The sequence below is a fragment of the Pelodiscus sinensis genome, chromosome 19 (genome assembly GCF_049634645.1).
Source record: "Pelodiscus sinensis isolate JC-2024 chromosome 19, ASM4963464v1, whole genome shotgun sequence".
NCBI classification, from domain to species: domain Eukaryota; kingdom Metazoa; phylum Chordata; order Testudines; family Trionychidae; genus Pelodiscus; species Pelodiscus sinensis.
Window position 1 is genome coordinate 7,755,398 of NC_134729.1, and position 60,948 is coordinate 7,816,345.

The 60,948-nt window shown below is 49.7% G+C and overlaps 1 protein-coding gene and 1 long non-coding RNA gene across 4 annotated transcripts in view; both read left to right on the forward strand.

Annotated features, from left to right (window-relative positions):
* LOC112547684 (uncharacterized) overlaps window positions 1-3,526 on the forward strand; it is a 16,682-nt gene extending 13,156 nt beyond the window's left edge. Inside the window, exon 3 of the long non-coding RNA XR_012896632.1 lies at window positions 1-3,526. This exon is cut by the window's left edge and continues 8,482 nt beyond it. This is a non-coding gene — a long non-coding RNA (uncharacterized LOC112547684).
* A 16,571-nt stretch (window positions 3,527-20,097) lies between these two features.
* LOC102463690 (twist-related protein 2-like) lies at window positions 20,098-60,083 on the forward strand. Of its 3 annotated transcripts, none has more exons than XM_075902091.1 (2): window positions 20,098-20,928; window positions 59,074-60,083. In XM_075902091.1, the coding sequence occupies exon 1, from the start codon at window positions 20,421-20,423 to the stop codon at window positions 20,904-20,906; it is 486 nt and encodes a 161-aa protein (XP_075758206.1). In that variant the 5' UTR covers window positions 20,098-20,420; the 3' UTR covers window positions 20,907-20,928; window positions 59,074-60,083. The 3 variants fall into 3 exon arrangements, with proteins under 3 accessions (XP_075758206.1, XP_006134704.1, XP_006134703.1); XM_006134642.4 differs by lacking the exon at window positions 59,074-60,083 and adding an exon at window positions 35,998-36,208 and having other exon boundaries at window positions 20,112-20,928; XM_006134641.4 differs by lacking the exon at window positions 59,074-60,083 and adding an exon at window positions 51,355-54,154 and having other exon boundaries at window positions 20,124-20,928.
* The last annotated feature ends 865 nt before the right edge of the window (window positions 60,084-60,948 follow it).

A 60,948-nucleotide genomic window follows, 5' to 3' on the forward strand; every position in this document is an offset into this window, starting at 1 on the left:
ACTGGGCCCAACAGAGAGACACAGGAAAGCTATCCAAGGGGAAAATTTCCAGGAACACCAAGCTGCACTGAGAGGCTGCTCTCCATGTGGATGGACATGCAGTGGAGAGGACGGAACAAAAAGAATGAATAATTAAGGATCAGATTATGTCACAAAGTCACAGAGTCTGTGACTTCCAGAGACCCCTGTGATATTTCCCCTCTGTCTGGAACAGCAGGGGAAGTGATGTTCCTTGAAGTTGCACAACAGCAAATACATCTGGATGGGAGACTCACATGGATCCCACTATACAGAAAGGCCCCCTTGCCCCTTAACTCCCAGGAGAATGGACGGGAGAGGTCAATGGGGTTATGTCTCCCAGCTGATGATGACTGGCTGAATCACTGCACACAGTGACGAAAGCCCATTTCTCAATGACCCAGCAACATCTGCCAGGAATAGAATCATAAAACTGGAAGGGACCTCGAGAGGTCGTTGACTCCAGTCCCCTGCCCCCACGGCAGGACTGAGCATCTTCTAGATCAGGGGTCTCCAAACTTTTCTGCCCGAGGGCCGCATTAACTATCAAACAGCAGTTCGGGGGCCGACTACACACTTGAGGTCCAAATAAAAAACAATCAAAACATGGATGTTGTTTTTAATTATTTATTTAATATTATTTTATTCAGTTATTATTTAATAACACATTGATACACTACACATGAACACCTGTATTAGTGTGAATGGTGAAATTGTTTCCTGGATGCCAAAATAGAGCCCAGCCCACTAGTGACCTCATGAGAGAGCTAGCCAATAGGATAAGAACGCACTGGCCAATAGGGAGCAAATGTCCACGCCAAGTCCCAACCCCTCTTGCTGTGAGGGACGCGCAGAGCCCGGGCTCGGCCGTCGGTCCGCAGGGCGTGTGGCCGTCCGTTGGCGGCTCCGATCCCCCGCACCTCCGGCCGGGGAGTCTCGCTGCCCAGGGCAAGGGCTGCGCGGGTCCAGAGTCCCTCCTCCGTCCCGCTGGCTCCTCCGGCTTCCCTCTCCTGGCTGCCTGCCCAAAAGAAAGTGAGTGCCGGCCGCCCCTGTCCTTCCGGCCCCTCCCCCTTTTGAGCCGGCACGCACGGGGCGTGCCGCTCACCCTGGCGTCCCTGCCCCTTCTCCTCTGGGTCCTGCCGCCTTCCTCGCCTGCCGCGCCTGCGGCTGTGCGCCCTCGCTCCCCTCCCCGTGGGCTTTCCCCTGGGCTCCGCTGCGCTGCGCCGCTCGGCGCTTCTCTGGGGGAGGGGCTGTCAGTGTGGGGAGTTTCTTCCCTGCCCCAGCTCCGCGGCGCTGCGCCGCTCGGCGCTTCTCCAGGGGAGGGGCTGTTAGTGCGGGGAGTTTCTTCCCCGTCACAGTCTCCACGGGCCGGATGAGAGGGCCTCGCGGGCCGCATCCGGCCCGCGGGCCGTAGTTTGGAGACCCCTGTTCTAGATCATCCCTGATAGATGTCTATCCAACCTGCTCTTAAATATTGCCAGTGATGGAGATTCCACAACTTTCCTAGGCAATTTATTCCAGTGTTTAACCACCCTGACAGTTAGGAAGCTTTTCCTAACGTCCAACCTAAACCTCCCTTGCTGAAATTTAAGCTCATTGCTTCTTCTCCTAGCAGCAGAGGTCAAGGAGAACAATTTTTCCTCCTCCTTGTAACACACTTTTAGGTACTTGGGCTATGTCTCCACTATTGAGTTTTTTCGGAAAAACCACCGTTTTTCTGAAAAAACTTCACTAATGTCCACACTGCAATCACGTCCTTTTGAAAAAAACCTGAAAGAACAGAGGGGTTTTTCCAACATTGGTAAACCTCTGCCTCCGAGAAGAAGCCCTTTTCCAAAACACTTTTGGAAAAAGGCGTGTGTGGACATGGAAGAGAGTGTTTTTTCGAAAGAAGAGGAAAGAGAAAAAAGCACAGGTGGTCAGGTGGCCACTCCGTCCATGGTAATCACAGCTTAAATGCGAGATGGCGTCCATTCAGTGTGTACACTAACGTTCGAAAAAGCAGATTGCTTTTTTGATGTGCTTTGGCAGTGTGGACGCTCTCTTTCAGAAGAATTGGTTTTGGAAGATCTCTTCTGGAAAATCTTATTCCGAAAGAAGCCTGCAGTCTAGACATAGCCTTGGAAACAGCTATCATGTCCCCTCTGTCTTCTCTTTTCTAAACTGAACAAGCCCAATTCTTTCAGCCTTTCCTCGTAGGACATGTTTTCTGGACCTTTAATCAATTTTGTTGCTCTTCTCTGGATCTTCTCCAATTTCTCCACATTTCTTGAAATGTGGTGCCCAGAAATGGACACAATACTCCAACTGAGGCCTAATCAGCACAGAGTAGAGTGGAAGAATGACTTCTTGTGTCTTGCTCACAACACTCCTGTTAATGCATCCCAGAATCATGTTTGCTTTTTTTGCAACAGTGTCTCACTGTTGACTCCTATTTAGCTTGTGGTCTACTATGACCCCTAGATCCCTTTCTGCAGTATTCCTTCCTAGATAGTCACTTCCCATTCTGTATGTGTGAAATGGATTGTTCCTTCCTAAGTGGAGCACTTTGCATTTGTCTTTATTAAACTTCATCCTATTAACTTCAGACCATTTCTCCAGTTTGTCCAGATCATTTGGAATTATGACCCTATCTTCCAAAGCAGTTGCAACCCCTCCCAGCTTGATATCATCTGCAAACTTAATAGTCTATGCCATCATCTAAATCTTTGATGAAGATGTTGAACAGAACCTTTTCCAAAACAGAGCCTGGGGAACCCCACTTATGATGACTGCGAACTGTTAGTAACTACAGAATTCTGCTACTCCTGACTTTAACTGACCTCTGGCCTTGGATGACTGGTTCAAATGCAGTTAACTAGAGGGCTTGGAAAGTGTTCTAATATGACAGAGCTTTCCTGATGTCCTCCCGCTCAGTGTTCTGTGCCATCCCCCTCTCTCACATGCAAAGTCCTCTCAAACCTGTGACACCTTTGGGTCCCCATTAAGCCATACAAGAGTGAGAGGGCCTCTTTTGTCAGCACACAAGTCTCTCTGGCTGGACCTAGAGCAAGCCCAGGTCCCTGTCAGCTGGCACCCGGATTCTGTTGCTACTGAATCACAAGTAGTTGGTTCCAGCTGTGTGGGAAGGAAGTCAGTGGCAGTAGCAGGACAGAGTGTCAGGGATGTGTTTGCACAGAGCCAGGGGTGTGTTTGCTCTGCGCTGGGTCAGTGGGAGTATACAGTCAGCCCTGGAGAATGGTTCAACAGCTGAGTCCACAGGCTGGATAAGCAGTGATGAGCAGGCAGGGGTGTGTGCTCTCTCCTGGTACTGTCCCGGCTGGTGCCTCACTCGGCTTTTAAATCCTAAGCAATAAAATTAGCAGGAGGAATAAGGCAGAGGATGGAAAGAGATTTTCTTCCACAGTCCTTTCAATGGTGATAATCTGCCTTATCTAGCCTCTCAAAGATGGTTCAGTATTAGTATTCCCTCTTAGGGTATGTCTACACTAGCCCCCTAGTTCGAACTAGGGAGGCTAATGTAGGCATTTGAAGTTGCAAATGAAGCCCGGGATTTAAATATCCCGGGCTTCATTTGCATCTTCCCGGGTGCCGCCATTTTTAAATGTCCCTTAGTCCGAACTCCGCGCCCGGGGCTACACGCGGCACGGAGTAGGTAGTTTGAATTAGGATCTCTAATTCGAACTACCGTTACTCCTTGTGAAACGCAGGGAGAGGCTAAGGCCAAGATTTCAAATGCTGGTGCCAGTAAATCCATGCTGGTATAGGTGCTGAAGTATGGTTTGAAAAGGCTAACTTTAAACACCCTAGTAAAATGCAGGACTATGTAGCACTTTAAAGACTAACAAGATGGTTTATTAGATGATGAGCTTTCGTGGGCCAGACCCACTTCCTCAGATCAAATAGTGGAAGAAAATAGTCACAACCATATATACCAAAGGATACAATTTAAAAAATGAACACATATGAAAAGGACAAATCACATTTCAGAACAGAAGAGGGATGCGGGGGGGGGGGGGGGGGGGAGGAAGGAAGGTAAGTGTCTGTGAATTAATGATATTAGAGGTGGAAAAAGTTACATGTCTGTGAGCTAATGGTATTAGAGGTGTCTAATTTTAACATGAATGACAGTTCAGAGGATTCCCTTTCAAGTGCAGATGTAAAAGGTCTTTGTAGAAGAACGCAGGTGGTGAAGTCATTGAGACAGTGTCCTTTCTGGTTGAAATGGCAAGAAATAGTTTTTTCTTTGTGATCTTGTCTGATATCTGTTTTGTTGGCATTAATCCTTTGGCGAAGTGTCTGAGATGTTTGTCCAATGTACATAGCAGACGGACACTTTCGGCACATGATAGCATAAATTATATTTCTGGATGCGCAGGAATATGTGTTCTTGATCTTATAACTCACTTGGTTAGGTCCAATAATGGTATCAGCAGAATGAATATGTGGACAAAGCTGGCAACGGGGTTTGTTGCAAGGGAAGGTACCAGGGTTGGTATTAGTATGGTATGTCCTGTGGTTGTTGGTAAGAATCATCTTGAGGTTAGGTGGTTGTCTATAGGAGACTATGGGTCTGTCTCCCAGAGCCTCTTGGAGTATGGTATCCTGTTCCAGTATAGGCTGTAGTTTATTGATAATGTGTTGGACAGGTTTAAGTTGGGGGTTGTAGGTGATGACAAGTGGTGTTCTATTGTTGGTTTTCTTGGGTCTGTCTTGAAGTAGATGGTTTCTAGGTATTCGTCTGGCTCTTTCAATTTGCTTTTTTATTTCTCCGGGTGGGTAGTTGAGATTTATAAATGCTTGGTAGAGATCCTGAAGCTTCTGGTCTCTGTCAGTGGGATTAGAGCAGATGCGGTTGTATCGAAGGGCTTGGCTATAGACGATAGATTGTATGGTGTGTTCTGGATGGGAGCTGGAAGCATGTAGGTAACTGTATGAGTCAGTGGGTTTTCTGTAGAGAGTGGTGTCTAATTTTCCATTGTTGATTTGTACTGTGGTGTCCAGGAAGTGGACCTCTCGTGTAGAATGGTCCAGGCTGAGGTTGATGGTGGGGTGTAGGTTGTTAAAATCTCTGTGGAATATCTCCAGTGTTTCTTGGCCATGCGTCCAGATCATAAAAATGTCATCGATGTAGCGTAAGCAGAGAAGGGGTGAGAGGGGACGGGAGTTGAGGAAATGTTGTTCTAGGTCAGCCATAAAGATGTTAGCATATTGTGGGGCCATGTGTGTACCCATGGCTGTGCCGCTGATCTGGAGGTATAAGTTGTTCTCAAACTGGAAATAATTGTGGGTGAGAACAAAGTTACATAGGTCTGCTATCAGGTTGGCAGTGGTGTCCTCTGGAATAGTGTTTCTAATTGCTTGTAATCCGTCTTCATGTGGGATGTTGGTGTATAGAGCTTCTACATCCATGGTGGCAAGGATGGTGTTATTGGGGAGGTTATCGATGTTTTGTAGTTTCCTTAGGAAGTCAGTAGTGTCTCGGAGATAGCTGGGGGTGTTGGTTGCGAAGGGTTTGAGAAGAGAGTCTACATAGCTGGATAGACCAGCAGTGAGCGTGCTAATACCAGAGATGATGGGACATCCGGGGTGTCCAGGTTTGTGGATCTTGGGAAGCAGATAGAACAATCCTGGTCGGGGGTCAGAAGGTGTTTCTGTGTGGATTTGTTCCCGAGTAGCTGTGGGGAGGCTTTTAAGGCTTTTAAACACCCTAGTGTGAAACTTTGGTTGGTCTGTGCTGACTGTCTGTGCTGCTGCTATTACCTACCCACTTCATTTGTTGTTTAGACATACCCTTAGAAAGAGACCAGGGGTATGTCTACACTACAGCGCTAATTCGAACTAACTTAGTTCAAATTAGTTAATTTGAATTAAGCTAATTGGAACTAATGCATCCAGACTAAAAAACTAGTTTGAATTAGCGTTTTGATAATTCGAACTAGCATGTCCACATTAAGTGGACCCTGAACCGGGCTTAAGGATGGCCAGAAGCAGTGCCAGCAGGGCATCAGAGGAGGACATAGAGTGTGGAGATGCTGTCCCAGGCTAGCCGAGGGCTGTGCTTAAGCAAAGCAAAGCAGCCCTGGCTTGGATTGCCCGGACTACCCACACTGGGCACATCACACCACTCGGCCATCAGCCCGGCTGCACTTGCCGCAGGCTGCCATCTGGGGAGAGGGGGCAATTGGGGGGCTGCAGGAGAGCTTCCAACCCCAGAAGCCTGCAGAGCCAGCCCAGTCCTCCCCATCAGGGGCTCGTGCCCCATTCCTCCCTCACCTCCTTCCACTTACCCTTCCCTAGCCCCTCTTCTTGATGTACAAAATAAAGATAACATGTCTTCCAAAATGGAATCTATCTTTATTGAACAAAACTGGGGGAGACTGGGAAAAGGAGGTGGGAGAGGGGAAAAGAGAGGCTAGGAGAGGGGAGGGCAACTAAAATGATCAGGGGTTGGGAACAGGTCCCATATGAAGAGAGGCTAAAGAGACTGGGACTTTTCAGCTTAGAAAAGAGGAGACAGAGGGGGGACAGGACAGAGGTCTCTAAAAGCAGGAGTTGGGTGGAGAGGGTGCATACAGAAAAGTTCTTCATTAGTTCCCATAAAGAAGGACTAGAGGACACCAAAGGAAAGGAATGGGTAGCAGGCTTCAAAGTAGTAACAGAAAGTTGTTCTTCCCAAAGCAAAGAGTCAACCTGTGGAACTCCTTGCTGCAGGAGGCTGTGAAGGCTAGAACTAGAACAGAGTTTAAAGGGAGGGTGCCCGCCTCTTGCGGTCTTGGGCAAGCTCCCGGGAGCCGCCAGCCTGGTCCCGGGAAGAGGGGGAGGGCTGGGGGGCATCGGGTGGGTGGCTCGATCCATGCCAGGTGCAGGGTCTGCTGGCTGGGTGCTGGCAGGCTTGCACCTGGCACGGGCACCGTAGCCAGCCCGTGCCCCTTTAAGGGGCCTGGGGCCGGGAGGGGGGCAGATGAGTTTCCCTGGTGCTGGCCAGAGTGGCCACCAGGGAAACCTGGGGAGGGCTAGCCTCCCACAAGTTCGAATTAAGGGTCTACACAGCCCTTAATTCAAACTAGTAAGTTCGAACTAGGCTTAATCCTCGTGGAATGAGGATTACCTAGTTCGAACTAAGCGCTCCGTTAGTTCGAATTAAATTCGAACTAACGGAGCGCTAGTGTAGCGCCTATGAAAGTTAGTTCGAACTAACGTCTGTTAGTTCGAACTAACTTTGTAGTGTAGACATACCCAAAGGCTTTGACATCTCTGCTTACAGAACATTCGCACCTCTGCAAATTGTTTCCTCGGGGATGCCTTTGTGAGTGACATATGAGATTGTGTCTAGACACTGAAATATAGACAGCCACACTGATTTTTACAACAGAAGTTACACCAGGTGAAATAATGGTGTGATGTTGCCTGTTAAATACTTTGACTTAGGTAAACCTGTTAAATACCAGGGACAAGCTAAACCAGTATAAACCAGGTTTAAATCCATTAGTGTCCATACACAAAGTGACACTAGATTAAGCTAAATATGTGCCTCATTGGCCTTTTACCAGTGTGACTATCAAATTCTAACTTTAAGTCAGTTCTCTCATTATTTTGTGTATGGATACATTTTGGTTTAAAAGCCCTTTATTTATTAAACTAGCTGCTAAATTAACTTAATCTGAACTGAAATAACCTTAGTTTGCACCAAAATCAGAGAATTCATACAGCCTATGGCAATACAGGATCAGTGCAGAAATATCTTTTATTGGATCAGTGAGACCACCTTTCGAACTATACAGAGCTCTTCTTTAGGTCACACACTGCAGACTCACAGCCTTTGGCAGTGGTTCAAATAAGATGATTTCAAATCACACGTTTAGTGAATTCAACTTGTTCACCAACAAGGCCATTAGTTAAATCAAAATCTAGCAGCAAAGAATTGCTTGCGAACAGGACAGCAGCGATGGTTGATGATGGGTCTGCTGTTGTTACCTGCACGGCGTGTGCCATGTTTGTCTTCCTCCCGGAAGAAAGAACGGATTTCATCTGCACGAAGTGCAAGCTGGTCGAGATTTTGGAAGAAAAAATTAGAGGACTGGAGGCCCAAGTGTCGACCTTACGCTTGATCAGAGAGGATGAAGACTTCCTCGATAGAAGGCAGCAATTAATCCTTCAAGCACGGCAGGCAGAGGAGCCAGAGAGGGCAGTAAGTGACCAAGAAGAGAAATGGCAGCATGTAACTTCTAGAAGGGGAAAAAGGCCAGCACGGGAATCCCCCGATGCTATAGAGATAAGCAATCGCTTTCAAGCTCTCTCCACAGGCTCTGCAGTGCTGAAAGCTCCGGAAGGGACCTCACAAGGAAGAAATCAGAAGGGAACACCATCTACTGCAAGGCATGGGATGCGTAGTCCTAGGGATGGGTGTTCCATAGCCACCACTCCCAAAAGGAAACGACGGGTGGTGGTGGTCGGGGACTCCCTCCTAAGAGGGACTGAGCCATCCCTCTGCCGTCCGGACCTGGAATCTCGATAGGTGTGCTGCTTACCGGGAGCTCGCATTCGGGATGTCCCTGAGAGGCTTAGCAAGCTGATCAAACCTTCGGATCGCTACCCCTTCCTGCTTCTCCATGTAGGAACTAATGATCCGGCCGAGAATGATCTTGAGCGTGTTACTGCGGATTATATAGCGCTGGTAAGAAGGATCCAAGAATTCGGAGCGCAAGTGGTGTTCTCGTCCATCCTCCCTGTTGAAGGGAAAGGACTGGGCAGGGATCGTCGAATTGAGGACGTAAATGCATGGTTGTGCAGGTGGTGTCGCAGAGAGGGCTTTGGTTTCTTCGACCATGGGACTCTGTTCCGGGCACAAGGTTTGTTAGGAAGAGATGGGATCCACCTAACGAAGAGAGGAAGGAGCATCTTCGCGGGAAGGCTTGCAAACCTAGTGAGGAGGGCTTTAAACTGGGTTCGTCGGGGGACGGCGACCAAAACCCTGAGGGGAGAGGGAAAGTCGGATACTGGGAAGAAATGCAGAGAGGAGGGAGCAAGAAAGGAGGATCCCTGTTTCAAATGGAGAAGATAGGGCGATCAACTGGTTACCTGAAGTGTTTGTACACTAATGCACGAAGCCTGGGCAACAAACAGGAAGAACTGGAGACCCTGGCCCAGTCCAAGAAATATGACTTAATTGGGATAACAGAGACTTGGTGGGATGACTCGCATGACTGGAGCGCTGTCATGGAAGGGTATAGACTGTTCAGGAACAACAGGCAGGGGAGAAAAGGAGGAGGAGTTGCACTATATGTAAGAGAGCACTACGATTGCTCTGAACTCCAGTATAAAGAGGGAGAAAAACCTGTTAAGAGTCTATGGGTTAAGTTTAAAGGAGCAAACAACAGCAGTGATGTTGTGGTTGGTGTCTGCTACAGGCCACCGGATCAGGTGGATGAGGCAGATGAGGCTTTCTTTGGACAACTGAGCAAAGATGCCAGATCACAGGCCCTGGTTCTTGTTGGGGACTTTAATCACCCTGACATCTGTTGGGAAACTAATACGGCAGTACACAGGCAATCCAGGAAGTTTTTGGAGAATGTTGGGGATAACTTCTTGGTACAAGTGCTGAAGGATCCGACCAGGGGCCGTGCACAGCTTGACCTTCTGCTCACAAACAGGGAGGAACTAATAGGGGAAGTGGAGGTGGGTGACAACCTGGGAAGCAGTGATCATGAGATGGTAGATTTCAGGATCCTGACCAAAGGAAGGAAAGAGAATAGTATGATACACACCTTGAACTTCCAAAAAGCAGATTTTGACTCCCTCAGAGATCTGATGGGAAGAATCCCCTGGGATGCTAACATGAAGGGGAAAGGAGTCCAGGACAGCTGGCAGTATTTTAAAGAAGCCTTATTGAAGGCACAGAAAGAAACCATCCCGACGCGTAGCAAGAGAGGCAAACATGGTAGGAGACCGGATTGGCTTACAGGGGAAATCCTTGGTGAACTTAAGCACAAAAAGGAAGCTTACAAAAAGTGGAAACTTGGACAGATGACCAGGGAGGAGTTTAAATGTACAGCTCAGGAATGCCGGGGGATTATCAGGAAGGCGAAAGCGCAAATGGAATTGCGACTGGCTAAGGATGTGAAGGATAACAAGAAAGGTTTCTACAGGCATGTTAACAAGAAGAAGGTGGTCAGAGAGGGTGTGCGGCCCCTAATAGATAAAGGAGGTAACCTAGTGACAGATGATGTAGGGAAAGCTGAAGTACTCAATGCTCAGCAGGGACTTCAAGGACCATCTAGTCTGACGCCCAGGCCATAAACAGGGGTGTCAAACTTATGGCCCACAGGCCATCTGCAGCCCAAGTAATTCCATAATCCAGCCTGCACGTGGCTGCCAGTACATGAGCCCCTGTGGTAAAGGTGTCTAAACCCTTCCCCCCGTCCAGCCTCTTCCCACCTTCCTCTGAGGGACATGGCCTCGGGGATTCCTGGGGAGCCTGGCATGGGGTGGCAGCAGGGGCCGAGCCCTTTCACACTCATGAGAGCAGCAGGAGCTGCAGGGAAGCGGAGCAAGGCAGCAGCCTTTGCTCTGCCACCAGCCCCCAGGCCAGCCCGGTTGCTCTGCTTCACCATGGCGATGGAAGTGGAGTGACCCAGCCCCAGTGCAGGGTGGCTTGGGAGACAGTGTCAGAGCAGAGTAGACGGCTGTGCAGCTCCGCTTGCCCACAGCTCCTGCTGCCATGGCGAGTGTGAGGTGGCCCAACCCCGGCTGCCAGCCCCAGGCCCCCCCCCCAGAGCCTGTGAGCTAAGCTGAGTATGGGGGACTGACCTGACCAGAGGACAGGTGGGGTGGCCGCCATGGGGCCTGGGGTTCTGCACACGTCTCCCCTGGGCCACAGGGATGTGCTGCCTGTGACACAGAGCGCGCGCTCTAGCCCCGCTGTGCTGCTGCTGGTGGCACTGAGGTCCCACTGGGAGGGTTTGAGGACTGGCTCTAGCCCCAAGGTAACTGGAGATGGAGACCCTTGCCCTACAAATTGAGTGAGCTGGAGCTGAGATCAGTGGCTGGTGGGTGCCACGGAAGCCACATAGCCAGATGGGATGGCTGGAACAGGTTCCCTCTGCAGCACTCCCAGCTGGGTCAGTCAGCCCCTCCTGCTGAACAGGGACTGCCAGGCATGGAGCCATCCAAGGTTCTGTATGGACATTAAGGATGATCCTCAGGCACCTTTCGTAAGATCAGGGCTTTGTCTCAGTGCTTTCTCCTGCTCTTGAGCTCACAGGCTGTCCCATCCATAGGACAAATCAGGGCAGCTACCCCAGGCCCTGGCCTCTTGGGGACCCCGTGACCCCCTAACCATCCTATGGACGGGAAGGACCAGGGGGATTACAGGTCCTGGTGAGAGGTGGCAGCAGGGGTCTACTCCCATACTCACCACATGGGTGCAGGAGCAACAGCGATCCAGCAGCCTGCTCTGCTCCACCCCAATGAGCCACCCTCTCCCAGCCCATTGCGTGCGGCTTGTTGGCAGCGGCAGGAAGAAGAGCTCTCTGATCGGGGGGGGGCACCCCAGACCCCCGTAATCCAGGCTGCATTGCTTGGAGGAGAGGGAAAGGGGGCGGGGAAGAATGGAAAGTAGTAGAGCTGGGTGGGGCCTGTGGCAGGAAGGGGCTGCCCCAAACCTGGAGCACTGGGAGGGTCTGCCCCAGACCCCACGCCTCCCTCCGGACGGCCCTAGTCACATGCACATTAAAAGAGGAAGAGAGGGTCCTCAATTCAGGGCAGCCTTCAGCCATCCAGCGAGGGTTACGCTGTTACCCTTATCGATATTGATTGGGCTCATCCCCTTGCCACCTGCAGCAGCCTACACTGAGCACTGCTGAGGCTGGCGAGGGGGCAGATCCCACAGCCTGCAGAAGGAATGATAAGGCCTGTGTGGAGGGCTGAGGAGCTCTGGCCAATAGGGACCAGAACATTGTGCTTTGCTCTTTTGATGACCAGATGGAAAAACATTCACATGGGGTGCATCCACACTGCACCATAGGTCGTAAGAAGCTATACAATTTGAGCTACGCAAATTGCGCATCTTATTTCCATCTTATTTTGAAATTTGGCACTGACTACACAGCACCGATTTCGAAATAACCCGCTGCTCCGAAACTTCCCTCGCTCCTCACGCAATGAGGTTTACAGCGGCGGCGGAATAGCGAGTCTGTTATATTTCGAAATAACGGGCATGCTCAAAAGACACGAATAGCTATTTCAGGATCCAATAGCGCTGCAGTGTAGATGTAGCCACATAGACTCCAGCAGTGGGTGTGTCCATGCCAATGGGGAGTGGCCAGCATCTATGCACCAGGGGCTGGACAGCACCAGTGTCTGGGCTGCATCTTCTCCAGCGTGCCATGCTGTCCCCTTCCCATCAGCCCTCTGTTCCCAGCATGCTCTGGCTCAGGGGGGAAGCTGGCCTCCTCATGGTGGTGTTTGCACAAGCATTTCTCTGGCTACTTCAGGCCTGGGTGTGGGGGAATGATGCTTCTCCCACTCTGCTCGAACACCATGTCACTGATTGCATTTGGGCCTCCCCTGCCCTGGGCAGGGTAATGTGCCTGATCTCCACGCTTCTGCTTCTCCTTTGGGGGCTGGGGGGAGGGGTGGTCCATGGAACATCTTTTAGTTCTTAAAAAGTTCAGAAAGTTCCAAGAACATTATGTCATTTTGACAAGGAAATGAATTGCAAGGCCATCAATCAGAAGTGCAGGCGCACAGATCAAAGGCCTCCGGAGTGCTTTACAGCCAGCGCTCTCCATGATCCAGCTCTTCCATATTCCCTGCGGTTGCCAGAGCAACAGCACGCTACAGTGGATGCTTTGCATTTTTATTCGCACCACACATGTTTCCACTCTAGCACTGAAATAACTAGAAAAACCTGTGAAACCAAAGTTGCTTCCCCCAGCCTGCAAGGGCAGCTGCTATTCCCAGCTTCCTTTCATGTTCCCCATTGATTAGTATTGGCCTCCTTTTCTCACACAGGACAAACCAGAGATTATTTGTGTCCCCTTCCCCAAAGGAAAGGAGCTGACAAAGAGCCCAGAACAAATGCTCACCTCTCATTTGGTGCCCAGGGTTATTTGCAGGTGCAGTCAGTCTTCAGAGCTAGCAAGTGGCACAATCTGCAGCACTTAGCTCGCACACCCAGCCTAGCCTTTGTACCTACAGATCCCAAAGCACCTAGCGAAGGTGGGTCAGCATCATTGTCCCCATTTCTCTGTGAGGGATGCTGGGCAGGAAATGGGAGGCCAGTGGCACAGCTGGGGCGCAGACCAGACTACAGATCTCCTGCCTCATCCTTGATCCCTGGATCAGGCCAGGCATTGCCCCCTAGAGTTTGTATAAAAAAACTGCCTCCATGTTGATGCTGCAGATGTGATGAGGCTCAAATAAGAAAATCCCCAAAATCCTGGGTATGATCCCTCAGTTCCCCCTTCTTCTCATCCCATCCATTAGTACTGCCCGCAAACACACCCAGCACGCAAAGGCTTGGCATTGGCTCCCCACACAGCTCTCCTTTGGTATGTAGTAAGCTCCTGATCCCACCTCTTGCCCGGCTGGCTCCTCTTCTGCTTTCCCCCACTGACCCATCTATGTGACAGCAGCCTCCAGAAGGCAGCCACCTCCCATGGCATGTCAGCTCCAACCCATCGGCAGACAACTTCATATTCAGAAGAGCTGAAGCACATGGCACAACAGCAAAATGCTTATTCTGCAGGAGGCTGGGGTAGTTCTGCGTGGCTCACAAACGTACTTTCAGTGTCCGGGTGTTTGTTATTCTCAACCATCCACAGTTTGGATTATTTTGTTGCTGCAAAAGCTTTTTGGGCAACTGCCCTTCTTTCCCCCAAGAAGTCATGGGACACTATCTGGTATCTCCAAGGCCGGGGCTGAAGACTTAGTTCTATCACTGGCAAAGGCAGACCCTTCAAGACAGGAAGATCCTCTGATTAATCTTCTACAAGTGATTCTATCCAAGTGCAAATGTTGCAACTGGAAGAACCTGGAGTCTTAGCTCAGTCTCTGTAATGCCACACATCCCTTCCACAGCCAGCCCTGCTCAGGCTCTGAGGGTATGTCTACATTACAGCGTTAATTCGAGTTATCTTAATTTGAAATAGTTAATTCGAATTAAGCTAATTCGAATTAACGTGTCTACAGACAAAATGCAGTTAGAATTAGCATTTTGCTAATTCGAAATACTGCATCCACACTGACTGGACACAGAATTGGATTTAAGGCCAGCCAGAACTAGGTCAGGCAGGGCATCAGGTCAGGAGTGTCTGTGTGTGGCTGCTGCCTGAGGCTATCTGATGCCTGTGCTTAAAAGGACACCTCCCCATGTTCCCCGGGCAGCCGGTTCTCAGGTGTCCCTGTTTGCTTGCCTGCCTCGATTTGTGTCTCTGAGTGCACTGGTTGCCCTCACTCAGGACACCACAGCACTCTGCAACATGGAGCCAGAGCTGCCTCTGGGCACTCTGGTGCTTCTTGTGGACGTGTTGCTGCGAGCCTGGCTGCACTTTCTGCAGGCTGCCATCCCGGAGGTCCATCGGGGGGCTGTCAGTATCCAGGAGGCCCTGAAGGAGAGCTTCCACCCTGAGGAGCATTAAGAGCCTCCCTGGTCTGCCCCACTGGGGACTTGTGTCTCATTCCTCCCTCACGTCCTTCCATTTACCCCTCCCTAACTCCCCTTCCTGATGTCAAATAAAAACACATTTCTTGCCAAAAACAAACTCTCTGAAACTGGGGTGGGAATGAGGGTGGGAGAGGGAAGGGGAAACCTGGGAGGAGGGAGCTGGAAGGGGGAGGCAAGGGGAGGAAGGGGGAGGAGAAGCTCAGGGTTGAGGGTCTTGCCGGACCAACTTGATTTTCATGCAAACCTGCTCCTGGGTTCGCATGTGACCTTTGGTGGCCAGGCTGGCAACTTTCCTGCCATAGACGGCTGCATTACTCTGTCTAGTGCGGAGATCATAGACATTGGGGGCATCACCACCCTGATCTCTGCCCTGAACCGGGAAGGTGCCTGCCTTCTCCGGGCCCTGGCAGGCTCCTGGGAGCTGGCAGACTGCTTCTGGGGCACAGTGGAGGGCTGGCTGCCAGTGGTTGCTGGCTCATGTTTTGGAGCCACTGGGTCGGGGCAGTGACTGCTGGCTCTGAGCCGGCGGGCTTGGAGCTGGCACAGGCACTGTGGCCAGAGTCTGCCCCTTTAAGGGCTCCAGGGCTGGGGGAAGGGAGAAGAGTTTTCCTGGTTTGGCCCAGAGTGGCCACCAGGGGAAACTGGGAAGGCTGGAGGCCAGCTAATTCGGACTAAGCATCTACACAGCGCTTATTCTGAATTAGCCAAATCGAGTTTGGCATTACTCCTCATAGAATGAGGTTTACCAAACTCGAATTAAGCGCCCCGCTATTTCAAATTTAATTTGAAATAGCGGTTTGCTTGTGTAGATGCTATGGAAGTCAGTTCAGAATAATGGCTTTTATTCTGAATTAACTTTGCAGTGTAGACATACCCTGAGAAAAGACAGAGATCCGTGCAGGTTACCTTGCAGTGCTACCCCAGCATTCAGGCTGCACAGAAAGTAGAGGCATCAGCCCCTGCTGGGATGGATCTGGCTCCAGCTCCCTTCAGACTCTGAGCAGGACAAATAAGGAGGAACCTTGCCCCCAGGGACAGGAGAGAGGTCCCATCATATTCACCTTGCTGTCAAAGGGGGAGCTTCCTAGGTGACTAGGTATTTAAGAAGTCTGTGGTGAAGACATGACCTTCAGAAAGAGATCACCCCCCCCCTCACCCCCCAGGTCACAGGAGAGGTCTGTCTTGGTGACAGCTCTTGTTCAGCATGGAGTTTCAGTTTCTAGTGCAGATCTTTCCTCAGCCTAAAGTTCATTGGCTGCTTTGCAGGGGGCCAGACCAAGTCCTATGGTTGCCAACCCCCCTAGTTTCACTGGGAGGCTCTGACCCTCCTGATTTCAGTGGAAGCTAAATCTCTTGAAGCCAAAGCAGACAACTGGCCACTAGAGGTCTAGCAGTGTAGCTGGGCTAAGGCAGGTACCCTACGTACCCTGACCCCTTGCTGGCATAGCCTCCCTGCAGCCCCTACGCGGGTGGAACAGGGGGTGTCCACATGCTGCCTCCACCTGAGCAATGACTCTGCAGCTCTCACTGGCTGGGAACTGCAGCCAATGGGAGCAGTGGGGATGGTGCTTGCAGGCAGCATGCAGACCCACCCTCCCTGACTCTCATTCCCATGAAGATCTTTTCTTGCATTTGTAGAAATGGTGCCTCAGGCACCTGGCTCCTGAGTCTGTTCCACTTACTGTTAGGAGCTCTTCTTTAATGCCCTGGCAAAACTTTTCCGTCTTTTGGTTCTGGCTGGTGCTCCTGAGCCCGCCCATCTCCAGAGACAGTGAAGAATTCACTTGCTTCATTCCTATTCTCTCACTGAAGTTATCTATAGGCTCCTTTTCTGCCCCAATCCTGACATAAGTGCTGGAAGTAAGGGTGCTCGAAGTGGTTTCCATCCTGTACAGGGTTTACACTTTGGTTCAATAACTCTCAAGTCCCCTCCACTATAAAAAACTTTCCAGCATCCCTGATTCCCGAGTTTGCTCTTTCCTAGATACTGTACATTCAGCTCCCTCAGTCTCCCAACATGTGTTTGCCCTTGTGTCTGTGCTTCATTCCTTTCTATTTCTCCCCTTTCCAAAGCTGTCAGGACCAGAAATGTATGCAAGTGGGCTCAATTTGCACCCCCTTGTCTGGCTATTATGATGCCATGTACCTTGTGGCTCCTGAAAAGTTACTTCTGGTTCATACTTTGTAATTTAGGTCAGTATTAGGCCTGAAGTCATTGCAGGGCTATGGAGAGTGATCCTGAGCCATCCTTAGCTTAACAGCAGAGCTGGTCAAAGCATAGGAAAAACAAAAAGACGCCACAGCAATTTCAGTAAATTCAAATGCCTCTTCCATTCCATTCTGTGGTGCTGCAGCCAGTGAAACAGTCTGATGTTTATTTTTTCCCCATGTTTTCTGTAACATTTCTTCACAGTGAAATGAATATAATGTTCAAAAGCTTGGGGTAGCCGAGTTAGTCTCTAACAGGAAAAACTAAAAAAAACACCAAATAGTCTAATAGCACCTTAAAGACTAACAAAACATGTAGATGGTATCATGAGCTTTCGTGGGTACAATCTTCAGATGACAGGAATGTTAGAAGTCTTAACATAATGGCTATGTCTACACTCGCGGCTTCTTGCGTGAGTAATATGCAAATGAGGCTAAGCGTGGAATATCGCCGAGCCTCATTTGCATACCTAATGAGCCACCACTTTTTTCAAAAGAGGCTCTTGCCCAAGAAGGAGCATCTATACTGCCCCTTCTTGTGCAAGAAAAACCCTCTTTGCGCAATGCCGTTACACCTATTACTTTTCAGGAGTGTAGACATAGCCAAAATGTTTTCATAAAAAATCCTGTTGTCACAAAATGGCCAAATTTTCATGAAAATTGTATGCAACAACTCATGCTTCCTTGTGGTGGACAAATAAACTGGAGCTGTGACTTCCCGCAGATCCTAGTTCACTTTAGTCACCTTTCTGCTCCCAGCTCAGCTGGGATCTTATACTCTGCTTTCTTCACACATGAGCATTTAAAAATAAATGAAATCAAATGAAAATTATTTATAAAAAAGAAAACCCAGAAAAATGCTAATCAAAACCATCACCTACACAGGAGCCACTTCCCTGCTATTGACCTAAACAGAACGACACCAAACTATCTAGTTCCTGCTATGCTGGCTTATCCATGTCCTGCCCTTTAGTTTTCTCTTGTTTCCCCGGAACCTTGTGCTCCCTGTCTTGTCTCATTTTAGCTGTCTGATTTTGGCCCCAGTCCTACAAACATTTATGCGCCTTAGAGCTATAGGACAGTCCCACTGCAGGCAAAATAAGCTTAGATAAATCACAGGCATGATCAAAAGTCATGAGCTTTAATCCATAGAAGGTTGAAGGTGATTAGGAAGTGAACTGGGCTTAGGAAGAGCTTAGGTGGTTATTAATTCCTGAGTCCTTCCTGATTTTTCTTAAGAATTTGCCATTTTTTAAACTTGGTCCTTCCCACTCAGTTTCTGCGCCCTTTCAGGATGCAAGCAGCCGTGCTGGCTGTTTGGGCATAAGAGAAGTTGCCCATTGAATTCAGGGGCAGTCGTTCCCACTGACAACAGTGATCCAGACACAAGTGAACAGGAATTGAGAAGCAAGACCCCTTCAGCAGCTGTTCTTTGCAATGTGAATGTTGCCTTGTCAAAGTGAAATAGATAGAATAATATGAAAACTCAAATATACAGCCATCAATCTGGACAAAAGTTGGATTTGTGGTTGTGTGTGTACATTGGATACAGAAAAAACTTAAAAAACAACAAATAGTCTAGTTGCACCTTAAAGATGAACAAAACATGTAGATTACCATGAGCTTTTGTGGGCACAGTTCACTTCTTCAGATGACAGGAGTGTTAGAAGTCCAAATCCAAGAATAAATTATTCAATTATTTCAATTACTCTTGGATCTGGACTACTAACACTCCTGTCATCTAAAGAAGTGGGCTATGGCCACCGAAGCTCATGATACCATCTACATGTTTTGTTAATCTTTAAGGTGCTACTAGTCTATTTGTTGTTTTTTAAGTTTTTCCTGTTACAGACTAACTCAGCTACCCCTCTGAAGCTATTGGATACAGAGAATGTGTTCACTAACACTAGTGAATGTCTCGGTTTGATAGAGATAGTGCAAGTGCCTTGTAGCAATGCATAGGTAGGTTGGCTAGAGTGACCGCACTGTAACGTTAGTGGACATGGGGGGATATGTTCAGTAGAGACTACATGGAAGCACTAGACATCATTGCTTCAAAGGGCTGCAAAGAAATTTCAGGAGAATTAGCTTGTGGCTGACTCCATGTGATGTGTCTCAGGAGAGCTGGTGTCAGTCCCTGCTCTGTTCTCCTGAATGACGTGGGACAAATCACGGAATCCTGTTGGCCTATGCCCAACCTGGGGACTTTAATCCTTCTGTTCTCCCACCCATGCCTGTCTGGTCTCCTTAGCCAACTGCAGCCAGCAGGCTGGTGAACCACCGAGGACAGTGCAGCAAGTTAGGCATGCGTGTACATCTTTGCAGGACCAAGGTGGGGCCACAGGATGGAACTGTCTCTGTATTTACTGCTTCCACAACAGGTTAGACAGACACCTGTCAGGGATGGTATAGATGTTGCTTGGTCCTGCCGTGAGTGCCAAGGAATGGATTTGGTAACCTCTTGATGTCCCTTCCAGATCTATGTTTCTATGATTTTGCACACATTATACAGATGAAGGATGGGGCACAAGAAGCATCCATAAGCTGGTGAGCCAGTGGTAGGGTCAGACACACCCCTGGTGAGTGTCATATGATTTTTGTGGGTTCTGGGATTCTTGTAGTTTGTTGGATTGTGTCAACTATTTTGTTAACAATTATTTCAGGAGGAGGCTTATCTGTGTCTGCTGGCATACTATGGTGACAAGGCCCAGACAGACAGACAGACAGACAGATAGATAGAGATGCGATGCAAGCCCAGCTGCATGCCGGCTGTTCAGAATCATCCTGCTGCCTAAGAAGAGAATGGTCTGAGCTACCGCATCTTCTGTTGGATCCAGTGAATGTCCCGTCTGGCTCTGTCCACAATATGTGATCTCACAGCAAATGTTTTCCCACATCTCCAGCTGAATCTGACCCTGATAAAAGGCTTGGGTTAAAAATCAGCGATCAGACTTAGAAATCAGGGGTAGTGACTGGCTTTAACACGCTGAGGGGGGTGGTTGAAAAAGACTTCACTGCGGTTCCTGTTGCTCAGGTTAGCAGAAGGAACTTCCTCTGACATCCGGGCAGCAGGCAGGAGCATCTGTGCCTAAGGGCCTGGGGTGTGTTGTGGGGGAAGGGAGAAAGGAAATCTGGAACCCATAAGCTCCACTGATGTTTTCATTACCTTGTACTGTTGTATTGGTCTGTGCTTGGCCCCACCCCCAGCCCTTCCTGCCCTATCAGCAAAGGACATCAACAAAGTTATTAAAATGTCCCTCCTCTCCTTAGCCCCCCCCAACAAAAAAAACCAAAAAAACACCCAGCTCCTTGAAGGTTGGGGAGGCTCCGAGCCTTGAGGAAGTTTGGGAAGTCTGGCCAGTGGACACGTCAGGGCTGCATTCCCTAAGCTGGCTTTGTCTGCTTCCCAGGCTGCCTCTCCAGATGCACTGTGGCCTTTGCAGGCCCTCCATCCTGTGAGGTCCAAGGCCCCGGTGCCTGCCAGGTGGGAGAGGCTCCTGGGCTGGAGGGGACCAGTGCTGAGAAGATGAAAGAGGAGAGCATGTGCCCGGACTCCCCTGAAGGCAGCCTGGTCACAAGTGAGGAGGAGGGTGAACGGCTTCATAAGAAATGTCTCCGCAAGCGCGCCCAGCTGGGCAAGCCCATGGAGGAGTGCAGCTCACATTCGCCGCAGGGCAAGCGCAGCAAGCGCAGCCCCGTCCCCCAGTCCTTCGAGGACGTGCACACTCAGCGGGTGATCGCCAACGTACGGGAGAGGCAGCGCACCCAGTCGCTCAACGATGCCTTTGCCGAGCTGCGCAAGATCATCCCCACGCTGCCCTCCGACAAGCTCAGCAAGATCCAGACCCTCAAGCTGGCCGCACGCTACATAGACTTCTTGTACCAGGTGCTGCAGAGCGATGAGCTGGACCACAAGATCACCAGCTGCAACTACCTGGCCCACGAGAGGCTGAGCTACGCCTTCTCCGTCTGGAGGATGGAAGGGGCTTGGTCCATGTCTGCTTCTCACTGAACCCGCAGGATCCAGCCAACAGGTACGTAGAGCAAACGCCCAGCTCCCTGGGGCAGTCTCTGCATCCCTCCCTCCTGCTTCCTGCATTTGCAGCTTCTCCATGGAAAACAAATGGCATTTCTCCCCTCCCCCCGCTGCCTTGGGCGGTGTTTTTGAACAAATCCCAGACGTGCGACAAGCCCGGTGTTCGGGCGGGGTAGCTGACCCCTGAGCTTTCCTGGCCGAGCCGCCACTCACGTTGATGGGGGGGCCTCAGTGGGATCAGAGCAGCAGAGCCCTCGAGCAACTGATTTAATTTGGCAGCAACAAAGGAGGGTTGTTTCTAAGGGCCAGTTAATGAAAGGGTTAAAGCAAGGATCGAACAATCAGATCAATCCAGAGCGTGCGGTTTAAATCAGGAGCCGCTTTATGAAATCAGCAGAGTCACTCCTGTGTCCGAGAGCGGTGGGTCCAGCCCTGCCCGTGCACCGATCACCCCGTGTGCAGCTTGCGTTGCACAGTATAAAACAGGAGTGCCTCCGGATCAGGAGTGAAGTCAGGACAATTGCACAGGGGCCAACACCTCCAGAGCTGCCCCCTTCCTCTGCGGGAGCAGCGTCTGCAAGGGTGGCGAGCAAGAATGGCCTCTCCTCCGATGGCAGCTCTGCCTGATGGGGGTGCAGGAATAGGGCACTGAAGGGAGGATACAGGAGACGCAGCGTTGCAGCCCACACTGCGGCAAGCCTTGCTCTGCGGCTGGCTACAAGCATCCCAGCCTCGGGCAACGCGGGGCTCCCCGCTCCCCTCTGCCTTCCCTCCTCTCAGAGTCCGGTCAGTGATTTGCTTCTTTCTAGCCGCCACCTGGCAGGCAGGAAGAGCCCATGAAATGGGGACGTCAGGGTCAGGAAGGGTGAGAGCCCAGCATCTGTCAGCCCCATCCCACCTTACTCCTAACCCTTCCCCTCCCTGCCATATGAGCCAACGGAGACATGGGACTAGCAAGGGAAGCCAATGCTGGGCCTCCTTCCTCAGGCAACGCTCCCCCTGCAGTGGCCGCGGAAGGGCAGCAGCCGTCCTCACCTAGCACAGGGCTGTGGGAACTGCCAGACAAAGTCCCCCCAGCCCAGTGTCCTGACTCTGGCAAGACCCAGCTCCAGAGGCTGCTGAGGAAGGTGTAAGGGTCCTGCAGGAGCATATGGAGGGTAACCTGCCCCTATCGTAGGCCTCAGCCCAGCCTCCACTAATTAGGTAAAGCCCTTCCCAGATGCTGGGGAACATTAATCGACAGGAACATTTTCATTTACCATAGAAATGGCTGGTCCCTTTTCCTAGGCCCCCAAAGGGACATGCGCCCAGCTCACTGCAGATCCACACCCTGCTTGCTTTGTGTGCCATAAAGCCACCTTCCTGCTCCATCCCCTGGGATCGGCCCAGGGCCTGGGTCCCAGACTCCGGCCCTCACACTGGGATCAAGATCTCTGGCTTTTCTTGCCTCTTGACAGGTAGGAGAGGGGGACCCAGTGTTAAGCAGCCATGGGCTGCTCTGGCTTGTGTCAGTCCCAGTCCTACGGCACACGCCCGGCTGGGCTCAGGCTGAGCTCACGAGGAATGTGTCTGTGTTATTTCTGCTCTCCCTGAGAGTTGCAGCCAAACTGCCCCGGCATGCAAAAGACCCTTCTCCTTTGATTTTTATTTGTAGGTGTTAGTTCTTCTATGAGGGCCTGTTCCTGCATGCCCCCCTTACTCACTCCCATGGGGCCAGTTGATAGCAGGAGGAAATCCACTGAGGTCAGTGGTGTAGTTATCTCAGAGTCAGACCATAAAGGTGAGCGGGGGCAGGATCAGGCCCTTCGCGGATTTCAGTTTACATACAAAGCTACAGGAAGGAATCTGTGCCTGCTCCCTTCTGTATGAGCCCCACACCCCACGGCCAAGCACTTCCCCTTCCCCAGGGCACACACCACAGGGTTTGAACACAGAGTGACCCAAGCTGGGAGTATGACCTCTATTAGTGGCCCGTGCCTTGCTCACCCTCCGCTGTGCCAGGAGATGGGACGCCTGATCTCCAAAGCCCCTTTCTCTCTTGGCACATTGGGGAGTCAAACCCCAGCCCAGCCCCATTGTCAGTTTCATCAGATCAGGACTGGGCTCCCCAGAGGGAGGAGCCGGAGCAAGAGAACTGAAACAGAGCCCGGGGCACCCCCGGAAGGTCCAGTGATGGGAGGCGGCTGCAGTAGTGAGCAGAGCCCGTAACGCATCCCTTGGACTGGTTATCTCAGCCCTGCTGGAGTCTCAGCCACTGGTACTGGGACCATTCATCACTTAATGGCATTGGCTTATAGGGCCGGATTTCCACGGTCTAGGTGCTGTAGGAAGCAGACTGGCACCAAGTGGGCTCTACAAAAGCACCTAGGCAGATTAGCTGCTGAGCTGCCACTGAAATCAGTTTGGGGCCCAACAGGAGATGCCTCCGAGCATTCAGCAGTGCCGAGCACCACGGTTCCTCACTGCAGGGGCCAGCCACTCTGCAAGTCAGCTGGCCACGCCGCTCGGAAGCAGCACCTGCAGTGACCATTGCCACCCCCTTCAAACTGCTCCTTTTGCAAACCTTGGGGGAGTGTCTCATGCTGGGCACCAGTGAAAACATGGCCCCAGGAGTCACAGCTCAGTTCTGAACATTATCGAGCTGGGTATTCTTGGTCTTGATGCCCGAAATCTCACAGCTCCCTTTGCCCTGGAAATCCCCTGTGCGCCATCCCTGCCCTCAAGCACTGCCAGTCTGGGCTGTACCTGCCAGTGTCTGCTGCTGCTGCCTCCATGGCTGTAGGGCCTTCCTCTGTCAGTGCAGTTAAAGTGTTATCATCCCCCTCCTCTGCCCTGGGGTCTTGCACTCCCCACGGTGTTATATTTGCTCTTAGTCCCATGCCAATTTCTTCCACCGCAGCAGGGCCTGACTTTCCCGCGCTGTCAGTCCTTTCGTCAGGCTTCATGGAAAGAAAACTCTCCTTGGGCCACACGCTGTAAGCGCCATTGTTATAAGCTCAGATAGTCCCAATGGCTACGTCTAGACGACAAGCCTCTTTCGAAAAAGAGTGTCTAGACTACAACAGTACTTTCAAAAAAGCAAGCTGCTTTTTCAAAAGAGCACCCAGGCAGTCTGGATGCTCTCTTTCGAAAAAGCACAGTTTGCATTACATAGTTCCTTTTTTTTAAAGAGCACTTTTGAAAAAAGGTGTTCTTCCTCATAAAATGAGGTTTTCCACGGTCAAAAAAACTGCTGCGTTCTTTCGATTTACTTTCGAAAGAATGGGGCAGCAGTCTAGATGCAGGGGAAGTTTTTTCAAAAAAAACCCTGTACTCTAGACACACCCAATGAGAAGTTAAATGTAGTTCCAGGCTTTCAGTTTACCCCTCAGTTCCCACTTGGAGCCACCTTCATTCATAAGGGCACATGCCCATGCACGCACCCCTGGCACCTGCCCTTCCAGAGACCAATTTTTATTTACAATGGTGTTTCCCTGTTGTTCCACAATGTTTGTCTCTGCCATGTCACTGCGATGCCCTCAGACAGCCAGGGAGCATGGAAACATCCTGCCCCTGCACAGACTGCCACCGAATGAACATGGTGCACAAGCTTTAACCAGAGTTGTTTGCCTCTTGCGCCTGTCATTGTGAGGTGTGGGTGCCCACCAACCAAAGCGGGTGAAATACAGTCAGATGGCAGGACGTGGCATTTAAGTTGATAGGGTTCCCTGAAGTGTCCTATGTTAGTTCTCTGAATATTAGGCCTAATTAGCACTGATTTACTGGATGACCCCAGTGAAGTCAGTGCCAAAAGGGACTCTGCTAATGTAACACCAGAGCGAAGTTTGTCCAGGAGAAAATGCGGCTGCTGGAGACAGCAGTTTAAATACACAGGCAGAAAAGTTCCTGTGAAATCAATATGAACAGATCTGTTCTTGCTCCTAGTGAGCAGGGCAGAGAACATCCATCAGTCACATTGGGTACACAGAAAGTTAACTCAGGCTAAGTTGTGTATGGCTTGAGTGAAAGGCCCAGACAAAGATGCTCCATGACTGTACTGTCATTGCATGCAGCCTCTTTCTTGAGCCTTGTGTGCGGTGGCTTGTCTCGGGGATGCCGTGCTTTTCCATGCTGAGAATGAAAGCACCTGGCACGTTCACAAATGCTGAGCCAGTGTCTGGCTGTAGATCAGTGTGAATGGGGTGTCGGGCTTGCTTTGCCAAGGGGTGTCTGAGCATGTGTTCCGTTGTGCAAGTCAGGGTTCATTTCTGTTCCTGTCTATGCATGAGTCAGTCTGTGTGTGGTGGGGGTGTTGTTTCTCTGATAAACCAACGGGTGAAAGCCCCTTCAGTGAAATAACTTTTGCAAATACCACCCCAGTCCAGTAAGTACAGAGGAATTGGTGTCCTCAAGAGTCCTGATTCATGTTTCGTCCAGACGGGTCCGAAAGGCTTGCTAGAAACTCGGGTCCTTTTGTGATGCATCAGTCTCCCAGATGGGTGATTGTTTGTACTGGGCATTCCTGCCACAGGCCAATGATACAAATTGACAGCCCCAGGATAGGCAGGGAAATAACGGGCAGGGGAACATGCAAGGCAGAGGGCAAAAGAAAGACACAAGGCACTCAGGGAAATGCTCAGTAGGTACAAAGGCTGTATCCATCTTGCCAGTAATTAACGAACACGGTGTTTGTGATGGGGCTGTCATTGCATAATGCAAAGCAGCTAATGCCTGCTGAGCGTGCAGCATACTGGTCTCCACTGGAACCTGCCTATTAAATATCAAAGGCCGGTGGAAGAGCTGAGTGTGGCTAGAAGCAGGAGACATCATTGGGGGCGAGGAGGAAAGGAAGGGCAGCAGGAAGGGAGCCCCAGGGCAAGAAAAGCTAATGTTTGAAGTGAATGGAGCTCACAGTTTTGGGGGGGAAACCCCACAGTCGTGGGCACGTTAACTGATGCCTTGTTCCTTTTCCTGACGAATGGGGAGAAAATGAGGCTATCATTTAAAATCTCCAGGGGGAAAAAATTCTAGAGCTGTTCAGGGTGGTTTTCTTTGACTTACTTTAAATTGACTCCCTGGATTCACTGTATTTTTACAATGCCCTTGCATAGTTCTCTAATTGGAAAAGCCTCGGATGGATGGGTGCCCTGGCTGGGAATTGGCTGTCACGTAATTATTTCTTTCCCCCCTGTTTTATAACCAGGTCCTCCAACACAATGGCAAAGCCTCATGCAGCAAAGGGGGAGATAAGTTCAGCCCAAGAGATCTCGGAGGCTTCCTCCTCCAGATCCAAGCCTGTTTGGGTGCCAATTCAGGGTGGTAGCACGGACACAGGAAAGGGCAGTGAGATCCTGCCAATAAAATTCTTTCTATGGATCAAAGAAACAGATGCCTGACTGATTGGTCTGTTTGGATACATTGAAAGTGTGAAAGCAAGCAAGAAAAAAAAGGCTGGCCAATGACAGTGCTCCCATTCAGGGGTAACCCATCAGGATTACACTGATAGAAGAGAAATCTCCCCAAACTATTTGTTCTTAAATATGCACTTTAAATTCTCCACATGCTTTTCCCATGGTAAGGGGCTAATTGGGCAGCCACAGGGGAAAAGAAGGGAAAAGTCCAACCTGGGGCTCTAATGTCAAGTCTGTTTTGGCTTCAGTTCTGCCCTGTCATTGAGCTTGACAAGCACAAAAAGGCTCTTTACACTTGTGCTCCAATGGAGGAATCTGTGAGGCCCCTGCCTCAGGTGATCCATGAACAGACCCACCCAGGAAGCTCCCCTGGGCTTCGATTGCCAAGGGAGGCAAAGAATGCCTGGCCCACTTTAGGCCAGCTGTGATGCTGGGCTGTGGTTTTCCTGTTGGCAGGGCTAGACGGCCAGTCGTAGGTTTGCACCTGTGCAGTGCTCTTCACCGTCTGGCTCTGTTGTCTCCCGGCCCTTGGATTTTGTAAATTTGCGTGTGATTGAATTCACGAGAAAGTTTCCGCCTGTGCATTTTCTGATTGCACCGAGCGTTTGGCAGTTGTATCCCGGACAGCACAATCCCAGACAGCGCTAACCTGGACAGCACAATCCCAGACAGCACAATCCCAGGCAGCGCTAACCCGGACAGCACAATCCCAGACAGCACAATCCCAGGCAGCGCTATCCCGGGCAGCACAATCCCAGACAGCGCTATCCCGGGCAGCACAATCCCAGACAGCACAATCCCAGACAGCGCTATCCCGGGCAGCACAATCCCAGACAGCACAATCCCAGACAGCTCTATCCCGGGCAGCACAATCCCAGACAGCGCTAACCCAGACAGCACAATCCCAGACAGCGCTATCCCAGACAGCACAATCCCAGACAGCACTATCCCGGGCAGCACTAACCTGGACAGCACAATCCCAGAGAGCACAATCCCAGACAGCTCTATCCCAGGCAGCGTAATCCCAGATAGCGCTAACCCAGACAGCACAATCCCAGACAGCACAATCCCAGACAGCGCTATCCCAGACAGCACAATCCCAGGCAGCGCTATCCCAGGCAGCGCTATCCAACCCAAGGCTGAGGGGCAGGCATGGAACAAATTGCCTTTTCTGATGCAGTCTCCTATCATTTTGAAAGTAAGTTTTCCTAACTGCCTGGGGCCCCACTTGGGGTTCTCAGCAGATCCTCCTGCACCCGAGGCCCAGAGCTATCTCCACTGCTTTGTGACCTGTGGGAGGTGGACGGAGGGCTGGGGAAAGGGCCATGGCAGATGCTGTTTCATGCTGTCCCTTCTGAGAGGGGACTGCTCTGCGGCTGGCTGCAAGCAGCGCAGTGGGTGCAGTGGCAGGAAGGCTCTCCAAATAGGCCATGGCTTCCTCCCTTGACAAGCGTGGTGGTGGCGCCTTGCGTTCATGCAGAGCACCAGTGTTTTCGCTCTTTGGTGGGCAGTGAAGTGTGGCTGCAGCTGTCTGCTTGCCCTGAGCCAGGTCTTCGCACGGTATGTCTACCCTGGAAAAGAAGACCTACAAGCTAGAGCCAATTTCTTTCCCCTAGGGAGTGGATCTGACTTCAGCCAAGCATGCGGGTGCCTATGTCACCCCATTCAGCCCTCTGCTCTTCATTCCCACTCCCTTGATGGGAATATAATGTGGGTTATAAATACACAGCCAACAGGGATCAAAGAAATCTGGGCCTGAGAGAATGAGGTCTTCTGGGAGGCACCAGAGAGCTCTGAGCTGGGACAATTCATTCAGCATTGCATAATGTTTTCCAGCTGGGTGAGACATTTCAGAGGGGCAGGGCACATCCCGAGTTGTGTGAGGGAGGAGAATGGGGATCAATTGCTGCACTGCATGCACACGTCTGTGGGGGGAGGGGGGAAGGATTCATAGGTTCTAAGGCCAGAAGTGATCATTGAGATCATCTAGTCTGACCTCCTGCAAATAATCCCTCGGGCAGTGCTTGGAGAAAACCTTCCAATCTGTATTGAGAAATTGCCTGTGTTGGAGAATCCACCGTGACCCTGGTTCCAATGGTTAATTACTCTCGCCAGTGAAAATGTACATTATATTTCCAGTCTGAATTTGTTTGCCTTCAGCTCCCAGTCACTGGATCATGCTTGACTTTTCCCTGCTAGATTGATGAGCCCATTAACAATTATTTGTTCCCTGTGTAGATACATACTTTAGAACTCATCAAATCATCCCTTAACCATCTCTTTGCTAAGCTAAATGGAGGGAGCTCTTTGAGTCTATCATCATCTGGCAGGTTTTCTAACCCTTTAATCAATCTTGTGGCTTTTCTCGGAACCTCCCTATTCCTCAACATCCCTCCTGAATTTGGGGCACCAGAACTGGACACAATATTTCTGCAATGGCCGCACCAGTGCCAACTATAGAAGTAAAATTACTTTGCTTCTTTTCTTCGTATTTTCCTTGTTTATGTATTCAGAATCACATTAGCTCTTTTGGTTGTGTTGGGAGCTCATTTTCAGGTGATTATCCACCCTTCAAATCTTTTTCAGAGTGACTGCTTTCCAGGATAGAGTCCTCCAGCCTATAAACACAGCCTGCAGTCTGTGATCCCAGATTCACAGTTAGCCATAGTGAAACACATACGCTGTGTCTAGACTGCCTCCCTTTTTCATAAAAGGGATGCAAATTAGACATATCGCAATTGCAAATGAAGCAGGGATTTAAATCTCCCCCACTTCATTATGAGGGATAAGGGATCTTTCGGAAAAGGCTGTGTCTAGACTGGCGCTTTTTTCTGGCAAAGCTCCGTGCCGAAAAAAAGTGGCAGCCATTTTTATACTAATGAAGTGGGGGAGAGTTAAATCCCCGCTTCCTTTGCAATTGCGATATGTCTAATTTGCATCCCTTTTACGAAAAAGGGATGCAGTCTAGACACCGCGATATTCACCAAGGATTTGTCTAGACTACATGGCTCCGTTGACGGAGCCATGTAAAATAGTTTACTTGGCATAGTCAATGAAGCAGGGATTTAAATAATCCCCGCTTCATTAAAATAAAAATGGCCACCGCGCTGTGCGGACAATCAGCTGATCCGGCACAGCGGGTCAGTCTAGACGCGGCGTGGTCGACAAGGGAAGCCTTTGTCAACCGCTCCGGTAAACCTAATTTCACGAGGCATACTGGAGCGGTCAACAAAGGCTTCCCTTGTCGACCCCGCCACGTCTAGATTAACCCGCTGTGCTGGATCAGCTGATCGTTGCCACAGCGCGGTGGCCATTTCTATTTTAATGAAGCAGGGATTATTTAAACCCCCGCTTCATTGACTATGACGAGTAAACTATTTTCCATGGCTTCATCAACGGAGCCATGTAGTCTAGACATATCCCAAGTGATCTAGATCTGTCCACTTCATTATTTACCACTCCCCAAATTTTTTGTCATCTGCAAACTTTATCAGTGATGATTTTATGTTTTCTACTAGGTCATTGATAAAAATGTTAAACGGTATAGGGCCATATAACCCGTTCTTGCAGGATTTTGCTGGAACTGTAGCCGCTTAAAGGTGCCCCCTTTCCAATTACATTTTGAGACCTAGCCATTAGTCAGTTTTTAACCCATTTACTGTGAGCCATGTTAATTTTAGAGCTTTCCAGTTTTTTAATGCAAATGTTGGGCTGAACCAAGTCCAATGCCTTATGGACTTCTTAAGAATGTTCCGACCACACCAATACCTTTATCAGCTACGCTGGTAATCTTGTCTAAGACAGGTCTCAATAGCTTGGTGGGCTCAAATTGTTTGAGGATGTGAGGCAGCAATCTGGGGTTTGTCAGTTCTTTTCCCTGCTCCACTTGCGAGGCACATGGTGATTAGTAAACAATTATAGCTAGTAATGAATAACAATTGTCATTTCTACAGCCCTGTCTCCTGAAGCACTTTGCATGCACTCATGAGTAAGGCCTCTAGACATGGCTGCAAGTCGGGCCATGTCTTTGCCTTGTGTCAGCTGGGAGACTGAGGCCTGCAGCGGTGACAAAGGCCCTGGTTGCCCTCTTGGCACACACACCAGTGAAGGCCACCGACGAAGGGGCAAAGGGGGCAGTTGCCCCAGGGACCAGTGATTTATAAAGGCCTGGGGCGCTGGGCTGCTATTACTGTGACAGCCGCAGCATCCAGAGACCAGAACCCTTTAAAACCCCACCAGGGCCCCACGCTGTGCAGTCCAGGCGTGCCGAGGGCTGGCTAGGGAAGATGCAGCAGTGTCTGGCCAGTGCTGAGGACTGGCTGCCCTCACCCCACCTCTTCTGCCTGAGGCCCAGAGCCTCTCCTCCCCGTTGCCCTGGGCCCAGCAAAGTCTGTGCTGTTGAGGCACTTAAATGACAACACTGGGAGCAGTGGCAAATAGAGCGCAAAGCACTCTAGTTAGGGACGATATGAGCCATTTTTGCAGGCCCTCTCCAAGCATCCTCCCCTCTGGCTGCAGCTGCAGCTTTGGCTGCGTAAGCGCTGCAGGGTCTGACCTAACCCTAGAGACCAGAACAGGGATTCATTGGCAAGGAGAGAGGACTCAGAGTGTCAGTGAGGAGCTGGGAGTCCTTGAGACAAAGGCAGAGGGCCGAGGCGCTGCTGTTTGCTCTTCTGCACACACTGAGGTCAAGGTTTTGTAGGCAGTGGGCAGAGCTCAGTGGCTGAACAAAAAAATCCCCAAATTCTTTGTTTCGGGTTAACCCGGAAGGGATTTTTTTGTTTTGTTTTTCTTGCCAAAATGAAAAACAAAACAAAAAAATGGTTTTTTTCTATTTAGATCAAATGAAACATGCTGTGATTTTTATTTGTGAGTGAGTGTGTGTGTGTGTGTTTACCCCATTTTTTCTGATTTAATAAAAATAAATACAGCTCGTTGTTTCAGTGAAACGTTTCAGAAAGAAAAGTCAAAAGGTTTCATTTAGCAAATGTTGAAAAGAAAACTTTTGACAAGAAAAAGAAAGAAAGAAAGAAAGAAAGAAAGAAAGAAAGAAAGAAAGAAAGAAAGAAAGAAAGAAAGAAAGAAAGAAAGAAAGAAAGAAAGAAAGAAAGAAAGAAAGAAAGAAAGAAAGAAGCTATATACCAAATTTCACCAGACTTGCAGAGAGTTCTGGTCGACCCAAAGCTGCATTTCTCAGAGAAAAAACTGTCCAAAAACCACGACCCAGCTCTAGCTGAGAGTTCCACGGTGCCCGTCCAACCCTGGAGGGGTGAGAGAGAGAAGGGTTTTTTTTCTTCTGCACTCATGAGCACAGTGCTTTGAGTTCTCTGGGAGAAGGGGGCTGTAGAAATGCAGTGACCCTAGGGATGGAAAATTCCATTGCTCTGGTGCTGCAGAACTGCGATGGGTGGTCACTGTTGTGGAAGGAGAGGCAGGTCTCAGGAAGCTGGGGGGCTAGTGCCAGGAAGGACTGTGCATGCAACTGTATTCAGTGCACCCCTTCCCTCTCCCCCCAGGCCTTTCTTTGCACTGTATTTTGTCCCAATTGGAGGTTTCAGGACATGTGCCTTCCCTAGTTGTAATGAGTTGCAATCCTGAAGCCTTGAGCCACGATCACACATGGTCTGTGGTCTGTCAGGCTGGGCCACAGCCTACCAGCAGCAGCAGAAGGAAGTGGGTGGGTTTTGCTGCCAGGGTTAGTTGGGCAGTGAGGTGGTCAGAAGGGAGCCGTGGAGAACTTAATCTGAGAGCTGTTGTCATCATCAACAAGGGCTTCTATCATTGCTGCCAGTTTCCAAAGCTCTTTTCTCTTCCTACCAGTGTCGCCTCCTTCTTTGCCCAGCTGGGTGCATCCCCGCACTGATCTCAGCCAGGCACTGAGAAAATTGGGAGGTGCCACTGCTTGCGATTCCCATCACGGAGCTACCCAGTCTCTCTGGCCATTACTGCCAGTACAGAACGTGCCCCTCTGACCTTCATTCCAGGTTCCCAGCTGGGGCAGCATTTGGGGATTCGAGGACACCCAACGGTCTAGAGACGGGTTTTTTTGGGACTTGGCTAATTTCACTGAAAGGAACGGCCTTCCAGCTAATCGTTTTTGTGGCAGCTTCTATCTTTATAAGAAAGTGCACAGCATTTAACGCTGAGCTGCCCTCTGGGGGACGGGGGCAGGGAGGGGTTCAGATACGGAGCCTGAGAGCAAGAACTTAACACTGGTCAGGATTAAAGTTAATACAGAGATAACATTTCACAGCCTTGCCCTAGTGATCAATAAAATACCCACTGGTTTATGATCCCTGCAAAGAATCTGGCTCTGAGGATTTCAGCTGCATTCATTTAACCCCAAAGGAATGTCTTTGAGACGAGTCAGTGTTTCATAGCTGAGTGGCAGGGAAAGGGCCTTGGGACCCGACCGAGAGTGGCTGAGCTGCATTAACAATGTTTTTTGCATTTGATTTCCTTTAAAAAATTAGGGAGTTAGAAGAAAAAATGTTGAATGTGCCACTATTCTGTCTGGAGAACTGAGGGGTAATGCTTAGCCCCTCCCGCGATGCTCTGACCTACAGGAGGTGTTCCCGTTAATAGTTCTCTAACCGCACCCACATACTAATGCTGTCCCTTTGCATCCTCCTACATTTTGACCAGCATCATGAATGGGTGTTGACTGTTTGCATTGCAGTAGCCCCAGACAATCAATTGAGCTTGGCGCTGTGTAGCCACATCCCGGGGTCACCCCCTGCCCTGAACATCTGCTGTCTATCTAGGTGACTCGACCAAGGCCAGGATTGTTATTCTTAGTCACAACAGGGGCCTGACTAGACCCACAGAGCCAGGTACTGAGCTCACATCTGAGTGTCTGCTCAGCTTTCCATCCCAATGAGCCCGGCTGTCACCAGTCCAATGGCCCCCACCAGTCCTTTCCCCGTTTGGGTACGTGCACTGACTCAGAGCCACTGGGACTCCACAACTCCCCCTGGAGTCAGTGGGAGGGGCAGGAATTCTGTCCCCTCAGCACCTTGCAGGATCTGACCCATTCATGAACCTTGGTGTGACCTCACATGAGCTCACCCAAGGAAACTAGAGGGAAATGTCCCCCTGGGAGCAGCTGGTATCACGGTGGTGGGACTCAGCCTCCTCTGCCTCCAGGCCTGTGTATTCCTGCAGACTGAATGCTGGGATTGTCCCCAGGAAACTAGACAAGGGCCACAGAAAGTTCTTCACAAAGCAAATAGTCAACCTGTGGAACTCCTTGCTGCAGGAGGCTGTGAAGGCTAGAACTAGAACAGAGTTTAAAGAGAAGTGAGATAAAGTCATGGAGGTTGGGTCCATGGAGTGCTATTAGCCAGGGGGTAGAAATGGTGTCCCTGGCCTCTGTTTGTGGAAGGCTGGAGATGGATGGCACGAGACAAATGGCTTGGTCATTGTCTTCGGTCCATCCCCTCCAGGGTCCCTAGTGTTGGCCACTGTCGGCAGACAGGCTACTGGGCTAGATGGACCTTTGGTCTGACCCAGTACGGCCATTCTAAGCTCAGGGCTCAGAGTCGGGGGTCTCAGTGGACCACCTTGATTTTCATGCAAACCTGCTCCCGGGTGGCCAGGCTGGCAGCTCTCCTTCCCTAGACGGCCACTTTCCTGTGCCTAGTGCGGAGGTCGTGGATGAGGTCCACGATCTCCACACTAGACGAGGTGGGCGCCCGCCTTTTGCGGACATGGGAAGGCTCCCAGGAACCTCCAGCCTGGTCCCAGGAAGAGGCGGAGGGCTGGGTGGCAGTGGGTAGCTGGTTCGTGCCGTGCCAGGTGCAGGGTCTGCTGGCTGGGTGCTGGCAGGCTTGCACCTGGCACGGGCACCGTAGCCAGCCCGTGCCCCTTTAAGGGGTCCGTGGCCGGGAGGGGGGCAGACGAGTTTCCCTGGTGGTGCCCAGAGTGGCCACCAGGGAAAGCTGGGGAGGGCTAGCCTCCCACTAGTTCGAATTAAGTGGCTACACAGCCCTTAATTCGAACTAGTTAATTCGAACTAGGCATTAGTCCTCGTAAAATGAGGTTTACCTAGTTTGAATTAAGTGCTCTGCTAGTTCAAATTAATTTCGAACTAGTGGAGCGCTAGTGTAGCGCCTATCAAAGTTAATTCGAACTAACGTCTGTTAGTTCGAATTATCTTTGTAGTGTAGACATACCCTCGAAGAGAAGAGTGAGGGGGGATTTGATAGCAGCCTTCAACTTCCTGAAGGGAGGTTCCAAAGAGGATGGAGAGAGGCTGTTCATAGTAGTGACGGATGGCAGAACAAGGGGCAATGGTCTCAAGTTTCACTAGGAGGGTGGTCAAGTACTGGAATGGGTTACCTAGGGAGGGGGTGGAATCTCCATCCCTAGAGGTTTTTAAGTCTCAGCTTGACAAAGCCCTGGCTGGGTTGATTTAGTTGGGATTGGTCCTGCGTTGGGCAGGGGGCTGGACTTGATGACCTCCTGAGGTCTCTTCCAGCTCTATGATTCTATGGTCCTGTGTGGGTACAATTTGCTGGCCAACCCTGTGTTCCATTTCAGCCACACTTGAGCTCTGAGGGCACCGTGGCCATCCCATCAGATAGGGATGTGGGCAGCTACAGATCTAGGCCCAGATGCCAAGTTTCATGCAGCACCATCAGTGACATTTCCTGCAAATTATGTAGTGAGCTAATTTGCATATGTGATGGGTAGGAGGAGTGCTGGCCAGCATTCAGTGGTTAAAAGTTAAAGTTGGGTAGCTAAGGGAGCCAGGAGAGCCAATGGTAAAAGGTGTTGAAATTTGAATGAAAGATATACCAGCCTGCTGTTTTCTTTGTGTGAGTTCTAAGCTAGGAGGAGATGAGGGGAACAAGATGAATTTAGCCAGGCAGAATTACCAGGCCTACGGGGAATACTGGGCATAGAAATTGAAGCACGGATCGTGCGTAGATAGGAAAACTGTATATTTAGTCACAATCAGGTTATTTTCTTTGCGTTCTTATGTGGTTAAACTTCTCTGAGCTAAATCCATGTTGCCCCTGCCATTCAATGCATCTAAGCTGCACCCAGAGATACCATTTTTCCCTGTGTTTTAATCTGTTCTTACCTCAGTTGCTTTGTAACATCTAGCAACCAAGTATGCTTTATCGAGTATATCTTTATGTTTTGTTAATAAAATCACCTTTTTTAAGGCAATGGTTTGATTCTTGTGTTCTGAAAGGTAGCCGGAGGTCTGTGTAAGCATGCCTAAGCCTGAGAAGTCAACTGTCAAAGATTGCAGTTTGTTTTCTCTTTTTTCTTCAAGCTCTCTTGTGGTAAAAGAGCTTGGGGGTAACCCACTGGCACAAGTTCAAGTGCTTCTTCCTGGGTCTAAGAAGAAGGGTTTTTTTACACATGGTGGTGGCAGCCAATCTCCCAAGTCTAGGGAATCAGTAACTTTGGGGTTTGCATTTTACTTAACTTCGCATTTTACTTAACTTCGCATTTTACTTAACTTTGGGGAGGTTTTTTTTAGCAGAAGCCTATAGAGGCAAAGTATTTAAGGTCTCTTGCGGGCCCCCACTTTGACAGCGTATTTGCAAAAAAGGTACCAGTGACTCTGCTCTTTGGCTTCTAAAAGAAGTTGTGCATGTTTAGTACTTGTGAAAAGCATTGAGTTTAACAGGCTGAGTAAATGTTGTCTGCCTATTTACTAGAGCAAGGAGATGGGTGAAGTAATATCTTTTACTGGACCAACATCTGTTGATGAAAGAGACAAGCTCTCAAGCAATACAGAGATCTTCTTCAGGGCTGGGAAAGATGCTCAGAACATCACAGTTAAAACAGATTGTTAATAGGCTGGCAAGTGATTAAAATTTAATTGTGTGATTGATTTTGATGTTAATAATAAAATTCCATTTATTGAAATATTTTTGGATCTTTCCTATATTTTCAAATATAATTACTTCATTTACAACACAGAACACAAACTGTACACTGCTCACTTTACATTTATTTCTACTACAAATATTTGCACTGCAAAAAAATCGTACTTTTCAGTTCACCTAATATGAGTACTGTAATGCAATTTATTTATCTTGAAAGTTGAACTTAGAAAAGTAGAATGATGTACAAAAATAACTGAATTCCAAAATAAAACAATGGAAAACTTTAGAGCCTGCGAGTCCACTCAGTCCTTACATCTCGTTTGGTCAATCGCTCAGGCAAACACATTTGTTGACGTTTGCAGGAGATACTGCTGCCTGATTCTTGTTTACAATGTCACCTCAGAGTAAGAACACCTCAGAGTGTCAGGTGGCACAGTGACAGCCAGCTTCACAAGATATTTATGGGTCAGATTCCCTAAAGAAAAATCAGTCGGGTGGGGGGCAGCAGGGGCTGGACTGCCAGTGCAGGCTCCCCAATGCTGGGAGGCGGGATGGGGAAAGAGCCATGAGCCCCAGGGGCCGAATCCAGGCAAGCCAGAGACTGCATCTGGCCCCTGGGCCTTAGGTTCCCCCTCTGCCCTAAAGAGTCATATGTCCTGTCATGCTTTAACCACCATTGCATCCTGGTGATGGGTTTTGCTCAATCATAATCTGAAGCAGTGAGACCAACGCATGCCACCTGTAGGAGACTGATCGGCTTTTTGGTGGTTTGGGTTCTATAGTTCCACATTGGAGGGCAGCTTTTTAAGATTTCTGAAAGCAAGTTCCCCACCTCGTCCCTCTCCGATTTTGAGAAACACTTCAGATTCTTAACCCTTGGGTCCAGTGCTGCCGCCCTCTTTAGGAGTCTCATGTTGGCACTTTCTTTGTGCTGTGTCCAACACGCAGCGATTACTCTTAAAATGAGCAGCCAGTGCCAGGCCATCATCCGAGGCTTTTGTAACACAAAGTCTGCGGCAGAAAGTGGGTAGATTGGAGCAGGAGTTCAGTCACAAATTTAGTTCACACATTACTTTTTTCATGGGCACTGTCAGCTGGGAAGCAGGTCCTCTGAAATGGCGGCCAAAGCATGAAGAGACATACAAATGTTCAGCATATCTGGCAGGTAAATCCCTTGGAATGCCGGCTACTATCCTGCCATGCAAACTCCTGCTCTCATTTCCAGGTGACATGGTAAGTAAGAAGCGGGCAGCATTATTGCCCATGAATGCAAACAAACCTGCTTGTCTGAGAGACTGACTGCATAAGAAGTGGGACAGAGTGGAGCTGGGGGCTCTGAAGGTTCGCATCCTTCTCTTTTTGATCGCAAGTATGTAACAAAAACCCTGTATTTGTAAATTACACTTACATGATAAAGAGACTGCACTACAGTAGGAGCAAATTGAAAAAAATACTATAGGTTGGACCTCCCTGGTCCGGTACCCTTGGAATCTGGCTGGTCCCAGATGAGAGGTTTTTCCAGAAGGGAGGAGGCCATTTCTGGCTTTCCTGCTGCTGGCCCCCTCTCCCTCCCTGCCTCTCCACCGGACTTCCTGGCTCCCCCCACAGTCCAGCTGAGCCCTGTGCTAGTTCCCGGACTCCACATTCCAGCTGAGCTGCATGCTGGCTACCGCCCCCCACCTTCACAGCCCGGCTGAGTATGCTCCCACCTCCCCACCCTTGCAGCCCAGGTGGGCTGCATGTTCCTCCCCTCCTGCATAGCACTAGGCTCCCTGTCTTCCCACTCCCCCTACAGTGTGCCAGGACTCTGATCCTGGAATATCCATGGTTCTTCCGTACCATATATGTTGCCGGACCAGAGAGTTCTGGTTTATGAAGGTGCAACCTGTATTTCTTTTTGTTTATATTTTTTACAGTGCAAATATGAGTAATAAAAATAATAATATAAAGTTAGCCCTGTCCCATAGGCCGGATTCAGCCCACCAAGCCACTGGATCCAGCCGTGGACGGTACAGAGCCCCAGGCAGGGTCCTTGCTTGCCTCGCCCCACTAGCACGCCACTCAGAATCCTGTCTGCATTCAAATCTGTGAGCCCGGAGGGGAGAGGGAAAGGCTTTAGGAGCTGCTCCCGTCCCCAGCACAATCCCATTGGCCAGTTTTTGGCCAGAAACTGTCCAATGGGAACTGTCTGTTTCAATAACAAGCAACCAAGAAGCACCACGCCCCCTCCCCTGCAGGGCTGGTAGTTATTCACAGAGCACATAGCTGTAGCCTGTGCGGGGATGGGTCAGGCAGAGAGGCTGCTTCAGAAAAGTGCTGCTGGCTGGTAAGTTTTCTGGCCAGAGCCTGCCTTGCACCCCAGCCCCTCCCTTCCTCAACCCTTTGGCCCCCACTCCTGCTCCCTACTCCACATACCCAAATCCTCTGCTCCCCTCCTACACCATATTCCCTCCCAGATCCAGCACCCCAATCCCCTGCCCCAGGTCACAGTCCCCTCCTGCCCTAGCTCACAACCCTAACCCCTGCACCTCAATCCCCTGCACCACCTCCTGTACCCCAATTCCCTGCCCTAGGTCACAATGCAACCCCCTGCACTCCCAGTCCAATGCCCCAGGTCACAACTGCCTCCTTTGCCCAAACTCCCTCCCTTACCCCAAACTCCCTTCTGCCCGCAACCTCCATCCTAGACCCTGCACCACCTCCACTAATATGGAAGAGCGCAGCCCTCAACCACTTTCCGGATTCTGGGAGTGGCCCCCATCAGAAATCATTGCTCACCCCTGCTTGTGTTGGAATAGAAATCAAAATATTTGAAAATGTAGAAAAACCGGTCTAAAATATTTAATACATTTCAATTGGTATTCTATTGTCTAAAACTGCAATTGATTGTGATTACTGTTGTGAGTTAACCGTGTGAGTTAACTGCAATTAATTAACAACCCTAATTGTTAAACATACTAAATATCCATTTCCTGCTCATCACTGCCCTGCCAATCTGATCTGTGACAGGTGGTTCCCCCTAGGGCAGAGGGCCTCAGACAGTGAGGTGTGCCCTGTAGCACGGTGCTGAGGAACATTTTGAATGCCATGGGGCGGCATGAAGGGCAGGGAGCAAGTGCCACCCAGTTCTGCTCCCTTATTGGGGCTGCCAGCTTTCTAACTACACAGAACCAAACTCTCCTGTCTCACCATCTGCCCCTTCTCCAAGGCCCTTTCCTCCTCCCCCATTTGCTCCATCCTTCTTCCCTCTGCCATTCACTTTTCCCCACTCTCACTCACTTTCCCTGGACAGGGGTTGGGATGCATGGAGGGCAGGTAAAGGCTCCAGCGAGGGGTGTGGGCTTTGGGAGAGGGGCTGGGATGAGGGTTTGGGTACAGGAGGGGGCCATGGGTGAGGGTAGGGATTGGGGGTGTGGGCTCTGGGTTGAAGCTGGTGGAGTCTGGGGTGCAGGAGCAGGGGCAGGTCTTGGGAAGGTTGGGGTGCAGGAGGAGGTTTAGGGAGCAGAGTCCCCGCAGCATTTATTGCAGCTCCCAGGAAGTGGCTACTAGTTTCTGCAGCCCCTAGACACATGGGCAGCCAGGGGGGCTCTGCTCACTACCCTCATGTCTGCAGGCTTCACCCACTCAGTTCCCATTGGTCGTGGTTCCCGGCCACCGGGAGGGGCAGAGCTGGCACTGGGAGCGGGGGCAGTGTGCAGAGCCCCCCCAGCCATCCATGCACTTAGGAGCCACAGGGACCTAGCAGCCACATCTGAGAGCCATGAAGAGGCAGAATAGGTCGGGAGCCTGCCTAAGCCCCATGGCCCTGCTGCACCATAGATCAGACTTTAACGGTCCGGTCAGCAGTGCAAATCAGAGTAACCAGGGTCCCGTTTTGATGGGGTGTTACTGTCATAAACTGGATGTCAGGCAACCCTGTCCCAGCTCTGCTCCAGCCCTACCTGACCACAGCCTGGCCATGGCCCTGCCCCCTGCTGCAGTCCCTGGCTCCAGCTGCAGCCCCTTACTGGGGAGAGAGACAGACAAAATAAGGGATCATGCTGCCGTTTGGGGACCACTGCTAGCTGGGACTACAGGTTTCTGCTGATTCTACCAGCTAGTGAAAAGGCTGAGGTTGGACTTGTGAGAAGTGAGCGGGAACTGAGAACCCCCCTCTCCCCCCCCAACTCAGCTCATACAAAGGCCACTACATTTCCATTTGCTGGGAGTAACTTTCCACCCCTGCTGAACTGGAACGGATTCACACTTCGACTGAAGGTTTAATTCATTAGCCACGACCTGAGGCTTGTTTCTGGAAAGATCAGTTTGTTATGTCAACAGCTCACCATTCGGGTGCTGACTCAGGCAGGGTCCCCTCTCTCTGGACATAGGCAACATCCCACGCCCTGCGCTCAGACTGGGGTACACACTGCAGTGAGGGTGCAACACCCAGTCCACTCCGCCATACACTAGTAGCAATCAGTACAGAAGTCCCTGGGTACTTGTGTTCCCTTCAGAACTGACTGCAGGGGTGTATTGGATTGGTGTGTACATTTATTTAAATTCATAGGAGGACCTTGCAGTCATCCACACAGGTCATCAACAGTCTGATCCATTGCACCAGATCAGATCAACACTGAACCAACAGTCTGACCAACAGCATCCTGCTCTAATAGCAGGTGTGGAGCAGCCAGCAGCAGGTGAGCAAACACAAAGCTCTTTGGGAGCCAGCAGTGGAGGAGGGTGGAGTCTGAGGGTTCCTGGCGGTCAGAGCAGCATGGAAGCTAGTGGTAGCAGAGGCAAGCACGCAGTTTGGGCCATGTCTTCTGAAGGATGCTGACATCTGCAAATCTGCAGCGTTCCAGATAAAAAAATTGTATCGGCATCCATATCCACAAAAATGAGCACCCCCGTCTGAAGACGCAGCTACCCGCAGATTTTCAGGGCTCTACCAATGTCTCATTTTGATATAGACTCACAGAGAACACGGGCTCTGCTGCTGTGTGGGCCCATGTGAGCATATAGCTCATTTGCAGAGTGGCAGATGGGGCTACGTCTAGACAGCGCAGCTATTTCAGGGTAACGGAAGTATCCCAAAATAGCTACTCCGCCTCTTTAAATGCACCCATTATTTTGAAATACATTCCACACGGGCTAAGGGACTTGCCGGAATAGCGTTTTATTTCAAAATTTGGCCCTGTGAAGAATGCCAAGTTTTGAAATAAGCTATTTCAAGGTAAGGGCGCAGTGTAGATGCACCTGCAGGGATTAGCTGGGGCTGCTGAACAGGCCTGGCACTGGCCTCTCAGGATATGTCTACACAGCAGTGTTATTTTGGAATAACTCACGTTATTCCGAAATAACACAGTCAGCATCTACACAACAAGCAGTTATTTCGACATAATGTCAAGCTGGAGGACTGCTTACTCCGACTCCTGTAACCCTCATTGTAGGAGGGGTAAGGGAAGTCGGAGTGCTCTAACTCACACTTCCTATTGTGTAGACAGCGCCAAAAGTCAGAATAAGCTATTTCGACTTCAGCTGCGCAATTGACATAGTTCAAGTTGCACAGATTATTTCAGCTTTAGTCCTGCTGTGGAGATATGCCCTGAGAATCATAAGCCTGCTGAAGCTGTCTAGGGCTGTATTTCTCTTGCTCCATACGTAGTGCGGTCCCATCGCCCTTTGAGAATGCAAGATCTTAGGGTACGTCTAAACTACATGCCTCCGTCAACGGAGGCATGTAGATTAGACAGATCGGCAGAGGGAAATGAAGCCGCGATTAAAATAATCGCAGCTTCATTTAAATTTAAATGGCTGCCCTGCTCCGCCGATCAGCTGTTTGTCGGCAGATCGGGGCAGTCTGGACGCGCCGCGTCGACAAAGAAGACTTTCTTGATCAGCACAGGTAAACCTGGTTTCACGAGGCATACCTGCACCGATCAAGAAAGGCTTCTTTGTCGACGCGGCGCGTCCAGACTGCCCCGATCTGCAGACAAACAGCTGATCGGCAGAGCGGGGCAGCCATTTAAATTTAAATGAAGCCGCGATTATTTTAATCGCGGCTTCATTTCCCTCTGCCGATCTGTCTAATCTATGGAGGCATGTAGTCTAGACACACCCTTACAATCTGCTCTGAGAGACAGAAAGCAACATGGGAGAGACTCTAAGGCCCCCACAGATCTCACGGGGCTGCACAATTAAAATGCAACTGGAGTAATAATGGATAGCCCATAAGCAACACGCATTTCATGAAATACAGAAACCCCAGTGTGCTCCTTGCGTTGTTGAGAGGGAAAGGATGCAGCTCTGCTCCTCAGTGATCCCCCCAGAAAAGCTTGTCTCTGAAAAACCTGAGCTTTGTTACCAGTCTGGCTGGCTCTGATCGTAACCGTGTTCCAGCAACTCACCCTGCGCTGAGTCCGACTCCGGGTCTGTTCATGATGTGTAAACAGAACTGTTTAAAAAATGAGAGAATATTTTGTAAAAAATGCTGAGGTTTTGAATTGGATTCTATTGCAGGAGTCTCTGAATGGAACCTTTGTTTGTTTCTTCCAAGTGAAATATATCAACATTTCCTAAATTGTTACTTTATTTGCAATTTCCACTTTTCTCTCTTTTTTTTTTCTTCCTTTATTTCCTTCTTTGTCATGAGCACAATAAAATTAGTAATGTCCAGGCTACATTTGCTTTCCCCCCCTTTTCCACACTGTAGCTTTTCACATTTCTTCAGTCCTAGGGCAGTCTTTGGAGTCACACTTTAATTTCTCCTTTGGCCTCTCTAGGGCCTTGCCAAAGCTGAGAAGTTTTGAAAACTTACAGAGACAAAATGATTCACAGCGTTCCAGCTCTGGGTGTGGGGGTTGGGGGGAGGAGTAGGTTCCAAGTGTGAATTAGGCGATCCAGAGCTCCTCCAAAAGTGCTGGGAGGGAGGGGGGAGGTGTAAGAAGTGCAGAGCTCCAGTGACCTGATGTGCAGGAGGCACATGGGGGAAGAGAAGCAGCCAGGGGGTGTATGGGCTGCACTGACCTAGGCCCAATCTCCCATTACTGGGGAGGGAGTCTCGCAGGGAGGTGCTGACTGATGGGTGTTGTGGGTGTAAGCCACCCACCCTGCTACCGTGACAGGGAGCAACACTACCCCCCACTTCCAGTAAGCACACCTGCCACGGGTACCCCCTGAAGCACCCCCAACTGTACTCCCACTCCAGCAATGTCCTCTTTTTGTGCACCTGAAATATTGTAGCCCTAACCACAGCATCTGACTGGCTACCACACTAATGGGCTTTTCCTCACTCCATTATGCAGAAGGAGAAACTGAGACAAAGATCAGCGATGTGTCAAACCCAAGTTCACACACAGTATCAGAACAGGAGCTGGGAAGGGACCCAGGGTTCCTGAGACCTTCCCCCATACTTTAACCACTAGACCACACTCCCTCTCGTCGGATTCTTCGTGACCAGCCAATAGTGGACCCTTGGGCCAATTGCCTGCAATGAGCGGGGCATGTTCACAGTGTGACAGGCAGCCACTGCTGGGAACGTGGCAGGACCTTAACAGTACAGCCTTCCCTTCCCCCCTCCCCCCAGCCAGCAGGAGACTAGGTCTGGCACACTGTGCTATTGGTTTTCCTGTCCCAGCCCAGAGGCTGCCTTGGCTTGAGTACGGCAGAGTGAGCAAGCCCTGAGAATGTGCTTGGCCTTTGGCACAAAGCGCCATCACAGAGCCATCTGCATCCCATATCACAAGAGGCTGCTCACCCTCCTTCCCTTCTGATCCAAGGGCTGAGCCCTCTGGTTCTGATTTGCAGCCTCCTCAGGGCCCGCACCACTGAATTCCTTGTCTTCCTCACCCCGCCTGACTTCAAAGGGCAACCTCCTTCCTTTCATATCCACACACGCTACTCGTAAAGCCGGCAAACCCAGGGGAGCCTGTGAATGGAGCCTGGCTATTCTTGGAATATGATCTAATGTGGTAGCTTATTAGCTCCAGCCCTCACGCAAGGGGCACGTTGCAGACAGTGTGTGCAGGCAGGGGAGCAGGGCCTGCGATGGGGGTGGGATGGGAGTTTGTCTGAACTGTCCTTTTATCCCTGAGACGGGTGAAATGTCAGGGCAAGATGAGAGTGCGTAGGGAGGGACCCTGGGGAAGGAGGTACAGTGGTTTGAGGTGTGGCAGCACATATTGTTTATTTTAACAGCTCTGACACTCTTCTCCAGTTGGCCCAACCACTTTGGGGGTGCTGGGTTCTCCCGCTTGCTCTAGCCACACCGAGGAGTAGTGTTGCCAGATACTTTCACAAAAAAATCCCAAACATGGGTACCAAAGTTGTTGAGCAAAAGAAAAAGAAAATGTCCCCACTGGCCTTCCATCAGAGAAGGACAGAGAATACCGGATATTTTATATGTCCGGTATTTTCTGTTTTTTTTAACCGGACAGGGCCACTAATACCGGACTATCCAGGTGAAAACCGGACACCTGGCAACCCTACCCAGGAGGTTCCCAAGACAGTTCATGCAACCAGCACACTGACTGGCACTCAGCTACTGGCTGCACTGGATAATACTGCTCCATGCGTGGGAGGTTTAGAGCAGCATGTGTCAGACTTGGGCTGTCATCTTGTAATCCCAGGGAGGCCACTGAGGCCACGTCTACACTGCACATTTATTTCAGAATAAGCTATTTCGAAATAGCACGTCTATACTGCAGGGAAGCCTCAAAATGAGTCGGAGGCTTCCCTAATGTACACGGGCTATCGCGATTTAGAGCCCCAGGAGGAATAACTTAGAATGGCCCTGGTGAGGGGCTGTTTTGAAATAGCAGCAGTGGAGCGTCTACACATGCCTGATTTCGAAATTCTTTGCAGAACGAGGTTTACAGAAGTCGGAATAAGCCGCCAGTTATTTCGAAATTACAGAATTCCGGTGTAGACACTCGCATAGTTATTGGGGAGTAACAGCCGTTATTCCGAAATAACTTTACTGTGTAGACACACCCTGGGAGTTTTGCTGCTGATTTAGTGGATCAGGATTGGAAATGTAAAGTGTAAGCTCTTTGGAGCAGGGATGTGTCTAGTCCAGGCAGAACCTTGGTCCCATCCCCTTTGCCTTCTCACTGCCCAGATCACTGGGCTCAGAGCTTGGCCCAGCTGGGGGTGGGTAACTTCCTAATAAATAAGAAGCCAGGGCCTGCAGCCTCTCCATCCTCCTGACTCTGCAGATGCTGTGGGGAGGGGAGGTTAGTTGTTTTAAGCAAGTGACACCATCATCATCATCATCATCATCATCTTCCTCGCTCCTTCCGCTCCCTGGAACAGATGTTTGCAGAGATGAAAGAGAAATGGCCTCAGCCTGGGGCCTGCTGCCTTCAATCAGTCCCACGTTGTGCCACAGCCAGCTCCGCCCCGCTTTGCGGGTTTCACTGCCATCTGTTTTAAGGTAGTTGACTGGGATCACATGGGCCGTTCAGTCCCACTCCCACAGGGAGCAGCAAGCAGGCAGCCTCTGGCTCCCAGTCAGGCCCTGCTGGAGCATTTGTCCTTCCATTGGGGTGAGTAAGCTGGTAACTGCTCCTGAATCCATGCACAGCTCCTGGGCAAGTGCCTGCCCTACACAGGCCAGACTGTTAGTGAACAAGCACATGAAAGCGACAAGTCTCGCCTGCCTAGTGATACTTGGGAAAACAGAGATTAAGCTATTTCCCTGCCTACCTACTGCCCCCAATTTTAGAGTTGCCTAGTTTCCTGACTGGACGGACCAGATGTCATTTGCAGCAATGGCATCCGATTGGGAAAGCTGGCAGACCTACCCTGCCAAGCTAGTACCTACACAAGAGAGGAGAGGGCACACAACAATCCCATGCTTGTGATGTTATCATGGTTCTCCATAGGGATGTTGCTTCAAAGAGACTTTAACTCCAGACTTCAACGAGAAGCTTCAGAATTGTCATTCATGCTTAAATTTGACACTTTATGCATGGGTTTAAACAAAGACTCTAATTATCTCACCCATTACAAAGATAGCTTCCCCAATTATCACCCCTAATGTCATTACCTCACAGAAACTTACCTTCCCCCCTAACCCCAACTCTGTTCTAAAATTTGATTTGTCAATTTCACATGCGTTCACTTTTGTTTTGATTGTATCACTTTGGTATATATGGTTGTGCCGATTTTCTTCCACATATTGATCTGAGGAAGTGGGTCTGGCCCACGAAAGCTCATCACCTAATAAACCATCTTTAAAGTGCTACATAGTCCTGTCTTTTGTTTCAGCTACACCAGACTAACACGGCTGCATCTCTATCTCTATCAGAGAGAGGCAGCAAGTGGAGAGCAGGAGACAGTGTTGGTTAGAAACTGGCTTCAAAGCCGGTTCCCCCCAGCATAGTCTCCATGGGGGCAAGGGAGATAGAGGCACAATGGGAAACAGTGCGAGCAGGGACCAAAGCAGTCTCCACTGGCGCTGCTGCTGCTGCAATTCTGCTTTTGAAATGTACAAGATCTGATGAGGACCTTGTGAGGACCTTCTGCGTGAGCAGATGGCTGCCTCCAGTCCCTCGTCCAGGGGCTCGACGAGGAGTGCTGGGAGTGGGCCATTGACCGAGAGGAGCACTGGGCTGACCAAGAACAGCAGAAGGCTGTCTGGGACCGGCTGGTGAGCCAGCACAAGGCCACGTGCTTCTCCCTCACCTCCGCGATGAAGTGCATGACCTTGTGCATGGCCACCAGCCACATTGCCCCCATCTCCCTGGCCCCACCCCACCCCTACGCCTCTGGCTTTCCTTCCTAATCTTCCCAGTGGCTGCTGGGGCCCCTGAACATGGGGCGGTGGGACCTCGAGGGCAGCCGAAGCCTCCAGAGCTGAACGGGGCAGGCACTAGTCTCAGCCCCATCCCTGAGCCTCCCTCCCCCATTCCAGGTTCTTTCCCTAGTCCCTCCCCTGTTTTATACCCCCTAATAAACAGACTTGTTTGTTAACAAGAGGGCTCTTTTATTTGCTCTGCGGGGGAGGGGAAAGTGGGAAGGGAGGGCAGGTGGGGGAGGAAAGGTACACAGAGGGAATGCAGGGATTTCTTGTGGAGAGGTCTGCAGGACAGTCTGGCCTTGGCTGAAACTCTCCCTCAAGGTCTCCCAGATGAGCACAGACCCTTGATGTGCTCTCTGTATGGCACTGGCGTCTGGCTGCTCGCAAGCCCTGGCCAGCTGTTCTGCCTCTGCCTCTGGTTGCGATCCTGCCGTAGATGTCGGCATGGCGCTTCTTGGTTTAGAGATCCGAGAGGTTGGACACCTCCTCCCACACCTTGATAAGGTTCAGGCCCTCTGCACCACTCCAGGCCAGAGTTCTTCTGCGTCCCTGGGTGGTGGCGGCCATGGAAGCAGCAGAAGTGCTGGCATCCATCGGAGGGTGCGAGAGAGCTCTGGGGTCTATCTCAGGTCCTGGTCTCTCGCACAGGGCTTGTGCAGCTGGCCATGTGGGAGAAGCCTTTCTCCTCTTCCTAGGACATTTAGGCAATGTCTACATTGGCAAGATTTTGCACAAAAGCAACCACTTTTGTACAAAATCCTGCCACCTGTCTACACTGGCCGTGAGTATTTGCGCAAGAACACTGACTTTGTAATGTACAAAATCAATGGTTCTTGCGCAAATATGTCAATGCTCCCGCTCAGGGATAAGCCCTCTTGCGCAAGTATTCTTGCACAAGAGGGCCAGTGTAGACAGCCAAGTTAATTTCTTGCACAAGAAAGCCCGATGGCTAAAATGGCCATTGGAACTTTCTTGCACAAGAGAGCGTCTACACTGATGCTTTTGCACAAAAGCAAATCTTTTGCGCAGAGGCACATGCCAGTATAGACACTCTCTTGCACAAATACTTTTAACGGAAAAACTTTTCCATTAAAAGTATTTGCGCAAAATCATGCCAGTGTAGACGCAGCCTTAGAGCTCCATAGGAGGAGGAGAGCAGTGGAGATGCCTGATGTGACCAAAGCAGTCAGAGCTGCAGTTATGAGAGATCTCCGCAGGCCAAATATTTTGAATTAGTGGCACTGGAGCATCCAAATTACTGTTATTTTGAAATTGCTATTTCGGAATTAGCATTCCTCCTTGTGAAAAGCAGGAGTGCAGCGTTCAAATTCCGCTGCCCGTTATTTTGAAATAACAGGCTTGGTAGTGTGGATGCCCCACTTATAAATTCAACGTTGGGGGGCTATTTCGAAAAAGAGCCTAGTGTAGACCAGGGCTTATAGACTGTGATCACATCATCCCTTAATCTTTTCTTTGCTAAACAACACAGATTGAGCTCCTCAAGTCCTTCACTATATCCATTCCATCATGCTCTTCCCGGGGCCCTATCCACTATAACAAACTCTTGAACTGTGGGCACCACAACAGCATCCCAGCAGCAGTAGCACCTGTTCCCAATATTCCTACTTGAGATTCCCCTGGATCATGTTAGCCCTTTTGGGTACTGTGTCATGCTGGGAGCTCATGTTCAGCCACCACAACTCCCAAATCTCTTCCAGTCACTGCCTCCCAAGCTACAGCCCCCATTCTCTATGCCTGGTGAAGTCTTACTGAAAAACATCATCAATGGTTCAGCAAGCCCCTCAGCCTTCTCTTTTGAAACTCTTGGGTGCAAGTTCCCTGGACCTGCTGATCTAAAAATGGCTCACGTTGAAAGTTGTTGTTTAACATCCTTCTGAGTTACAAGTGTACTGAACAGAGTATTATCCTCATTCCATGGTATGGGCACCTCTCTTTTTTTTTTTTTTTTTTTTCTAAATATAGACCAATTATTTTTGGTAATTTTACCATGTCCATTAATAAGGGAAGAATGTCATTTTTAGGTTTATTTTTGTTCCTAATATACTTTCAAAATGCTTTTCATTGTCCCTAACTCTGCTGACCACAGATTTTTCTTTGTATTCCTTTGCGTTCCTTATAATTTTTCTACACTTCCAGCTTCTTTTATATTCATTACTATCAATTTCCTCTTTCTTCCATTTGTTACATGCTATATTTGATAATTGCTTTCATTTTCTCTCAAAACCAAGTCCATTTTCATTTAACCAATATGGTCTTCTTCCTCATTGTGGCTGTTTGGGCATTTAGTAAAATGTTCATAATTTTTAATTATCGTTCACATTTTTCTGATTAAATTCTTCCTCCCAGTTAATTTGGCTCATAATTGTTTTCAGCTTTGGAAAACTGGCCCTGTTAAAGCTAGCATTAAATTTTAGTTCTGTGGTCACTTACTGTTAGAAGAAGGTCTGCTATAGAATTCCCTGACACTTTTTGACATAGGAAATTATCTATAGTGTTGAAAAATGCCCAGGATGTTTTAGTACCAACAAAATTGAAGCCCCCCCATGACCACACAGCATTTTCCCCACCTGTTGTAGAGAGGTGCATAAGATGGTCATCCTGTATCCTGGTGTGGTTTCTAGCACACACCAGTTAACATCCCATCTTGTGCTTTATTTGTTAAAACATGATCCATAAGCATTGAAGGTAACTTTGTTCCAAGTTATCATTGACAGAGCCAGGCCTACGCTACAGACTTATATTGCTATAACTGTAACAAAACCATGCTGAGTTATCTCCCTAGCAGCCACTTCCAGGAGCCGTGGCAGGTAGGGTGCCCGCCTTAGCCATGGGCCCCCACTGGGTCCCTGACCTGACTTTTAACAGTCCAGACTTCCCCTGAGGGCCCACCCGACAGCAGCCTAGGGTTGCCTGGTATCCGGTATTCACCCAGACAGTCCGGTATTTTCACCTCCTGTCCAGTAAAAAAAATCCAGAGAATACTGGACACTTGAAATGTTCAGTATTTTCTGATTTTTTCCCTGGCCAGGAGGCGAAAATGCCGGGCACATGGCAACTCCATGCTCCTCCCCCAAGCCCTCCCCTGGCTCCCAACACCCCCCAGCCCCCATGCTTACCTGGTTCCCCAAGGCTGCCAGCAAAAAATGGCTGCGGGCCAAAAGACTGAGGGGAAGCTTCCCCTGGGTCTTAGTGCTCAAACTCTCCACTCTGCACTCACTTTTAAAGGGGACATGCTGTTTTAATGCTGTTTTATTTTTATTTAGTTAGTTAGTTAGTTAGTTAGTTAGTTATTTGGCTTAATAAGTCCTTGGAGTCTTTTTTTTTTCTCAACAACTTTGGTCTCCCTCCCTTTTTTCCCCCTTCAACAGAATTTTTTCCTGTTTGTTTGTTTATTTTTGAGGGGGAGGGGGATTCGGTATTATTGTTTCAAACATCTGGCAACCCTATCCCTGTCCCAAGCTGTGAGGGGGCTGAGAGTGACTGAGGTGCTGCTGCTGGGAGAGGGGCTGTTTGACTGCCCTGTAGACCAGAGCCTGCAGATCCAGAGAAGGCACCGAATGGGCAGCACAGTGCAAGCTTCCAACACCACCCTGTGCTCTAATGTGCCCCATTCCCAGCCTCTGGGCCGAAAGGGTGTGCTGGCCTGGAGGACTAGCTACATGTGGCCTTGAGTGGCGACCCTCCAAGCACAGCACAGTGGCTGCTGCAGGAGGGTGCACGCTGGCTCAGAAGGGGGTGGGGACCCTTCCTTCTCATTCAGTGCTGAGCCGAAGCCCTGGAACCACGGCGGGACAGGCTGCACCACTGAGTGCTGTCTGTTGAACGAGTCAGAAAGAAGCAGTTTGCATGAGACCAGGGGGTCAGTTCAGGACCTGGCTCATTCCATGTTGGGTCCCTTTGCCCTGCCTGTGCTCGGTAACCGTGCAGGCACTCGTAAGCAGCTGCTGCTTGGGCAGAACACGCTTGCATTGCTGCTGAATGCTCCCAACACAGCATGCTTGCTGTGCCCCCCCCATCCCGTAGCACTGCCCTGCTCTGCTGCACCACTTGAGGCTCTAGGGACGTCTGCAACTCAGCCCTGGGCAGCAGGATGCGTGCCTGAAGCTCAAGGGAGAGCATTGCCAAGGCTCATGTTCAGAGCTGCTGCACACCAGTTCGCAGTGGGGGAGGGGATTTCCCCGGGGTGGGGGGAGGGAGACTCCCCATTGGGCACAGAGGGAGTGTTCTGTGGGGAAGATTGTCCATGGGAAGAAGGAGGATTTTCCCTGGGGTGTAGGGGATGTGCCATGCGGAGAGAGGGTTCTCAATTGCCGGTCTGGGAGCAAAGTGGTTGCTTTGCAGGGGTTGCCTGACTGCGGCTGACTCTGGATCTCTCTCCCTAGGCGCTCCTGGGATGTGGGACAGACAAGCACCATGCTTCTGCCTCAAACAGAACAAAACATAAATGAAGCCAGGAATAAAGCGCCCCAGCGCCGCAGATGCTATTCTTCTCCTGAGCCGCCCCGGCCGGGGCAGGATGAGCAGGCGCCTCCTTTGGTACAATGATGACTTCTCAGCACAGGAACCTCTCACTTCCTCAGTCCTTTGACAAAGACCTGGAGAAAACGGGGTCTCTAGCAGAGGCAGAAATCCAAGCCAGGCCCGGACCATTTGGCTTGTAACAAGCTTGTGGGATCATGTGTATAAAACTCTTTTGCAAGATAATTTATTTTTGACTAGCAGATAAAAATAGCCAGTTATAAACCAGTCCTCTGTCTGCAGGGCAAGTGCCCCCGGCCCCCCAGAAAGGCTCCAAGGGGCCCACTCATGCCCATTTGCGCCCAGTGCTTGGCCTGCTGATGGGAACTGCCTGGCATGTCTCATCCATACATCCTGCAGCAGGACTGGATAACACAAGAAGGGATCTCTGGGAGTTACCTGTGTCCGTGTAACCTGCCCTCAGCTTGGGAGTCTCTCCCATTTGCCAGCAGCAACTGCCTAGATAAGAGGGCTCCGTTTGGGCCACCAGAATGGCCCTGTTTTTCCCACTTCCTATTTCATCAGGTGCTGGAAGCCACGGAGAGAGACCAGCCCGATGTGCTGGCTTTGGGGAGCTGTGCTGGAAACGCCAGAGAGGAGCTGATCATCCCACCTTCCAGCAGCAGCCCTGCCAGCTGCTCCCTCTAGCCTAGAGGATGACGCTCCACCGCAGGCATCCCCACAAATGTGCCCAGATGCTTCTTAGAACCTGAAGCGGCTCCATTGTCTAGAGCAGGGCTGGGGAACCTTTTCTGAGTCGGGGGCCACTGACCCACAGAAAAAATCAGTCGGGGGCGCACACAAGTGAGAAACTTTAAAGAAAAAACAAAAAACCAAATCCGCACTGACATGGCCCCTGACTGAGAAGGGGAAAGACTCCAGAGCCTAGTGGGGCCCAGGCTAGTAGATTTTGTGTGCTTCAGCCCCGCAGGGAGAGAAGCAGGGGGTGGGGACGGCTTAAGCACCAGCATGGCTTCCCGATGCCGGGAAGAGCCCTGAGCCTTGGAGGCCAGATCCAGACAAGCCGGAGGCTGCATCCGGCCCCCAGGCCTTATGTTCCCACTCCTGGTCTATAGCATCAAGCAGCTTCTTCCTGGCCGTACTTCCTCCTCCAGTCTCATCCCCTTGTAAGCTGCTAGCTAGCTCTGGGGAGTGAGCGGGGGGAGCCAAGGAAGGGCGAGCGAGTGCTGGCAGACAGAGTGTATGTGCCGCACTAGAACTGACCTGAGCTGTTGTCCTGGGTGATGGCTTAGTCCAGCCACATTTGCAGACCTTTGGCTTCTTGCTTTAGTGCCAATGGGAAGGCAGTTCATAGACTGGGTGAAATCCAACTCCAGAGGACTAAGTAGAGAGATGAGAACATCCATGTCTTAAGTGTCTAAGAACTTGCATCAGAAACGTCTGACCCTGGGTAGCCCTGCATACTGGTAAATTGCTGCTTGGGCAGAACGCACTTGCATGCTGCTCAATGCACTCGGCTGGCATACGTGCTGTGTGGCATCCCATCTCGTAGCACTGATCTGCTCTGCGGTGCCACTAAGGCCCTTGGTAAGCCCAGCACGCCTCTGCTTGTATAACGCCTACAGGCAGAATCAAGCCTAGGACCTCTGGAGCTGAGCGCATGAGCTTCTACCGCAGGAGCTAAAAGGCAGAGGGCTCACAACTAAGGCTGTAGAGCAGACTCATTATTCTCGCTGTAAGTGGTCCAAGGGCCACTCATGGGACAGCACGGCACACCCAGCAGGTGTGTGAGTTGCACTTGCAACTCAGCTCCGGGCAGCAGGAGCCCAGAGAGCGCATACATCCCAAGGCTCATGTTCAGAACTGCTGAGCACCAGTTCTCAGTGGAGAAGAGGAGTCTCTGTAGGGGGCGGGGGAGTCTACTGGCTCTGGCTGGTTGGAGCCAGTAGATTCCACTAGCTTGGCTAGTTGGAAATCAAGAGCACAAAAATCACACATTCAAATTCCTGTGCGAAGGGGGGAGGGGCATTAGAGACTTTACTGATATTTTAAATACAATTTTCGCCCAGGTCTGACACTAGGCATGACTAAGAACCTGACTCTGGGTCCAGCTAGGTGTGGCCTCTCCAAGCTTCTCCAGCTCCCAAGTGAGGTTCGCAGCACAGGTCGATGGAGGGACGCTACACCCAGCCAGTGAATTTGCAGCAGAATAACCAGCTGGTTCCCAGGATTTTGCTTGATAAGGAACCTCCAATCCAATAGGGAGGGCTCTGCAATGCAGCCAGGCCACCACACCTAGATCCACATGTAACTCTAGTCTGGTACTGGAGCAAATGGTCTCCGCTCCTCTGAAATCAGCCACTTTCTTTAGGCACCTAAATGTGAATGCTTTGGCGGAAGGATAAATAGCAGATGTGGGAGTTTCCATATGGATCCTCACTGAGCTGATGTGCATTGCTCTGAGCAATCTTCTGTGCACAATAGTTCTGTCCTCCAAGGCAAGAGCTGTGCAACTGCTGACTCTGCTCTGAACCCGATGATCGTAGCCCTTGGACTGTCTGGAGCCATCCGAACAGGATCTCCTCTGGTATCGCGTGTCTGCTCATTCCTCCTGATTCACCAGACACAACAGGCAGTTTTCGCACATTCAGGTGCAAACCCACAGTACAAATGATCCTGCAAAAAGGCAACGCTCCACATCTTCCCAGCCATTAGCAAACCAAACCCTGGCTGCGGAATGAGGGAAAACTCTTGTTCTTCTTCCAGCAGCCAGGAGTCCATCCAGATTCTGGTTCCTGTTTGTCAAATGATAAAAATGCCAAAATCTGTATTCTTCAGACATAAGAATGACCACACTCGGGCTATGTCTACACTATGGGGTTTTTCCGGGGTACTGGAGGTATCCCGGAAAAACTCCGCCGTGTCCAGGAAACACATCTGCGCTTCCACTTTTTTTTTTTTTTTTTTTTTTTTCAGAAGAGCAGATGTGTTTTTTCGGATGCCCTCTCTTCCTCTTCCCACAAGGACGAAAGGCTCTTCCAGAAGAGGAGGATTTTCCAAAATTTGACCCAGTGTAGACGGGCCAAATTTCAGAAAAGCCTCTTTTGAAAAAACTATCAGAAAAAGGTACATAAATTGTGGAGCACAATTTTCTGATAGATCATTGTAGTCTAGACATACTCTGGGTCAGACCAAAGGTCCATCTAGCCCAGTATCCTATCTTCCAACAGTGTCCAATTCCAAATGCCCCATGAGGGAATCAACAGACCAGGTAACTATCAAGTGATCCATTCCCCAGTTTCTATCAAAGAGAGGCTAGGAACACCATCCCTCCCCATTCTGGCAAATAGCCACTGATGGACCTACCCTCCATGAATTTATCTAGCTCTTTCTTGAACCCTGTTATATTCTTGGCCATCACAACATCCCCTGCCAAGGAGTTCCACAGATTCACTGTGTGTTGTGTAAAGAAATACTTCCTTTTGTTTGTTTTAAAACTTCTGACTATTAATTTTATTTGGTGGCCCTTACTTTTTGTATTATGGGAAGAAGTAAATAATACTTCTTTATATACTTTCTTCACCCCAGTTGTGATTTTATAGACCTCTATAATATGCTCCCTCTCTCATCTCTTTTCTAAGATAAAAAGTCACAGTCTTATTAATCTCTCCTCATACTGGAACTATTCCATACTCCTAATTATTTTTGTTGCCATTTTCTGAACCTTTTCCTATTTCAATATATCTTTTTTGAAATAAGGTGACCATATCCGTACGTAGTATTCAAGATGTGGGCGTACCATGGATTTATATAAAGGCAATAAGATATTCTCTGTCTTATTCTGTCTTGTTATCGAGCCCTTTCTTAACTATTCCCAAAGTTCAGTTTGCTTTTTTGACTGCAACTGCAAATTGAGTGAATGTTTTCACATAAAAAGAATGGCTCAGGATTCCCTCATGTCCTCAGCTGTGAAGACAGATGCAAAAATTAATTTAGCTTCTCTGCAATGATCTTATCATCCTGGAGGGCTCCTTTAGAATCTCAATCATCCAGTGGCCCCACTGGTTGTTTCGGAGGCTTCCTGATTCTGATGTACTTTTTGATTTGTTTTTGTTTGTTTGTTTTTTCTGTTACTTCCTGAGTCTTTGGCTAGCTTTTCTTCAAATTCTTTTTTGGCCTTCCTAATTATATTTATACGTGTCATTTGCCAGAGTTTATGCTCCTTTCTATTTTCCTCACTAGGATCCACCTCTTAAAAATATGCCTTTTTGCCTCGCTCTGCTTCTCTTACTTTGTTGTAAGAGGCAATGAGAGGCACGGTGTTACTTTTTTGGTTCTCTTTTTGAGTTTTTAGTTTGGGGTATACATTTAAGTTGAGCCTCTATTATGATGCCTTTAAAAAGTTTCCATACAGCTTGCAGGGATTTAATTTTTGGCAATGTACCTTCAATTTCTGCTTAAATTACCTGCTCATTTTTGCATACTTCTTTCTGAAATTAAATGCTAAGGGGGTTGTGCTGCTGTTTTTCCTGCCACAGGGATGTTACATTTGATTATATTATGGTCACTATTTCAAAGCAGTCCAGCTCCTCCTCTTCTACCTCTAAGATGGAACCAGTACTTGTGACACTGGCACAAGACCCGTTCTGTTTCCACGTGACAACAGAGCAATCTAAGGTTAGCCACATCAGTGCATGTCACTTTTCACATTCCTCTAGCACTGTGGGATTGCACCCTTCTTGCTGCATTGATGCAAAACACCAACACAAGACAGTCAAACCTTACTATGACATCAGAGTAACTCAGCCAAGCATTCCCCTTCCTATCTTTCTCATTTGCAAGCTGCAATTTTACTGGTTGAACCAAGTAAGTAGGCAGAAACGGTATCCATCAATACATCAATCCAATAGTATTTATGCACAAGAAATTTTATTTATGTGCATCCTCTTGTTGCAACATGTGGGGTGACTCATGTGAATGCCTGTATGTATTCGTCGGCAGGCTCCAGCCATTCAGTTTTAGTTGCCAGCCACCAGAAGGTCAAAGGAATTTTGCAGGTTAAATGTGTTTTCCTATGTAACCCTTACTTTCTACATATATCAGCTGGTGGATGCTCTGCCCTCATGAGCTGATAGCAGTTTTCAAATTATCTAATTGTTCATGAAAATAAAAATGATATTAAAATATGATTTTGTATATCTTCATTTATTAAGACCCAGGATGTATCTGAAATATAATGAAAGCCATTTTTGTGATACGTTGCCTTTAAAATTCTCCTTAAAATTAAGCTTGTCAAGCATTAATCAAAGAATACTAAATATAAATATTTAAAGAAAAATACTTTAAATTCTCTTTTATAAAATTAATATTGTGTTGAGATTCATTATAAAACCCACTATATCATATTACTTAAAATATCAAGAAATTTTAATACAAAGGGGAAAAATACCCTTAAATCAGATCTATTTTTTCATTTGTTATACAGCTATCATTATTTTTTATTACTTAAAACTAGTAGTGTCAATTAATCACAGTTAAATCACGCAACTCAAAAATTACTTGTGATAAAACATGAATCACAATCACATTTAATCACACTGTTAAACAACAGAATACTAATTGAAATGTATTAAATATTTTTTATTTTTTTCTACGTTTTAAATATATTTTATTTCAATTACAACAAAGAATAAAAAATGTACAGTACTCACTGGATATTATTTTTATTACAAATACAGGGTGAACCAATCAGTAGCACCCCTGGGACCTGACCTATGCTGAACCAGAGAATTTGACAAACCATGGGAGGTCAATATTATCTAGCAGCATTACCAACACTTCCATGGCTTATTAGGCTCTTAGAAAATATGTAGGGGTAAATTAGACCAAAACAGCAGCACAGAACACTGAGAGCGAAGACTGGTGGCTGTAAAAAACTTTATGGGACCTCAGGAAACTTGGCCACACCCATAATAAGTGGACACCGGGTTAATTAAAATCATGCTGGACCACGGATGTTGCAACACCAGAGAGTGCCAGACTAGAGAGTTTCAACCTGTATTTGAACTCTTAAAATGATTTCAATTTACCTCAGACATGTACTGTAGTGAAATCTTTTTATCATGAAAGTCTGATTTTTTGGGGTTACATAATTGAACTCCAAACCAAAACAATGTCAACTTTAGCACCTACAAGTCCATTTAGTCCTACCTCTTGTTCAGCCAATTGCTAAGACAAACAAGTTTGTTTACATTTATGGGTGATGCTGCTGCCTGCTTCTTACTTACCACTCCACCTTACAGTGAGAACAAGCATTTGCATGGAACTTTTGTAGATGCCAGATAAGTTCTCTGTAGCCTGGGCAGCCATGTGGCTGCACAGCTGCCTAGTTACCATCAAAGAGGTGGTCATGGAATCCGCACAAGGCAGAGAGGAGGGTTGCCTCACCCTCAGCTTCACTTCCAGCCTGATGGCCAGGGGAGAGACAGCCTGAACCAAGCACTTCACCACCAGACCAAATACAACTGCGGCCTGGGCAGACTGGTCCCAGAGCCTCCCTATCATGGCCAGACTTGGAACCCTCATGGCCACACCTGGAGACTCCTCCCATCATAGCCAGAGTGGCCCATGCAGCCTGGACCTGTTCCCTCTTCCTCTCCCCTTTTCCCCCACCAGGGCCAGAGAGGTTGGAGCCACCCAGCCCCAGACCTTCCCTGCCACAATCAGTCCAGGACTGACCCCCTCTCCACAGCCATGACTGGTTCAACCTGCTCTTAAATATCTCCAGTGATAGAGAGGTCACAACCTCCCTAGGCAATTTATTCCAGTGCTTAACCACCCTGACCGCAAAAGCCCCATGTCCTGACCTGGCCCCCTCCAGCCTCACCCCTGAGCCCACGCCCTCAGACAGAGCCTTTGCACTCCAACACTGTGCCCCAGTCCTGAGCCCTTCATGCCCAGCCTCGCCCTAGAGTCCGCACCCCCCAGACAGAGCCTTCCCACTCCTTCATCCCAGCCCTCTGCCCCAGGCCTGAGTCTCAGAACCCCTTGTCCCCACCCCAGCCATATGTAAGTGATATGCTGCACCTCACCTCCATATTGGTGCACATAACAAAATTCAAACCACTCAGGGGTGGGAAAAAATGAGAGCTGCATGCCAGATACGCTATGCATTTGTATATTCCCTCATTCTTCAGCCGCCATTCCAGAGGACATGAGTTCATGCAGATGACACTCATTAAAAATGATGAGTTAATTAAATTTGCGCCTGAACTCCCTGGGGGAGACTTGAATGTTGCATGCTCTGTTTTACCACATTCTGCCATGTAATTCGTGTTCTAGCAGTCACAGATGATGCCCCAGCACATGTTATTTTTGAAAACACCTTCACTGCACAGTGAGCTTTCTAAAGAGAGCTGCCGCACTCACCCCAAGGCTTAGGAACCCAAAGTGCCTTCCACAATCTGAGAGGGACGAGGTGTGGCGTTCGCTATGAGAAGTCTGAACAGAGCAGCACTTTGGTGCGAAAACAACAGAGCCTGAAATACAAACTCAGCTTTTGGTTGGTGGCATCTGACTCAGATGATTAAAATGACCATGCTTGTTCTGCTCTTCTATTGCAGGGGCAACTGGTCAGGAAGGACCCTGGGGGGCACCAGCAACATGAGCAACCCGCCATGTGACTCCTCCCTGCACCACCCCTAGCCTGGGGAAGACTGGGACAATGCCCCTCCACTCCAGGCACTGGCCCTACCCCGCCTCTGCTGTTCCCTGCCTCTTCCCCCAAACTCCCTCTGCCACTGGCCACCCCTGGGAAGAAGCTAGCAGATAGGCTGTGTATCCCCCACTGTCCTGGGGAGCAAATGGCATCCACCCCCTGCCCTGAGCCCCCCCCCCCCAAACCCTCCACACTCCCAACCCCCAGCCCTGACTCCTGCTCCTTTTTGCTAGACATTAAAAGTTATGAAATGACTCAGTTTATGGCTTATCAGAAAAATCTATAACCCAGGAGTGGGAAGCCTGTGGCTGAGTCAAGGCAAGTTGCATGTTCTGCCTGGCGGAGGGAGGAGGCAGTGCTGCGCGGTGCTGTACCCCCTCCCCCTGCAGCTGGGGGAATGGCAGCACAGGGAATCTAGCACATGGAAGCTCTATCCTTCTGCTAACTTGTAGGCACTCCCATCACTCCCACTGGCTGGGGGAAGGGAGAGCATTCATCTCCACCACCAGTCCACTTCTGCACCCCTCCTCCCACCCAGACCCCTTATGCCCACCCCAGCCCATTCCTGCAACCCTGCCTCTGGTCCAGACCCTGCATCCCCACCCCACCCCTGCTCCTGTGCCCTACCTCCCAGCCAGACCCTCCGCCCCCACCCCACTCCTGCACTCGACCTCCCATCTAGATTCCGCATCCCCACCCCACTTCCCATGCAGAGCCTGCATCCCCCAACCCAAGCCATTTCCTGCATGCTATCTCCCACCCAGACTCTGCATCCCTCATTTCCAGCTTGCTCTCTAGTACCCCATCCCCCATCTGTACCCTCCTCTGGCACACTGAAAGGGCGGGTTACTCACCCTCTGCAATAACTGAGGGTACGTCTACACTACAGCGCTAGTTCGAACTAACTTAGTTCGAATTACTTAATTCGAACTAAGCTAATTCGAACTAACGCGTCTAGAACTAAAAACTAGTTCAAATTAGCGTTTTGCTAATTTGAACTAGCAAGTCCACATTGAGTGGACCCAGAACAGGGCTTAAGGATGGCCGGAAGCAGTGCCGGCAGGGCATCAGAGGAGGACTTAGAGCGTGGAGCTGCTGTCTCAGGCTAGCCGAGGGCTGCATTTAAAGGGTCCCGACCCCCACCCCGGACAGACAGTTCTAAGGGGTGCCCCGCTTGCAAAGAAGTTCTGGCTTGGAGTGCCCGGAGTACCCACACTGGGCACATCACACCACTCGGCCATCAGCCCGGCTGCACTTGCCGCAGGCTGCCATCTGGGGAGAGGGGGCAATCGGGGGGCTGCAGGAGAGCTTCCACCCCCAGAAGCCCGCAGAGCCAGCCCAGTCCTCCCCATCGGGGGCTCGTACCCCATTCCTCCCTCACCTCCTTCCACTTACCCTTCCCTAGCCCCCCTTCTTATTGATGTACAAAATAAAGATAACGTTTCTTCCAACATTGACTCTGTCTTTACTGAACAAAACTGGGGGAGACTGGGAAAAGGAGGTGGGAGAGGGGAAGAGAAAGGCTGGGAGAGGGGAGGGCAACTAACATGATCAGGGGTTGGGAACAGGTCCCATATGAAGAGAGGCTACAGAGACTGGGACTGTTCAGCTTAGAAAAGAGGAGACGGAGGGGGGACAGGATAGAGGTCTCTAAAAGCAGGGGTTGGGTGGAGAGGGTGCATTCAGAAAAGTTCTTCATCAGTTCCCATAAAGAAGGACTAGAGGACACCAAAGGAAAGGAATGCGTAGCAGGCTTCAAACTAGTAAGAGAAAGTTGTTC

What these genes read in the sequence shown, in the direction of transcription:
- LOC102463690 (XM_075902091.1), top strand. Translation starts at nt 20,421, where the DNA reads ATGAAAGAGGAGAGCATGTGCCCGGACTCCCCTGAAGGCAGCCTGGTC.